Genomic DNA, 72089 nt, shown 5'->3' with positions numbered 1-72089 from the left:
GGTATACACATCCCTTGCTACCTGGAAATAAATCTTGTGGGGGTCCCAGCTCTGTAGGACGTACCGTTCCTGAGATATTCCCAAAAAATGACCTGCATTAGCCAATACAAGCCTGCAAGTCTTTCTATTCATATCCCAATTCCCAACTGCCATACACACGACGGTCACATGTACCTTATCAGCCAATAGAAGCTCACAGGCCTTAGTCTCCACATACACAGCTTTACTCCATAACAACCCAAGTCGCACGACACTTAGGGCACAACTACACTGCTACATGCATCCATCTTGGATGGATTTTTTTGCGACTGTCATGTCGCTGTCGCAACATGTCGCCGTGCGACACCATAGACTATCATTATAAAAATTGTTGACACAATGTCGCACAACACATGTCGTCGAGTAGCCCAAGCCTTAAAGGGGCAGGACCCTGTGGAGGTCACTGTTAAAGGGGTGGGCACTGTGTTGGTCACTGTTAAAGGGGTGGGCACCATGTAGGTCACTGTTAAAGGGATGGGCACTGTGGAGGTCACTGTTAAAGGGGTGGGCACTGAGGAGGTCACTGTTAAAGGGGTGGGCACTGTGGAGGTCACTGTTAAAGGGGCGGGCACTGTGGAGGTCATTGTTAAAGGGATGGGCACTGTGGAGGTCATTGTTAAAGGGATGGGCACTGTAGAGGTCACTGTTAAAGGGGCGGGCACCGTGGAGGTCACTGTTAAAGGGATAGGCACTGTGGAAGTCACTGTGGAGGTCACTGTTAAAGGGGCGGGCACTGTGGGGGTCACTGTTAAAGGGGCAGGCACTGTGGAGGTCATTGTTAAATGGGCGGGCACTGTGGAGGTCCCTGTTAAAGGGGCGGGCATTGTGGAGCTCACTGTTAAAGGGCGGGCACTGTGGAGGTCACTGAGAAAGGGATGGACACTGTGGAGGTCACTGTTAAAGGGGCAGACACTGTGAAGGTCACTGTTAAAGGGGCGGTCACTGTGAAGTTCACTGTTAAAGGGACGGGGTGCTGTATAGGTCACTGTTAAGGGGACGTGCCCCCTGAGACGGTCAATGTCAAGGGAGTGATGTGCTGTGAAACTAACTGTTAAAGGGGTGGGCTGCTGTGAAGCTCAAAGTTAAGGGGACGGGCTGATGTAGACATCCCATTGTAAGGAGGCGGGGCACTATGGGGGGGGGGTCAGTGTTAAGGGGTGAGGGGCAGTGGAGTTCACTGTTTAGGGGGCAGAGTGCTGTAGAGGTCACAAATAGGGTCCATTCACATGTCCATATGTGTTTTGCGGATCCGCAAAACACGGAGACCGGCAATGTGCGTTCTGCATTTTGCGGACTGCACATTGCCGACACTCTCATAGAAAATGCCTTTTCTTGTCGGCAATTGCGGACAAGAATAGGACATGTTCTATTTTTTTGCGGACGGAAGTGCGGATCCGCAAATGCGGATGCGGACAGCACATTCCGGCCCCATTGAGAATGAATGGGTCCACACCTGTTCCCCAAAATTGCGAAACTGATGCGGACACGTTTTGCGGACGTGTGAATGGACCCTTATGGGGGATACTGTGGATATCTTTTAACGACACACAGAAACATTCAATGAAATAGATTAAATATACCCGTGCGAAGCCGGGTCCTTCTGCTAGTGGTTAACATAAAAATTATAAAATGAAAATAAGTAGAATCAATAAAAAATAAAGAGAAATAATGAATGATACTTATTCCTCTATAACCACTGAGGCCTGGAGATTGGAAGTTATAAAATCTTGTATGAAATGGTAGACCTCCAGTTTAAATGGGCTTTGCAATGATAAAAATGTTGTACTGTTTTCCAGTATATATTTTGGGGGTCATTCACTAACCAGAAATACACCTATATTAGGCGTATCTTAGGCGCAGATTTCGGCAGATCCTCCGGCACAGGGGCTTTATTAACCCCGGCATCTAAAATGCCGGTCTTAATAAATGACCCCTTTTGTGTCTATTTATTGTGGGTTTCAAGATCTCTGCATGCAGTCATTCAGTAAAAACCTTCAGTGGGATTTCAGGTATTACAGCCTATCAGCCAACCAGCTGCTTGAGAAGGCCCCGGCACCAGGGTGAGCGATGTGGCCTCCGCACTGTTTACATTGCTCCATACACTTAGTAATGGCCTCACTGGGTATTCCAGCTTTTTCCATTCATGGACAGGCCATCCAGCCCTGTCATCCTGGAAAACCCCTTTCATTCTTTGCTTCCAGTGAAACTGTGTCCTGGTCTCGTGATGATCACACAGGTGCTTGGGTTGTCACAGGACTGTACTGTGACTGTAAGAAGTCAAGCACCTGCGGGATCTTCACATGACCGGCCAGATTGTTATCTGCTGGAAGCTAATAATGAAGCTTCCTACTGAATGACAGCCTGCAGAGATTTTGAAAATCACGAGGAACTGATACAGAAAGTGTATTAGAAAGTTGTCTAAGTTTTCATAATCCCCAACCATTTGGTTGTATGATACATATGCCGCATCTCCCTGTTACAGGTTGTGCCTGTACGAGGCAGGAGGAACCTGAATGTGAATCATTACGCCAATAAGAAGAGTGCAGCGGAGAGCATGCTGGATATCGCCCTGCTGATGGCCAACGCTTCCCAGATGAAAGCTATAATCGATCAGGGACCTTCGTTCTCCTTCTACGTCCCACTCATCATTCTGATCACGTTATCCCTCTTTCTCCAGGTCATAGTCGGAGTGCTCCTCATCTTCATTGGTTTGTATGCTCTTACCACTTTAAGACATTTTTAGCAATTTTTTATTTCCCCCTTTCTGTGTCTTTCTTCAACCATTTTTCTTCCTGGCATATCAGAAGAAGGCTGTATGCTTGTAGGTCTCCTGATATGTCCGATAACCCAGTATTTATATGCTCCTGCCTCCTGATTCCTATAGAGCTTCCTTTATTCTGGATTACTGGACATCCATCCTAAAGATCTCTGTCATCCTGGATAATGGATAGCCTTCAATTTTGGCACTACTCCTGTTCTCGGCTACCTCCGGTAGTCCTATGGAGAATTGATGGAGTAGGAGGATACGTTCATGACTTGCTTCTTTATCAGGACAGATAGAACGGGTCACTCATTCTAGGGATTGGTGGGGCTGTGTATGAAACCACTTTTTGGCTGGTTTGAGCCGTACATCCAGAGCCAAGAACATGTGAACATCAGTCTTTTCAATAAATCTACGGTTCTTTCTGGATCGTGTCAGGGTTAAGATTGTCAACATTGGTTGTTCCAAGATGTTCTCCACCAAATCACATAGACCACACATGTAATATAACAAAACATCACTTTACTGAAACACAATGTAACAATGACAATAAACACATATATAAAGCCATGCGGATGAGTACTGTGATAGAGACCCCACTTGGCCAGTAAAGTGCATCCAACATTAGATAAAGTGACCAGTGCAAAATGGCAAGAACCAGGAATTACTGTAGGGAAAACAACTCAGACTACCAACTGAGTAAAAGGTTTGAACCCACATTAGTTGGTCCATACGGGTATCAGAATTCAAGTAGTGATCAATACAGTCTACTGGTGCAGCCATAATCAATGCATAAATACAAAATTAGACATAAATTGATGCACCATACTAACCCGCCGGGGGGGGGGAAGCAGTTTTCCTTATGCACGTTTCGCCTCGCCAAGCTTTTTCAAAGGGCTCCTGTTGGTGATATTTGGGTTTTCTAATTGTTCCCAAGATGTCCCATCATTCCAGACTTTGTTCTCAGCTGAACGAATACTCGGTGTTGAGATTTCTTCTACTTTTACTAGTTACCTCCTGTTTCTTTGAAGGGTTTTCCAGGAATTTACTATTGATAGTCTATAATTTGGAATGGGACAAATCTGCAATTCCCCGCATCATCAATATCAGATGGGCGGTGGTCTGACTCCCAGCATCCCCATCAATCATCTGGTTTTACTAGATATGGCGCCAGAACCAGGCACTGGAACTATACAGAGCGGTACACTGTAGTAACAGTGTACAGTAAAAGCAGCAGTAACCAAACGCGACCACTTCGCAGTGTACCTCTGTAGTTCCAGTGCCTGGTTCTGGTACCACATCTAGCAAAAACAGCTAATCAGCGTGATCTGATATAGATGACCTGTACAAAGGATAGGTCATCAGTTAGTCCTTGAAAACATCTTCGGACTACACAGCAAAGCATCATGGGATGTGCCAGCCAGTGCACCACTTAGCTGTTGGAAGAGGTGGTGAGTGCGGTGCCCTTTTCCTAGGCCATTGACCGTCACATTTATCAGTTCCATGGCCTAGGCTCAGGTCAGTTCCATTCAAGTGAATACAGTACCAAGCACTGCCACTATCCAATGGACAGTGCTGTGATTGGTAAGCTGTGAGGAGACTGCAGCGCTCACCGGCGTACCCTCTTCATACAGTGATGGGAGGGGTGCAGGGAGTTGAACCCCCACCAATCTGATATTCACTATTAAAAACTCAGAAAACACCTTTAATACCACTTAAGTTCAAAAACTAAAATAATAGATGATTGTGCTTGAGCTCCTGATAACTCTAGGAATAAACATTCTTGTTCTTTTTTTTTCCCCCCCAGTAAAATATGACCTGAATAATCCCGCCAAACACGCCAAACTGGACAACCTTGAAAATGCCGCCACTGGCCTTGTGTTCATCATTGTGGTGATCAACATTTTTATTACAGCATTTGGAGTGCAGAAACCATCGGAGGGACCTGCAAAAGTATAGAACTGAAGAAAGGTAAATTCGCATGATTTAATGAACTTAAAGGAAACTTGTCACCATGAAAACGTGAATTAATCTGCAGGCAGCATGTTATAGAGCAGGAGGAGCTGAGCAGATTGATATATAGTTTTATGGGAAAAGATCCAGTAAAACTTGTGTTTCATGCATTTAAATTCCTGCTCATTCTGGGCTTTGAAGTCCAGGAGGCGGAGCTATCAGTGACTGACAGCTATCTCTGTATACACAGTCATAGAGGGAAGGCTGTCAGTCACTGATAGCTCCGCCTCCTGGACTTCAAAGCCCAGAATGAGCAGGAATTTATATGAATGAAACACAAGTTTTACTGGATCTTTTCCCATAAATTTATTGGCGTCATTTATTAAGATGGGCGTTTTAGATGCCGGTCTTAATAACCCAGTGCGATGCCGCCGGCCTCTACATAATTTCAATGCATCCACCGCCAGTCTAAATGTAAGACAGCTTCCTTGCTGGCTTAAATTTAGACCATTTTCTACGCTTAAAACAGGCATAGAAAAGAATAAATGACCCGGGCCTACCAGCCCGTCCCCTTTCCCGCCCATGCCTGGTGTTAGTGGGGAAAGGTCGCAGATTGCGACGCAAATAACCTTTGCCCTTCAATCTGCAACGGATATACGCTAAATTCTGGATGATAAATGGATCTGTAGTTATAGGCTGTATCTATACATTTCACCAGGATCTATACATACTGTGTCCACTATATCGTTATTATACACCAAGTTGGATGATGGCTGCTTTATACTAATAGGCTGTATCTATACTATTCACCAGGTTCTGGATTATAAATGGATCTGTAGTTATAGGCTGTATGTATACTATTCACCAGGTTCTGGATGAGGAACGGATCTGTAGTTATAGGCTGTATCTATACATTTCACCAGGATCTATACATACTGTGTCCGCTGTATCGTTATTATACACCAAGTTGGATGATGGCTGCTTTATACTAATAGGCTGTATCTATACTATTCACCAGGTTCTGGATTATAAATGGATCTGTAGTTATAGGCTGTATCTATACATTTCACCAGGATCTATACATACTGTGTCCGCTGTATCGTTATTATACACCAAGTTGGATGATGGCTGGCTTTATACTAATAGGCTGTATCTATACTATTCACCAGGTTCTGGATGATAAATGGATCTGTAGTTATAGGCTGTATGTATACTATTCGCCAGGTTCTGGATGATGAACGGATCTGTAGTTATAGGCTGTATCTATACTATACATCATACTGTCCTCACCTAAAAGCCAGAATATGTGATTAACCCTTTGCTTGGGGGGTGTTGTGGCAGTGTTGTATACAAACTTCTTATAATAAAAATCTTTGCAGTGTTTTTTCAGTAAATCTATACATTTGGTTATGGAAACATTTTAAAACCCCTTGTCTTTTTCCAGATATTTAAGGACTAAAAGAGAAGATTTATCACATAGATATCCAATACTATATACTGTAGAACATATTTGTAATGAAGCTATTGGTTACCAAGACATTTCATGACTTCCCATTTACCTACTTCCCTTGGATGCAACATTTGGAATGAATTCTGGAAACTTTTGATGCTCCCTCTGGGCAAATTTTAAGACAAGACACATGGAAGTTATTTCGTTTTTGCTGTCAATTAAATCTCTGACGTGTTGTATCCCTCAGAGAATACAGGAGTTAGCAGAGCAGAGAGCAATACTGATCCGCTGAGGTCTCCCTGGACCAGAACTGAGCACTTAGCATGTATGACTATCACACCGATTCATCACCCTTTTTTTATTCCACAATAATGGGCATTTACAAGATGATGCAAACTGGAGAAAGTCAATGGATCGCATGCTGCACGACTCCTACATATTATCCCAAGTGTATCTAACGTTGTGGTGGTCATGCTGGATGGTCTCTCTAAGCTGAACTACCAAAATATCACACAATCCCCCCCTGTGATGCTGTCCACTGTACTGTAGCCAAGTACTAGGATGATGTATATACTCTAGTTTTTTTTCAAATATATTTTTTAACATTTTAGTTAAATTAAGGAACAAAATGAAAGAACAAGTTTGTACTGTTATACCGAGCCTTAACTGGTTAAATTTAAAGGGGTATTCCAGTTATTTCAAGTTATCCCTTATCCACAAGATATGGGATATCTATTAGGTCAGTGGGGGTCCTACTTTGGGACCCCAACCATCATGAGAACAGTGGCTCTGTACCTTGTGAGGACCCCCTGAAATGAATGAAGTGGCAGGTCGAGTGTGTGCACTGTGGCTCCATTCATATCTATGGGTCTGCCGGAAATAGCAGAGCGCTGTACTCGGTTATCTCCTGCAGTCCTGTAGAGATGAATGGAGTGACTTGGTGCTCCATTTATTTTGGGCATCCCTGCAGGGTGTGGGGCCCTCATGATCAGTGGGGGTCCCAGCTGTCTGATTCCCCCACCAATCTAATAGTTATCCAGTATACCCTGGATAGGGGATATCTTAGAATAAACGGAATACCCCTTTTTAAAGGGGTTATCCCATAATATCCTCATATCCTATAGTACATGACAGTCTCTTTCTAACAAATTTAAAACCAGCCCTGTACCTCCCATAGATCCAGACATCTCCCCCTTCGTTGCTCCAGTTGTTCTGCTATATTTATTTCAAGCTGGCAGCTTAGGGGGCATGTCCTTTCTACTGCAGCTGGTGGCATGTGCAACTGAGCATGTGCGTCCATCTGAATGAGCAGGACAGAGAATTTAGAAAAAGAGCAAACAGCAGGTGGCGCTATACAGATAGAGTCCAGTGAATAACTTAGTGGCTGCACGAAATGTTTAATTGCATGCGGTTACAAAAGTATTCAGATCCAGGGGCTGGTTTTAAAATTGTAGAATATTTTTAATGGGACAACCCCTTTAAGTAAAAAAGGGAAACATATGCAAAATGTATAGGGCTATTTGGGTCTAAGTTGCTGACAGTAATTCTTATGCCAGTAAGTAAACCAAGCCACAGATGCCCTATGGTTTGGTGTACAGCTTACAGTTTTGTCAATGGTTGAAACTGGCTTACAACTCTAAATAAAGGGCTTGTCTCATGAGGACAACTCCAGCCCATATGCCCTATTAGAGCATGTGTACATAATATAGGGAGAGGTCTAATGCTTTGGACCCCCCCCCCTCCCCCCCACTCTATGAGCCAGAAGGGAGAGGCGTTCTATACGTGCAGCTTCGGTTCTGGAGGACCAGAGCTTTCCTTGTATTACAAGGACAGCCTTTAATTGGAATGACTGCCATCTTATATTACATATCACCTGCCAAAGAGGAAATACCTGGCTGCCATGTCCTGAGGATATTGGGACGGGAACTAGTGCGATCAGCCGATTGCCCCATCGGTCTCTTTTTGAAAGGGGCTCTTTGTGATCATTCAACCCCAGACTTGATGGTTTCATTAAGCCTACTCTAGGTTTACATGAGCTCTTAGGTCTCAAGTCATAGAAGGCCCCTGTCTACTCTAGCTGTTGACCCGTCCTCTGACTAAAGGCTTATGTACCAGAGAGGACCCGTGTCTTAAACATCTGCAGGCATCCTTTCCACAGGTCCAACAACTTTGGCAACCAGAGATGTGGGGAATTAACCCAAGAACTATGAGAAGGAGATTAGGGAAGGGGCAAACAAGCACACAACCTCTTCTCCTAGCGTAGTCCAGATGTGGTGGTGTTAACCAGCACCAGAATCTGACCTTCTTTTTATTTTTCAGCGATGCTATACATACACTCACCTAAAGAATTATTAGGAACACCATACTAATACGGTGTTGGACCCCCTTTTTCCTTCAGAACTGCCTTAATTCTACGTGGCATTGATTCAACAAGGTGCTGATAGCATTCTTTAGAAATGTTGGCCCATATTGATAGGATAGCATCTTGCAGTTGATGGAGATTTGAGGGATGCACATCCAGGGCACGAAGCTCCCGTTCCACCACATCCAAAAGATGCTCTATTGGGTTGAGATCGGGTGACTGTGGGGGCCATTTTAGTACAGTGTCATGTTCAAGAAACCAATTTGAAATGATTCGAGCTTTGTGACATGGTGCATTATCCTGCTGGAAGTAGCCATCAGAGGATGGGTACATGGTGGTCATGAAGGGATGGACATGGTCAGAAACAATGCTCAGGTAGCCCTGTGGCATTTGAACGATGGCCAATTGGCACTAAGGGGCCTAAAGTGTGCCCAGAAAACATCCCCCACACCATTACACCACCACCACCAGCCTGCACAGTGGTAACAAGGCATGATGGATACATGTTCTCATTCTGTTTACGCCAAATTTGGACTCTACCATTTGAATGTCTCAACAGAAATCGAGACTCATCAGACCAGGCAACATTTTTCCAGTCTTCAACAGTCCAATTTTGGTGAGCTCGTGCAAATTGTAGCCTCTTTTTCCTATTTGTAGTGGAGATGAGTGGTACCCGGTACCATTCTGACATTCAGTTTGGAGTTCAGGAGATTGTCTTGACCAGGACCACAACCCTACATGCATTGAAGCAACTGCCATGTGATTGGTTGACTAGATAATCGCATTAATGAGTAATAGAACAGGTGTTCCTAATAATTCTTTAGGTGAGTGTATATATTTCTTACTTGAGAAGTAAATTTAGGGACATTGTTACCCAGGGAAAAAGTGCCTTCACCCTAGTGCAGCTAGGCCATAGCTCACATAGCCATAGACCACCATGACCTTATACCCTATCCTGAGGATTGGCCATCAATATCATGTCCTGAAAAACGTAATTCTGTATTTTATCTAGACAAACTACAATGCCATTTTTTTAATTCAGGGCAAGTTCTGATCAACGCCCTGCAGTGTTATAATCAGTTGGGTTGACACCACGCATAGCACAGCCATATTTTATGGTAAGGCCATTTCACACTGTGCAATGGGTATATATATATATATATATATATATATATATATATAGGGGTTATTCTAGGATATTTCACGCTAAGTTGGCAGACCACTTTTGGCATATCCATCTATGTATACTATCGAGAGATATACTGTAATGTGTCCATAGACCTCTATGAACCAGAAATAAGCCAAATGAATTTCAAAGCCTCATTCACGACCGTATCCATTTTGCAGTCCGCAAATTGATGATCTGCAAAACACAGATCCCAGCCGCCTGCCTGCCGACAATTATTTTTTTTAAACTCTTGTAGAAATTTTCTATCTTTGTCCACAAAATGGACATGTTCTATCTTTTTTTTGCAGGGCCGGGGAATGGACATACGGATGCGGAATACACTCTGCCGCATTGAAATGAATGGATCCGCAGCCGTTTTGAAAAAATAAATAAAATGCAGATCAAATGCGGACCGAACATACGGTTGTGTGCATGATGCCTAAGTATAACAGGATACCGCAAATAATTACCTAAAGTATATGTATGTAAAATATATTAGTACTACTTACCCATGCAGCAGAAAATGCACCACTATCATCCAGCCTGACCTAAGGAGTTTATTACTTCGGACATATACAATTGTAAAAGGAAATCCTCTATCCTTACACTTCTTCCCTTCGCTGACGATAATGGTTTCCATTTTCCAATCATCAGGGACATGAGAAAAGGTCTAATCTCCAGCATCTTCTTGTACTTCTGAGCATCGTGCTCGCTATAGCTGTGCATACATCATGCCAAGACTCTCCATATCCTCGCCATGTCCCAGAATACAGAGGAACAAATAGTACATAATAAATCAGACATTTTTAAGCTTCGGCTCTCACTTTATGGGACATTTCAGTCCGTGGGGTCATTGTGATGAACGGTACAGACTGTACTTGGAAAGGGAAGGATGAAATGTAGAATGAATCTGTGAAAACCAGTATTCAAGGCAATGTGTATCTGCTGACACCACGAGAAGTGTCTTCTGAAAGTGACTATTAAAGGGCTTGTTATACATTAAGGTAAAGCCTTGATTCGGATAGGTTTAGGATATTGATGGCCTCTTCTCAGGACAGGCCATCAGTATCAGATCGGTGCGGATCTGGCGCTCAGCACTCCTGCCGATCAGCTGTTTGGAGAGGTCACCTGGATGGTATGAAGCTGAAGTACCCTGCATCCCTACCCCAGCATGAAGGTAGAGGGACCCATGCAAACCATAAAGAGGTGTAGCGCTCGCATGAGCACCATGGCCTCTTCAAACTGATTGGTGCGGTTTCCCTATGGATAGGCCATCAATATTCTGATTTAGGAAAACCGCTTTAAATATTGAATAGGACTAGTATGCAGTTCTGGGCATCGACACTAAGATGGACAGGCTGCTGTTCCTTAATTCTTCGTGGTTAAGAAAGACCATACATAATATTTATTCCTTCCTTCCAATACTTTGCTGTTACTTGTTTGATGCTGTATTAGGACATCTGTGCATATAGATGTGGGGCCGCCATTCTTGTCCGACTTTTCCCTTCAGTAGGAGCTGCAAAGATTGTCTCTCACTGGAGGGCCTGGCACATCTACACCGAGGTCTCATCGATATTTAGCGGGCGAGTATAGAGAGGACCTATCGTTAGGGGAACCTTTTGAACAAAGATGGCTTGTCCAACCATAGAATTATCTTACTGAACTATTGGCTACTGACTTTACTACTTACAGTACTTCTCTGCACTGCCAAGGGCCTAAAACCCAGAAAACAGGTATCTTATTCCTGTTTGAAAACTATATGGTTTGGCTCATATGATGTAGGCTGCTTTCACATGGTTGTGTGTGGTCCGTGTGACAGATGCATTTCTCGCACCGACTGTAGTTTAAGTGAGCCGAACTCACAGTAGCATAAATCACTATGATGCTATGAGTTTGGCTCCCATGAACCACAGCCGGTCCAGGAAATGCAGCCATCACATGAACTACACAAAGCACCCTTATAGATCATCGGTAAAGAAAATGGGGCTGACTTTCACAGCGTCCGCTCCATTCACTGTTGTGGGACCTCCATAGTGCTGGATGGAAAGGTGGCAGAGCATGCACAGTGTCCTCTCCATTCACTGTTGTGGGACCTCCATAGTGCTGGATGGAAAGGCGGCAGAGCATGCACAGCGTCCTCTCCATTCACTGTTGTGGGACCTCCATAGTGCTGGATGGAATGGTAGCAGAGCATGCACAGCATCCTCTCCATTCACTGTTATGGGAGCTCCATAGTGCTGGATGGAAAGGCGGCAGAGCATGCACAGCGTCCTCTCCATTCACTGTTGTGGGACCTCCATAGTGCTGGATGGAATGGTAGCAGAGCATGCACAGCATCCTCTCCATTCACTGTTATGGGAGCTCCATAGTGCTGGATGGAAAGGTGGCAGAGCATGCACAGTGTCCTCTCCATTCACTGTTGTGGGACCTCCATAGTGCTGGATGGAAAGGTGGCAGAGCATGCACAGCGTCCTCTCCATTCACTGTTGTGGGACCTCCATAGTGCTGGATGGAATGGTAGCAGAGCATGCACAGTGTCCTCTCCATTCACTGTTGTGGGACCTCCATAGTGCTGGGTGTAATGGTAGCAGAGCATGCACAGCATCCTCTCCATTCACTGTTGTGGGACCTCCATAGTGCTGGATGGAAAGGTGGCAGAGCATGCACAGCATCCTCTCCATTCACTGTTGTGGGACCTCCATAGTGCTGGATGGGAAGGCGGCAGAGCATGCACAGCGTCCTCTCCATTCACAGTTGTGGGACTTCCAAAAATAGATGAGTGTCTCATAGCAGTGAATGGAGAACATGCCATGCATGGGGTAGCTTGCTCTACGTTCACAGCGGGGTCCCTTTCTCGAGATTACATCAGGTCCCGGAGATAGGACCTGCACCTATCAGACCTTCATGGTGTATCCTATCAATATGCCATAAATGTCCAAGTTTAATATTTAATAAATATATTACATAGTGATATATTACTCTGTTACATAACGCATTCACTGTATAAAAGCCAAAGGGGTTAAAACTATTACTTTTATCACATTGAAGAACATATCGTGTAAAGAGAAAATTCCTTTCATTCGGCGTCTAGAACTTGTCTCCAGCACAGGTCCCAAGAATCAAGTCGAAGGAATTTTGCTGTATACATAGTGCGTCTAATGCGTAGTATGCAAGTGTTTATCTGTCATCCTTTAAATGTCAACTTCTGCATATATAGAGAACGACAGATTGAATATATTATATACACATATGCAAAAGATATTATCTTCCTAAGACCAGATTTATATAAAACCACTTGTACCTTATGCAATTTTTATACGCTTTGTAATTGTAGTGTTTATTAAAGTTATTTTTCAGATCTTTTATTGTGTTTATTAGATGTGCCCTGCCGTCATTTTCTAACCAGCAAGATGGCCGACACTGTCCACCGCCTAGTCATTTCTAGATGAGAATGTATAATCTGTACGCGCCCTCTAGTGGTAGAATATGGTATTGTTTCCAGACATTTTAAGGAAAGAAAACCGGAACGATTACAAAGAAATGTCAGCTGTAACACAGCGGGTGATGACAGATGAACACCCGTCACATTCAATTGATACACAGGTGAAACTCCAAAAAATTTTATATCGTGCAAAAGTTCTTTTATTTCAGTATCGCAACTTAAAATTTGAATATTGTGAAAAGGTTCAATATTCTAGGCTCAAAGTGCCAGCTAATTATTCCATACCCCCTGAGCAAAGGGTACCCGAGATTGTGACTTTATGGCTTACAGCTTATGAAACCCCAATCATCCAAATTATAACAAATAAAGGCTTGAAATATCTCGCTTTGCATGTAATGAGTCTCTCATATGTTAGGTTCACCTTATAAGTTGCATTACTGAAATAAGTGAACTTTGCACGATAGTCTAATTTTTGGAATTTCACCTGTATTTTGGGCGTAGACAGGATCTTCTAAGGTGTGATGCCCAGTAGAGAGGTTTATGCCACTGCAGACTTGCATCTTTCTGATTACATTATGAATCAGTGAGAATTGATGTTGAATCTACACTGCTTTCTACTGTGCTGAGCTGACTATTTGTAAAGGGGTTATCTGGGCCTAGTGAATATTCAGGTGGAATTCAATTCATTTAGGATCCATTTGCTCAAATGGGATCCAAAATCAACAAAACCAGAAACACTTGTAATGCATGTAAATGTGGCAGCATAAAACCATAATATTACAATGCTTGATGAAGGAGCCGTGTGCTGTATTTAAGAAAAGGCCTAGATAAGTCCCCTCTATGCAGCGTCCTGTGCGTTTCAACCTGCCCTGGATTTTCCATGCATGTTTTATATACCACTGCTGTTCATGGCGGTCTGTGAATGGAGCACATAATACAGTGGGGCTCTGCGGTATTAGAGTGCTCCTGCTCCCAATAATAGCAACAGTTCATTAGGTTCTAGCTATTTCAGCCTTTTCCTAATATTAAAGGGCATCTGTCAGCAGTTTTGCACCTATGACACTGGCTGACCTGTTACATGTGCGCTTGGCAGCTGAAGGCATCTGTGTTGGTCCCATATTGATATGTGCCCGCATTACTGAGAACAATGAAGCTTTATTATATGCAAATGAGCCTCTATGAGCAACAGGGGCGTTGCCGTTACACCTAGAGGCTCTGCTCTCTCTGCGACTGCTGTGCCCTCTGCACTTTGATTGACAGGACTGGGCATGATTGCGTTTTCACATGTAGTAAACGCCATGTGCAGTATGTCTCATGGCCAAATATGAAGATGTTTTTACTGCCAGCCCATGTCAATCAGAGTGCAGAGGATGCAGCAGTTCCAGAGAGAGCAGAGCCTCCAGGTGTAATGGTAACGCCCCCGTTGCTCCTAGAGGCTGTTTTGCATATTTTAAGACATAATTTTTCTCAGCAATGCGGACACATATGAACATGGGACCAACACAGATGCCTTCAGCTGCCAAGCGCACATGTAACAGGTCAGCCAGTGTCATAGGTACAAAACTGCTGACAGATGCCCTTTTAAACTAACTTTTATGGTGTCAACAAAATGATCACTGTTTTATCTCATTTTATAAAGATTTAGTGAAATTATCAGCATAAAAAAGCAGACACAGTTACTGAGCAAAATCTTTAATATAGAAAAATAATATATTAGCCATATGATATCATAGCTGCAGTTCTTGGACGGTCAGTACATGGCAATATTGTATACCTCATCTTTTAACAAATTAGAGAAAGTTATGACATTTTACAAGAAAAAAACAAAAACACTGCAAGCACTGATTTCAGCTCCGGAGCACTGTGTATACTGAGAGAAGCTGGTAGTGTTGAGAGCTGTTACTTGTAATAATGACCCGTCATAATCTGTTTCAGATCCTTTTTATTTTTCTCCATGAACCTATAAGGTTGGGTTCACACAGTTTTTGTGGCATTTTGCATTTTTATTTTTTCTTGCACATGCATGTTTTGCTGTTTATTTTTGCTGAAAAAAAGACCAGCTCCAGATATTGGCTGAAAGTTTATAGGAATTATCAAATGCAGGACACAGGTTTTTTTTGTTTTTCTAGTGCCTTTTTTTTTTTAATTTGTGGGTGTTTTGTGTCTATGATGGTTTAAAAAAAATTAAAATACAACATGTTGAAACAATGGTGTTTTTTTTCAGTGGTTTTTCCCATCCTCTACTCTATAGGGAAAACCTATTTGTGATTTTTATAGCAGGAAACAAAACTGCCAAATCAAAATGTGTGTGTGAAGGAGGCCTTAGGCCCCTTTCACACGAGCGAGTTTTCCGCGCGGGTGCAATGAGTGATGTGAACGCACAGCCCCCGCACTAAATCCTGACCCATTCATTTCAATGGGTCTGCGTACATGAGCGTTGTTTTTCACGCATCAGTTCTGCGTTGCATGAAAATCGCAGCATGTTCTCAAGGCCTCATGCACACGACCGTTTTTTTTTAAGGTCCGCAAAAACGTGGTCCGTAGGTCCGTGATCCGTGACCGTTTTTTCATCCGTGGGTCTTCCTTGATTTTTGGAGGATCCACGGACATGAAAAATGAAAAAAAAAATCTAAGTCAAGTTTGCCATTGAAATGATAGGAAAAAACGGACACGGATCACGGACACGGATCACGGACACGGATGACAATCTTGTGTGCATCCGTGATTTTTCACGGACCCATTGACTTGAATGGGTCCGTGAACCGTTGGCCGTGAAAAAAATAGGACAGGTCATATTTTTTTCACGGCCAGGAAACACGGATCACGGATGCGGCTGCCAAACGGTGCATTTTCCGATTTTTCCACTGACCCATTGAAAGTCAATGGGTCCGTGAAAAAAACCGGAAAACGGCACAACGGCCACGGATGCACACAACGGTCGTGTGCAGGAGGCCCTATTCTGTGTTTTTCACGCAGCCCTGGCCCCATAGAACTTAATGGGGCTGCATGAAAAACGCATTGCATCCGCAAGCAAGTGCGAGTGCGATGCGTTTTTCACTGATGGTTGCTAAGAGATGTTGTTTGTAAACCTTCCGTTTTTTATCACGAGCGTGAAAAACGCATCAAAACGCATTGCACCCGCGCGGAAAAAACCCATGGACCGGTGTGGTGCTGTTTTGGAAGGAAGGCAGTCATGCTTATCCAGTCCTGTACAAGAATCGTAAGGGTCTTTTAGATTCACCGAGCTGCAAGCTGGCACCACTGCCAATATCAAGACACACAAATAATGTACCTGAAAAGGATGTGCAAACCATCAAAGGAAAGGGGGTTGAATGGTTTGCACCTTTATTTTGCATTATTATAAAAATAATAAGGTGGCGCCACTATAAAGGGGTTTTCTGTGATTTTACTATGGATTGCTTATTATAAAGGATAGGCCATCAATATCTGATCAGAGTCCTTCACCACACAGCCCCTCCGACTAGCTGATCTGCAGTAGGTCAGGCATCGGAACAACACAGCCCCACCCATTGTGTAGTGGATGAACCTAGTTTCTGCAGCACTGTCCCCACTGAAGTGAATGGGAGCAATGCTGCAGTTACAAACTCTGTCCACTGCACATTGGTCAGAGGAAATAATAGGATTTAAAGGGGTATTCCAGTAGTGGCATGTTTACCCCTATCTACAGGATTAGATTGGAGAGGGTCATACTGCTGGGAGCCCCCAATGGTCACAGGAATAGGGACCCTATGAAATGAGTGGCATGCACACTGCTGCTCTATTCATCTGTATGGGAGAACTCATGTATAGATAAATGGAGAGGCATTGCGCATGCCAGCCATTTATTTTGGGAGGCCTTGACGGGTCCCAGCAGTAGGACCCCACAGATCTAATAGTTGTCCCCTAGGGTGCTCTACCCCTCTATATCAGTCTGTTAATAGTTCCTTGTTTATTGTATTTTTATATTTGTGTAACCCAGTCTGGATGTACAGCGCCATGGAATTAATGGCGCTTTAAAATAAATAATACTATCCCTTGGCTAGATGATAACTTGTCACAGCTGGAATACCCCTTTAAGTTGCTGAGTAGCCTTTCTCTTAAAGTGAATAACAAAAACTGTTGGACTATATTCACACACACCAGATTTTTTGCAACAATGTCTGAATGGGGCTTGAAGAAACCTGAGTTAAAGGGAACCTGTGACCTGGATTTTGGGTATAGACCTGAGGACATGGGTTGCTAGATGGCCGCTAGCACACCCGCAATACCCAGTCCCCATAGCTCTGTGTGCTTTTATTGTGTAAAAAAAACCTATTTGATACATATGCAAATTAACCTGAGATGAGTCCTGTATGTGAGATGAGTCAGACACAGGACTCATCTCAGGTTAATTTGCATATGTATCAAATAGTTTTTTAATGCAATAAAAGCACATAGAGCTATGGGGACTGGGTATTGCGGATGTGCTACCGGCCATCTAGCGACCCATGTCCTCAGCTCTATACACAAAATCCCGGTGACAGGTTCCCTTTAAAGGGGTTATCCCATGAGTAATGTAAAAAATGCTAATCAGACATCATACAGTACATGACAATCTCTTTATAACAAACTTAGAACCATCTCTGTGCCTCACATAGATCCAGAGATCTCCCCATTCATTGCTGCAATTTCTCTGCTAGATTTATTTGAAACCTGCAGCTCATGGAGCGTGCACTTTCTGCTGCAGTGAAGGGATGGGGATCAACAACGTCAGTGAGCTGGACAGAGAAAAAAAAAAAAAGGGCAAACAGCGGGTGGTGCTGTACAGATCGATTTCAGTGAAGAACCTGACTGGCTATACAACATTTTTAATTACATGCAATTACAAAAGTATTTAGATCCAGGTGCTGGTTTGGAAAATGTAGAATATTGTTCATAGGATGGCCCCTTCAAATCAAAACTTGGGCAGCCCCTGCACATGTGCTAAAGTAACAAAGGAATTGATACTTTCCCCTTTTGTCCTCTGCAGCTTCCAGAGCTGCGCTCCGGTCCTCCTGATGGTTTTCCTGGTTGCAGCAGTGATGTCGGGTGTACCCCTGATATTAGAGATTGGCTGCACCGTGACCTGTGAGCATGGGCCGTAACAGCCCATAACATGGCGTCAGTGGTGGGGGAGGACCGGAGCGCAGCGCTGAAGTGGTGGGGAGAAAAGGGGTAAGCATCACTTCTTTTGGTATTTTGATCACATGCACAGTGGATGTTTGAATTTTTATATAACTCAGAGAACCCCCTTTAATATTGGTAGTGGTCACTTTAAGGCAGGCATCCTCAAACTGCGGCCCTCCAGCTGTTGTAAAACTACAACTCCCACAATGCCCTGCTGTAGGTCAATACCTGTAGGCTGTTCGGGCATGCTGGGAGTTGTAGTTTTGCAACAGCTGGAGGGCCGCAGTCTGAGGATGCCTGCTTTAAGGGCTATATCCTATTGCCCGTTGTCCATTTGGTGCAGCCCTAAAAGCAGTAACAAAAGAAAACAATAACCCTCAAGAAAATAGAGATTAAAATACTTAGGAGATGAAACACAGATGTAAAGCATCAAACATGCAATAGACAGACATGAATAACTCAGAATATTTCAGACAAGGAGCGGCAAATGACGGCCGTTTCACAAGAATAAATCATAAAACAATTTTCTAAAACTAAAGGAAAAACCTTCTAACTACATACAAATAAAAGAACTTGACCCATTTTAAGCACTTTGGTGTTTTCTTCAGTAACGGTTCATGTATGGAGAGAAGATCTACTAAATAACAGTCTTTGGTCCTCAATAAATAAACTTTGGACGGCAACATTTTTGGAAAATTCCATACAAAATACAACTCTTCCTTAGGGCTCGTTCACACGTTTGCATATGCGGACCCGTTGACTTGAGTGGGTCCACGATCCGCAAGAGACAGTCCACACCACAAAAAAAATAGGACATGTTCTATTTTTTTGTGGTGCGGAGGCACAGACCAAAATCCCACAGAAACGCTTTGTAGTGCTTCCATGGGTTTCCAATCCGTGCCTCTGCACCACAAAAGATAGATGAAGTCCCATCTTTGGTCTGGTGGATGCGGACCCATTCAAGTCAATTGCGGACCCGCTGTTTGCTGCAATATGGGAACGGGCCGCACACACGCTCGTGTGCATGACCACTTAAAGGGCTTGTTCACCTTTGTAGAGCTTTTCTACAGACCCCACAGCATGGCCAGACCTGCGGCCGTAATCATACTTACCCGATTCCTGCTTCTGAATTCTGGCAACGTCGCTATTGCGCCAGCTTTGGAGGCCACAGGTATACGTCCACACCCTATTTGACATTGGTCATGTGACTGCTGCAGCGGTGACATGTCACCCATGCGGCATGTGTCCTAGTGACTGCTGAGGCCAGTCATCGGCTGCAGGGCTCATGTGACCGGCGTCAAACCAGATGTTGATGCGGGGAGACCTGCAGAGCCAACAATGCAGCCGAACCCAGCAGCAGGGATCCGGTATAACCACTGTGGGCCCCGTAAAAAAGCCCTACAAAGGTGAACGACCCCTTTAATATATTCGCCTTTTCTTTACTTGGACAATGGACAAATAAGATTCTTAATCTTTGGTAAAGGTCTATAGAAGACTAGTGCACGGCAGATTGCTTCAAGTACGTTGTCACTTGGGGTCCAAGCTTTTCACTAATTCAACGCTGTGTCCTCCAGGAAAGATATTAAGATATTTCTGATGTGTCGGCCAAATCCAATGGCTGAAAATCCAAATACTTTTCTGGCTGAGCCGGGTGACTTCACCTCTGCAAGAAAACATGAATTGTCAAACAGAAGAGATCCACGGCAGGAATTACATGTACACAAAAAGGAGGTGCGGGGTTCTGCAGCTTTGTCCCAGTCACTACTAACGGTGCGTCGTTCTGAAGTATGAACCAATGTACGGACCTATCTTCTGGATAGGTCATCTATATCTGGTCACTGGGGGTCTGACACTCAGAACCCCAGATGATCAACTGTTTGAAGAGGCTGCAGCGCTCTTACTAGCCCAACGGCCTAAGCACGGCTCAGTCTTATTCAAGTGAATGGGCCTAGGCTGCAATAGCAAGCATAGCCGCTGTACAATGGACAGAGCTGTGCTTGGTGAGCTGCGAAGAAGCCACGTTGGTCACCTGAGTGCCGTGGCCTCTTTAAACAGCTTATTGGCGGGGGTGGCAGGTGTCGTACCCCTACTGATCAGGTTTTGATGACCTATTCTGAGGATAGACAAAAGTTTGTAAGCACCTCCTGCAAAATGAAGTAAATGGGCAGGTGCGATCACCATGGCTGAAACTACAAAAGTAAAAGCAAACACAATTCAACATGCTCCAATCTTAAGGTCCTTTTAGATGGGACTAGTCAGCAGGCGATTGTCGGAAGGGAAGCGTTCCTGCCAGGCGATCGCCTGCTCGTCAGTGGAGGAGACCACGGCATTTACATGTAGTGATCGTTAATGCCATCGCTCAGCCCCATACAGACTTGTTGTTTGCCGGCAGCAGATTGCTGTTTAGACAGGCGCCAGCACAAACAAGCACATTAACCAATGAACGAGCGTTTCGTTTGTTCATGGGGTAATCAGCGGAACCTTTACACCGCCAGATTATTTTATCCTTGGCCTGTGTAAAGGGAAGCGGTCTTACATTTAGAAGTGGCGGTGTATGGGCCGAAGTTCATAACTACGGCGGACCCACCACCAGCATAGGGCCTTATTAAGACTGGCGTCTAAAACGCTGGTCGTAAAATAACTGAAACAAAGTGGCCATAGGAGGAAATGCTCAAAAACCCCAAACACTGTGGAGTGTTTATAACCAGGGTAGCCATTCCTCCACATGTGATCCGTTGCTAACGGCAATCCCCAGCAAAAATGCATACGATGGAGGATGTCGGCAGCGGACCACATGCACCACAATGGCATCCTACACAAGATGGGATAGTGTGTGGATGCAAATATAAAAATACATAAATCACTGTGAAAGGTGCACCACAATGATCTGCAACTGACAACACTGGCTGATCCCTCAAGCTGATGTTAAGAGCTGAGACTTTAGCCAATGTATTCCAGTCAGGAACACATCAGAGACTTTTTGCACCACTGTCAAGGTATCTCAGCGTGGCATGGGTTCCTACCACCAAGCTACCTACGGGGTGTGAACAACGGTCTGAGAGGTGCTAAGATACAACTTACAGCCAAGCTCGGACATACCTCCATAGTGAGCACATTCTAAACATATCAAGAAAAATAACTGAAATAAAGTGGCCATGTGTTATTTTTCTTGACATGTTTGGCATGTGCCATTGCGTACCGCTGGTAGCATTCTGTTGCACCTGGTAGCCTGTGTCACATGACCTGGTATAGGTGAGGCTCGCAGCCTTATCTCTCCCACTGGCTGAGTGATCTCACTATGGAGGTATGTGGGAGCTTGGCTGTAAGTTGTATCTTAGCACCTCTCAGACCGTTGTTCACACACCGTAGGTAGCTTGGTGGTAGGAACCCATGCCACGCTGAGATACCTTGACGGTGTTGCAAAAGGGCTCCGATGTGTTCCTGACTGGAATACATTGGCTAAAGTCTCAGCTCTTAACACCAGCTGTAGGGATTAGCCAGTGTTGTCAGTTGCAGATCATTGTGGTGCACCTTTCACAGTGGCTTAATATATGTGCCCCTATATGTTGGAGAATCTTACACAATCTTATAGCGGTGGTCTCCTACAGACTCTTACCTGAGTTATTGTAATACATTAAAAATGCCAGTCCTGCTGCGACACTAAAGCATGCCAGGAAGAAGACCGGCCCTGTGAATGGAAGACATGCATGAGAATACATCAAATTAGATGGATCACAATTCACAAGAGTGTGATACATTGAGGTCCATTTTTTGGGACCCCAACCATCACTAAGAAAGAGGGATGCCAAGGCCCCATCCTCAGCTTAGACTGAAATGACCGAAATCTCAGTAGTGAAGAAAGCATCTAGATTAGGGCCCGTTCGTACAACTTTCAGCGCTGTTTTTCCCAAGTTTTCCGTACAGAATCTGCTCCAAAAATGCCTCTAAAAATTCTCCCATCCACTTGAATGGGAGGCAGAACTTGCTTTTTTCCCATGCTGAAAAAAAACGACATTGAAAAAAGAAGCAGCATGCTCTATCTTGCTATGGAATCTGCACTGATTTTCCCATTGAAATGAATGGGAAGCTGAAAAAAACATCCCAAAACCATGCAGAAAATCAGGATGGATTCCGCGCTGATTTTTATTATAATGTTTTCTGAATTTGGTGTGTGAACATACCCTTAATATTTCTTTAATGTTGCTAAGGCTGGCCATACATCTGCGAATAAAGGGATCAGAAAAATTTAAATTCAAATGCCCAATCCTTACCTTCCCGGACACCTGTTATTGGGGTAGAGGCAGGAGGACCCCATACACAATGTACCGGTATATGGCCTGGTTAAAGAGCATGTCAGCATTACAAACCCTGGTAAGTCAGGAGTTCTTTGAGGTGTGAGGTATGTGGAGCAGGCCTAGCACCTTGGAGCACCACCTCACCTCCACCTTTCCACCTTAGCCACTCTCACCCGCTGATTGCCAGGGCCAGGCCTCCTCACTGCTCCGACATCTGGCCCTAATATATTGCACATGTGCCGGTGACGGTACAGTTGGCGCATGCACAATAAATCTCATTTGCCATTCCCTGCTCCTGAGCTCTATGCGCATATGCCGACTGAACTCTCACTGGCACATGCGTGAGATTTCAAGGCCTGCCCTCTCAATCAGTGGAAGTACCCAAGGTGGAAAGGCTGAGATGATACAGGGCTCCAAATGGCTAAGAGTCCAAACACCTAAGTAGCATAAAAATAAAAGTACTTTATAAAAGTACAAAATCTAAAATAAAAGTACAGGTGTCTGGAGCACTAAGTAACCAGCAAAAATGAAGAAAAAGGATCCAGCGGGTAAAATCCAGAATTCTTTTATTTCGTCTTTTAAAAATCAATTACAGCATAATGATCCATCTTTCTCTGGTGCGTTTCGACCGGTACGGTCTTAGTCAGAGTAACAAATCGTGCAATAAGGTTAGAATATATGTGCTCTCCTATGTAAAAATCAAGGTGGGGGGGGGGGGGAAGCTGAACTTTCACATCCCTACACATGTGCAAGGCAGTCATAGATCCTGTTGTACTAAGTTCTATTCACATAGCACATGTGGTCTGCCCGATAATGGCATACAAGAATATTCACCAATAACAATATAAAATAAGAAATTTATAAAAATGACTGAACTATGCCAATATTAAGCTTGTACATGGGGGAGTTTTAATCTCTGGTATAAATGATTGGGAAAAATAAAATAAACATTTTCTCCTTTCCTCCTCTTGTTGTGCAAAATATTACATTTCTAGATTAGTTATTCCTTAGCAATGCAAAAATAAATCAGTGTAATAATTCATGCCTAAGGGAAAAGTAGTGTTCAGAGTAAACATCCAAAATGCTTCTCTTTCCAGTAGTAGCCTTTATATACCTCCTCCTCTTTTCCCTAATCTGACTTTTTCTATGCCCATAATTTCCATACAATCTATATTGCCATTATGTTTCTCTAGAAAATGTCTCGAGGCGCCAGAGACGTTGCGATTCTCACTTTTATTCTTTTTTTTTTTTTACTTGTTATGTCATATACGTGTTCCAAATTTTTTTTTTAGTTTACGTTTGGTGGTACCTATTGTAGTAAGGTGAACAGAAATGTGTATGGTAAAGTCCTGGAAGGGGCGTATATATCCCACCCATCCAGAAAGTTAAAATGGTCTCAGCAATGTGTAGGTTGCCGAGAGAGTTTTGTTAAGGCCTCTTTCACACGGGCGTTGCGCGAGACGTGCGGGAAAAGATGCGGGTGTGTTGCGGGAAAATACACAATTTTTTCCCGCAAGTGCAAAGTGTTTTAATGCTTGTTTGGTACCCAGTCCCGAACCCAGACTTCTTCACAGAAGTTCAGGTTTGGGATCGGCGTTGTGTAGATTTTATTATTTTCCCTTATAACATGGTTATAAGGGAAAATAATAGCATTCTGAATACAGAATGCTTAGTAAAATAGGGCTGGAGGGGGTTAAAAAAAAATATTAAAAAAAATTAAACTCACCTCATCCACTTATTCGCGCAGCCCGGCTTCTTTTCTTTCTTCTTCTTTGATGACCTGGGAGGAAAAGGACCTTTGGTGACGTCACTGCGCTCATCACATGGTCCATCACCATGTAATGAGCGCAGTGACGTCACCAAAGGTCCTTTTCCTCCTAAGTCATCAAAGAAGAAGACAGAAGAGAAGCTGGGCTGCGTGAACAAGTGGATGAGGTGAGTTTAATTATTTTTTATTAACTCCTCCATCCCTATTTTACTAAGCATTCTGTAATAAGAATGCTATTATTTTCCCTTATAACCATGTTATAAGGGAAAATAATAATGATCGGGTCCCCATCCCGATCATCTCCTAGCAACCATGTGTGAAAATCGCTAAAAATAGAGCATGCTGCGATTTTCACGCAAAGCACAAATGATGAAAATCACCGCTCATATGCACAGCCCCATAGAAATGAATGGGTCCGGATTCAGTGTGGGTGATATGCGTTCACCTCACGCATTGCACCCGCGTGGAAAACTCGCCCGTGTGAAAGAGGCCTTAAGTTTATGGGCTGGATTTTTTTGGACTGGGGAGGGTAGGCTTGGTAGAGGGACCTCCCGAGTCCACCCCATTCTGGGGCAGGTTTTCCCCCTAGCCTGAGGGATTCCCCGCTGAAGCCAGCTGGGATAGTTAAAGAGGACCTTTCACTCGTATACAAACTAAAAACTAACTATACCTGTGGGCAGAGCGGCGCCCAGGGGTCCCCCTGCACTTACTAGTATGCCTGGGCGCCGCTCCGTTCGCCCGGTATAGGCTCCGGTGTCTCAGCTCAGTCTGTTGTACTGGACTGATTTTTTGTAGGAGGCGTGTCCCTTGCTGCAGCACTGGCCAATCGCAGCGCACAGCTCATAGCCAGTCTGCCCACAGGTATAGTTAGTTTTTAGTTTGTATACGAGTGAAAGGTCCTCTTTAAAGGGAAAATAAAGCACAGTCCAGGCTGTCAGTTGGGGAGAGTGATGCCTGGAGAAAGTCTGGGAAGCTGGCTGCCCTGCTGGCTAGAGAAGCCGAATTCTCTGTGTGATCTGTGTTCAATAGGTGAGCTAGGATCTTCACTGTATTAGCCAGAGACCAGATAGGCAGGTGTTTATTTTGGTTTGGTTTATGTTTTGTGGTGCGGGACCTTCACCTTACCCAGTGAGTTATAACTGGGGTTTACCGGTATTGTCAAAAAAATAAAGCATCATTTGGACTTTAACCATGTGGTCTGCAAGAAAATCTGTCACCGCCGCCCTGCCTGAGAGAGCAATCCCTTACACCAGGGATGCTCAACCTGCGGCCCTCCAGCTGTTGTAAAACTACAATTCCCACCATGCCCTTCTGTAGGCTGTCCGGGAATGATGGGAGTTGTAGTTTTGCAACAGCTGGAGGGCCGCAGGTTGAGCATGCCTGCCTTACACTATATAACGTGTGACAGGATGTGCATGAGATCATATTAATTGCCCCCTCTGTATTGCAGTTGATGTCATTTTTTATGGAGAATGTTTTTGTTCTCTCCAAGTTCGAAATTGCTTGTCTGAATGTACGTGTTCTACATGGGTTTTGTTCCAACCATGTGGTATTACTCGCTATTGTTCTCCACTGACTTGGTGCCAGTATCTGTTTTAATGTCGGTGGTTTCCTATAAACTATTCTACACCCTTGTGATAGTATAATTATTATTTATTATTAAAGCGCCATTCATTCCATAGCGCTGTACATATGATAAGCGGTGCACATACATAATACAGACAATTGCACTAATCATAAACAAGACGAGTTACAAACTGGTACAGAAGGAGAGAGGGCCCTGCCCGTGAGGGCTTACAATCTACATGGTATGGGAGAAGGACACAGTTATGTGTTGCGATTTCGTGTCCTCGTAAAGTATGGGTAGATATCTATTTACTAACTCTACTACATGTTTGAGAAAATAGAGGGCTGCATTGTAAAATCATAGTCGGTTGTCTGGAGGAAGGGATTGTTGCAATTGCACTCAGCATGATCAACCCTACCAGGCAGTATTCTTGGTTTACTAGGGTTGATCATACTGACTGATACTCTTTAAACCACACAGCCCCTACTTAAAGTGATATCAAAGTATTCCTGAGGCTATGACCATGTGTTGCACATTGCAAATATCCCCTAAAGCGCTGCAAGCACTAGATATTCTGTATGTTTGCCCTTATTATAACTGGGATCGGAAAATCGAAAGCCCTAGCCTGTTAGCCAGACACAGTTACTGAGGGGCTTACCATGTTCATTGAGGATAATTTTCTCCTGGACTGGACTCATTTCTAAGGGATCTGAGGTATCTGTGGGAAAAGACAACTAAATATTAGGGAAACTTCTGGTTTATACATCACAGAAACAGGGTCACTTAAAGAGGGTTGTGAGAAACTAATAAAAGGTCCAAAGGGTAGAAAACAAAAAAAAATAAACTCTACTCACCATTTCATGCCCCCCCCCCCCCGATCCAGCACAGAAGCCCGGCAGTCCTTCCAGTTACGGCTTACAATGGCTACAGCAGTCACATGCAAATAAGGAATGACCTGGGGGGAATCGCAAGAGTTTCTGTGCTGGAAGAGGTAGGTAAAGTTTATTTTTCCTCTTTCTAAGACCCCTTTCACACGGGCGAGTTTTCCGCGCGGGTGCAATGTGTGAGATGAACGCATTGCACCCGCACTGAATCTGGACCCATTCAGATGAGCTTTGATTTTCACGCATCACTTGTGCTTTGCGTGAAAATCGCAGCATGTTCTATATTCTGTGTTTTTTACGCAACGTCGGCTCTATAGAAATGAATGGGGCTGCGTGAAAAATCGCAAGCAAGTGCAGATGCGGTGTGATGTTCACGCATGGTTGCTAGCAGATGATAGGGATGAGCAACCCCATTAAAGTCTAATCACTGTACTATTTTCCCTTATAACATGGTTATAAGGGAAAATAATAGGATTCTTAATACAGAATGCTTACTAAAATGTGGCTTGAGGGGTTAAAAAAATTAATATTAATTTACTCACCTCATCCACTTGATCGCGCAGCCGGCATCGTCTTCTTTCTTCTTCTTTCAGGACCTGCAAAAGGACCTTTGACGTAATCGAGGTCACCACGTGGTGAGCGCGGTGACATCAGTGCAGGTCCTGCTGAATGAAGATAGAAGGATCTTCTATCTTCATTCAGCAGGACCTGCGCTGACTTAATCAAAGGTCCTTTTGCAGGTCCTGAAAGAAGAAGAAAGAAGACGATGTCAGCTGAGCGAACATGAGGATTTTTAACCCCTCAAGGCACATTTTACTAAGAATTCTGTATTAAGAATGTTATTATTTTCCTTTATAACCATGTTATAAGGGAAAATAATAAAATGAATAAAACACCTAACCCAAACCCGAACTTCAGTGAAGAAATTCGGGTCTGGGTACCACATTCCGTTTTTTTTTCTCACGTGTGTGCAAAACGCATTGCACTCTTGCGGAAAAAACTGAACATTGGAACGCAATCGCAGTCAAAACCGACTGCAATTGCGTGCCTACTCACACGGGTTTCCCGCAATGCACACGCGATGCATCCGGGTCAAATCTGGGACGCCTGTGTGAAAGAGGCCAAACATTATTATTATTTTCTCACTAGGCATAAAAGGTTAATAAAAATGTTTTTACCTTTTTCTTATGCGGAGCCCAAACCTTGCAGACAAAGCTAACGTTCTGGGAATCATTCATTATCAAATATACGCCCGTTTTCTGGCATATATCGGTCGCAGATTGTGGCGTAAAGGTTATCCTTCACGCAATCTGTACCTTTTCCCTGTTCATGCCAGGTCTAAAAAGGGGGGGGTGGTGTGGCCGGGGAAGGGCCGGCAGGCCTGTCTCATTTATCATTTTCTATGCCTGTTTTAGACATAGAAAATGGTCTAAATTTAAGCCAGCAAGGAAGCGGTTTTACAATTAGACTGGTGGTGGATGCGCCAAAGTTATGTAGAGGCCGGGCCTCTTCATAACTTTGATGGATCCACTGACAGCGCACAGGGTTATTAAGACCGGCGTCTAAAACGCTGGTCCTAATAAATGACCCTGTATATGTTTTTGAAGGGGTTGTCTCATCTCACCGTTATTAAAAGGAGATGAGCCTAAGTCCCGACCACCAGGAGCGGGCCGGTGCTGCTCTCTTTCCTGTGCATGGAAGCTACGTTAACAGCGTAGCACAGGAAACCATCCCTAAAGGGAGCTGCTGAAGCAGTGCCGGCCTGCTGTGTGGTTTTCCTGGCCATCTGTTGGTCGGGGTTTAGTCTCATCTCTCCTTAGTATTAGACATCCCCTTTAACGTGTATCTATAAAAGGTAGGCACACATGAATGGCATAAAACCGAAAATAAAGAAGTCACACCACCGATCCCCTGCAGCTCCTGTCCTAACACTTCCTGGTTCCTCTCACCACACACAAAATGACTGATCACCCAGTCGGTGGGTGAGGCGGGTCACTACTGTGGACTGAGAGTGGCTACACAGTAATTTCCTCCGTGTTATTAGGGACCAGAAATAGAAACCAGTGGGGTCCTGGGAATGGGAACAACCCCTTTAAAGGGCATGTCCTAGACCTGAACAAAACACTTAACTAGTCGGGACGTCCTGGTTTCTGCGACACAGGTCGTAGTCCCATCAATGCTGGTCCCCAGATGGCCAGAAAAGTGATGTCACCACTGTTGGCCAATTAGTGGTAACCTGTACAGGTACGGCATGTGACCGCTGAGCTGCACAGGTCACCGCTGAGGCCACTGATTAGCCAGCGGTGACAACGTGCATGTAGATGGGAGCACATCACACCAGACAGAAAAAGGACAACTAGAACAGTTGTTTTTTTTTTTTTTTTTTAAGTCTTACACCATGCCTAACCATTCACAATTTTAATTTTTAACCCCTTCAAGGCCAGGCGATTTTTCCATTTTCTTTCTTTGCATAGCCATATTCTGACCCCCATAACTTTTTTACTTTTATGGGTACAGAGCTGTTTGAAAGCTAATTTTCTGTGGGGTGATCTGTACTTTTCAATTATGCCATATTGGCACTTGTGTATTCAAGTTTTTGTGGGAGGTGAAGCAACCAAAAAACGGAATTGTTTCTCGTATGGCACATAATTTTTTTTATATTTTAATAGAAGGGCGTTTTCCACGTGGCTATGCCCATGATATCTATTTTCTTACTCTTTTTTTGGATTGCTTTTCTCAGACTTCAATGCATTAACAATGGCATCTATGGGGATCACACTGTGTTCCTATGGAGCCCTGCCACATAGGATCTAATGTGCGGCAGCCATGTACCACTCCTGCGTACAGAGGGTGCAGCACACTACATCCGGCTCCATAGTCTCCTCATCCTCCCCGGGGGAGCCGGTATACGGCCGGGAGTACGTACTCCCAGTCTTTAACCTCCCAGATGCTGTGGTCATTGTATGCGATTGGCGTTATCGTTGAACGTATACATTAGTCCCGGGTGCCTGCAGTTTAAAACAGCAGACACCCGGCAGCCATGGAACTCCAATGCAAATGGTCATTGGGCAGTTGGGAAGGGGTTAATACTATAAAACTGTTATGTCAAAACGTGACACATCAATTATTTCATTCATCTGACATCAATCACAATGGCTGCCTGGTCATGCTAATCAATGGTTATGGTCTTGATGGCGCGGTGCTGCTGGCTGACACTTACTCAGGTTGCTCCTGCTGGGTAGTGTGGCGTACACCTTGTCTGCATTGTTCTGTAGGGCCCTGTAGAACTCTTGGCATTCTCGCTCCCCTGTTCTCTGGAGATGCTTCAGTAGATCGGACAGACGGGTGCGCAGAGGGGTTTTCAGACTCCTAAACTGTAAAGGATCACTTTTAGAGGCACACAATCTAATCTTCAAAAATACAGATTTCTGCTATGTACACGGCGACCATGTATTTATCATTTACAGTTCTGGGGCCAACTAGGTGGATAAGGAGAGGCCACTAATGAGGCTTACCCCAGGATTTGGTTCTGACACTGAAGAGACTGGAAATGTACCTGATATTTGAAGGGAACTGGTCACTGTGAAAATGCTGCATGTCATAGAGCAGGAGGAGCTGAGCAGATTGATATATAGTTTTGTGGCAAAAAATTTATTTGAATCTCTGCTCTTTCTGAACGCAGGCATCCATTGGGTGATCTTAATCAGTGACTTACAGCTCTTTGTAGGAAAGGCTGTCAATAGCTGAGAAGACCGCCCACTGGACGCCTAAGCTCAGAAAGAGCAGAGATGTAAAGGGGTAGCGCAGCGCCCTTTTCAAACAGCTGATCAGCGGGGGTCCTGGCTGTTGGACCCCCACCGATCAGACACTGGATAGAGGCTAGGTCATCAGTAAAAAAACTGCAATCCCCTTTAAATGAAAATATTCTAAGTTATGCTGAATCATTTCCCATAAAAGTATATAGCATATGTGCTCAGCTCCTCCTGCTCTATAACATGTTGGACTGTGACAGGTTCCCTTTAAAGATGTACACTACTTTTTGCAGGAAATTGTCATGATATAGAGGTACAATATCCATAAATTTGTAAAAATCTGTTTTTGTTAGAAAGGTGCTTTTACACGGGCAAATTTTCTGACCATTAACTAACTGAAGACACAGCATTTCGATTGGCACTATTTAAAGGGATGCTCCCCTCTGAAACATTTGTGGCAAATCCTAGTGATATGCCATCAATGTCATGTAGATGTTTGTTCCAACTCTAGGACCCTCTCCTATCCCAAGAATGGAGCCCCCAAAGTGAAGGAAGGGCAGCCTTGTGGCCACCCTCCATGGGAGTTCGGACAATAGCTAAGCGCTGGCTCCTCTATTTTGGACAGTCCCATAGCGGAAAATAGAGAGGTGGCCGCCACGCACAACTTGCTCTCTATTCACTGCTATGGGACTTCTGAATATAGCCGGTGCTCACTTGACTATTGTTTGAAGTCTCATAGCAGTGAATGGAGAGGACGCTAGACATGCGCGGTGTGCTGCCCTTCACTTCAGGGGGCCCCATTCTGGAGACAGGAGTAGGTCCCAGAGGTGGTAGCTGCACCTATCTGACATTTGTGGCACATCCTACCTATAGATGGGAATACCCCTTTAAGCCTTTAAGTGTAGTCCATATGCATTAGCCTTAGGGCTCATGCACACGGCCTTGTGCGCACCGTATCACGGATGTGGACCGTCCGCAATCGAGATGATATGGTGCAGAACGGAGGCACGGATCAGAAGCCCATGCTTCCTTGGGTTTTCTGTCCGTGCCTCCGCACCGCAAAAAAGGTAGTGCATGCACTACTTTTTTGCGGTGGGACCGTCGAATGTGGATCAGTCAACGGGTTGAGGAGAAAACTCCTGCTACCTTCACCTTGGTATTAAACAGGGGAAATGTCTTACCTTTTCAGCTTCCTTGTTGGAAAGAACCTGAGGATAGACACGATTTAGCTGCAGAACTAGCTTGTCCACGGTCCTTTCGGTCAAATTCCTATTATTCCTCAGGTATGCGGTGTCCTGGTGCAGCCGGTCTGAATAAGAGTGGTCTGAAAAGTACAGGAAAAATGGTAGAACTGTAAAGGTCTATGAATAATTATATAATACTCATAATTATTTTAGAACCAGTACAAACCCTGACCTGCAGCGAACTGCAAACCCCATGCTGTGCACCCAGCCCTATTCATGGATATGAAGGTGAGCAGACCCAGGGCATAAGTAACGCCATAGAAGTACCAGAAATATCCGCAAGATTGTGCATTGCAATACTTCTTAATCACTCTTCCGTCTTTCAATAACCGCTAAAGAAAAACCACTTTTTCCTATACTTTCATAGACAATCAAAACCCTTTTACAAAGCCCAGGAGACTCTAAGGAATCAATTAGGCGATGCCGTAGGCACTCAGGCAAGCCAATTACACGTCGTGACAGTGATTGTGCTACAGATCGGTATTAAATACAGCAATTACTGATTCCCTTGTGGCGTCTTACGAGACGTAGCCAAACGACGACATCTCTTTATGGCACCCGGGCCTTGCTGGAATACCAAGGGACTGAAGATACAGCACATGCCATGTTGGAGCATACTGATAAAGGTGGAAGGGCACAGATGGCAGTCGTTTTGTGAAGCGACGAATGTAGAATACCCAGTACAGTTGTGTTCCTATGGTCGGCATTATAAGAATGGCTAACATCTTTCACTCCTGATCCCCTCCATGTGCTTAAAGGGGTTTTCCGAGATGTTTTAACTGATGACCTCTCTTCTGGAGTATCTGATTGGTGGGGGTCTGACACCCGGGACCCCTGCAGATCAGCTGTTTGAGAAGGCAGTAGTGCAGTGGCCTTCTCCAAGCTTTGCCTACGCCATGTTCATTGGTCATGTGGCCTAGGCACAGCTCAGCCCCATTGAAGTGAATGGAGTTGAGCTGCGATACCAAGCACAGCCACTATACAATGTACGGCGCTGTGTTTGGTGACCAGGGAGAAGGCCGCGGCGCTACTGCTGATCAACGGTGATCCCCACCGATCAGACACAGATGACCTATCTGGAGGATATCAATTTAACAGTTAAAAAAAAACTTAATTGAGGAGAGGGGAGAAAGCCAGAGGTTATGTCCTGAGAACAAAAGGATAGAGCAGCTGAAATCCAACAGGCCTGATCCTTATCTTCAGCGACATCAATTGTCGAAGGAAAGTCAGGAGCTCCCATACACATCAGATGGGTTCTCTGACTTGTCACTGGGCTACCTGGGATTGTGATGACAATGATAAGACAGGTGAGTCATTCTCGTCTGAAATTAATCTAATGTGTCTACGGCCTAACAAGTCTTATAATATTTTCTGGAATAAAAATAATAATATTAGAACAGTAACTAAGGCTGATAGAAATACATGCACCCAAGGTGTGATGAGGTTTTCGATGCCTGGCGCTGTCAAAGTGCAGAGGGCGCAGCAGTTGCAGAGAGAGCAGAGCCTCTAAGAGTAACGGCAACGCCCCTGTTGCTCCTAGAGGCTCATTTGCATATATGAAAACATAATTTTCCTCAGCAATGAGGGCACATATGAACATGGGGCCAACACAGATGTCTTCAGCTGCCAAGTTCACATGTAACAGGTCAGCCAGTGTCCTAGATACAAGTCTGCTGATCGATGCCCTTTAAGTACCTGAGCTCAATAACCTTATACCCTATACGGATGCTGCCTTATGAAGAGATAAAGTGTACCTGGCTCCCCCTTGCATTTAGGGCAGATTTCCTGTGGACCTGGGCAATCCCTAGCTGTAGTTAAATAAGCTTGATGAATAATATATAAGTGAGTAGTCCTTTCTGAACCATTAGAATCTGTTCCTCTGCAGATTTATTACCCACCACCGCCTCCCACTTAGATTTGCTGGACGTTATGATTCTACCCTGACGAGAAGCAAGGAGGCAGCCAGACAACAAAAAATACTGCCCTATAAAACAAGAGGCGTTATAGGAAGATAATGACCTGGGAGCCAAACTGCATACAATAGGCATATCGCAAGTGTATATAAAGGGAATAACATATCATTAGAAGGGAAATTCCTCTTTCTGACTCTGGAAAGATTTTAAGGGGTATTCTGTTTTTTATGTTTTTGATTTATTTGTTCATATAATAGGAAATATCATTTTCTAATATACACATATTTAAAATACATAACTTTCTTATATCAGGCAGTGTGAGGGTTAGGACTCCATGTTGTGGCCTCAGCCTCCATGTCTGAATTTCATACTGCCATTTTTTTGTGTAATGAACTGTGAGCTTCTTGTGGAAAGTTACTGTAACTTCAAGATCACACTTAACCCCCACCATCCCTGTGCAGAAAGGAATCTTAACAAGCATTAAGGAGTACTAGTGTGTGGTTAGCACCGACAGTTAAGATTAAGGAGATGGTCTAGGCGTATAGCCAAGAAGATGTTCATTTCAGATTGTGTTTTTAATGAGTTAATGACGTAAATGCTTGACTGCGTCTTCAGTTGGAAATGATCCAGAAATTAGCTTTATAATTCTGCTTTCTTTCAATAAAGTTTAGAAACACTTGATACACAGACCTATGCCTGTGTTGGTTTTTCTCTATGGATATCCATAACTTCTAATTCGGAGTCCACCGCTCATCCGGCATTGGGGTTTTTGCCCCAACAGGCAGTTCACCCCTATATATAGAAGAATGGTATAGCCCATGTATCAGTCCTACGAGTGACGAGGAGAAAGCAAAGCTGTTAAATATTTTTTTCTCCAATGTATTCACTGAGGAAAATAAACTGTCAGATGAAATGCTAAATGTAAAAATAAATTCCCCATTAAAAGTGTCCTGTCTGACCCAGGAAGAAGTACAACAGCGACTCAAAAAGATTCAAAAAGACAAATCGCCAGGACCGGATGGCATACACCCCCGTATCCTAAAGGAATTAAGTAATGTCATAGCCAGACCCTTATTTCTGATATTTGCAGATTCTATACTGACAGGGAATGTCCCACAGGATTGGCGCATGGCAAATGTGGTGCCAATATTCAAAAAGAGTCCAAAAACAGAGCCTGGAAACTATGGGCCAGTAAGTTTAACATCTGTTGTGGGTAAACGGTTTGAAGGTTTTCTGAGAGATGCTATCTTAGAGCATCTCAACGGAAATAAGCAAATAACGCCATATCAGCATGGCTTCGTGAGGGATCGGTCATGCCAAACTAATTTAATCAGTTTCTATGAGGAGGTAAGTTCTAGACTTGACAGCGGCGAATCAATGGATGTTGTATATCTGGACTTCTCCAAAGCATTTGACACTGTACCACATGAAAGGTTAGTAAATAAAATGAGAATGCTTGGACTGGGAGAAAACGTCTGTATGTGGGTAAGTAACTGGCTCAGTGATAGAAAACAGAGGGTGGGTATTAACGGTACACACTCAGATTGGGTCACTGTCACTAGTGGGGTACCTCAGGGGTCAGTATTGGGCCCTATTCTCTTCAATATATTTATTAATGATCTTGTAGAAGGCTTGCATAGTAAAATATCAATTTTCGCAGATGACACTAAACTGTGTAAAGTAATTAACACTGAAGGGGACAGTATACTACTACAGAGGGATCTGGATAGATTGGAGGCTTGGGCAGATAAGTGGCAGATGAGGTTTAACACTGACAAATGTAAAGTTATGCACATGGGAAGGAATAATGCAAGTCACCCGTACATACTAAAATGGTAAAACACTCGGTAACACTGACATCGAAAAGGATCTAGGAATTTTAATAAACAGCAAACTAAGCTGCAAAAACCAGTGTCAGGCAGCTGCTGCCAAGGCCAATAAGATAGTCAGTTGCAGCAAAAGGGGCATAGATGCCCGTGATAAGAACATAGTCCTACCACTTTTTCAAATCGTCAGACCACACATGGAGTACTGTGTACAGTTCTGGGCTCCTGTGAACAAGGCAGACATAGCAGAGCTGGAGAGGGTCGAGAGGAGGGCGACTAAAGTAATAACTAGAATGGGAAAAATACAGTACCCTGAAAGATTATCAAAATTAGGGTTATTCACTTTAGAAAAAAGACGACTGAGAGGAGATCTAATTACTATGTATAAATATATCAGGGGTCAGTACAGAGATCTATCCCATCAGCTATTTATTCCCAGGACGGTGACTGTGACGAGGGGACATCCTCTGCGTCTGGAGGAAAGAAGGTTTGTACACAAACATAGAAGAGGATTCTTTACGGTAAGAGCAGTGAGACTATGGAACTCTCTGCCTGAGGAGGTGGTGATGGTGAGTACAATAAAGGAATTCAAGAGGGGCCTGGATGTATTTCTGAAGTGTAATAATATTACAGGCTATAGCTACTAGAGAGAGATCGTTGATCCAGGGAGTTATTCTGATTGCCTGATTAGGGGAATAAAAATATCCTTCTCGACTCCAAAGTGGGGAAAATTGGCTTCTACCTCACAGTTTTTTTTTGCCTTCCTCTGGATCAACTTGCAGGATAACAGGCCGAACTAGATGGACAAATGTCTTTTTTCGGCCTTATGTACTATGTAATGCATCCATGGCCTAACTGAAACATGGCATCAGTCATGTGACACCCCTGACATTCAGTATATATGTGCTGGATCAGTACATATTTATGTGATAAGTAAATAGGACTAGTGGTGGAATCATGATTTTTATTGTGGTTATTACAGTAACGACAACATTATGTGTCTGTGTGTGGGTGATTTGCAAAATAGCTGCTTGTCTCTAAGTGATGTTGTCGTGTTAATAAAGTTTAGTGTAAAAAGAAAAAAAACACACACACACACAGAGGTCTGCTTCTACACTGGCAGCCATTAGGTGCTGCAGGTAGTAGTACTGTATATAGTGTGTATGTTCTGTTCCCCAATACACTACTAGTCACCTATTAGATACCTGGACCATTAACTGAAAGCCAAATCACGTGATACATGTGAGGGTCACATGACCGGAGGGAGTCTGTCACCAAAATTGGATGTTATACACTGCTTATATGTGGCTCTAGCACATACCCGGGCCGGCGATTAACTGCGCATGCATGGAATCTCGGCCGGTACTGGGGATGCCGCAATGGACTTACAGGGTGGGACAAGTGAGAGGCTGGGGAGCAGTAATGTGAAAAAAGTCAGAGCGGCCTGGGCCCCTACACCACGAACCTCTCCCCTGGGCACTTGCGAGCTCCATTTGCATGTGGATTCAGCAGCGTTTTTTCAGCTGCTGAAAGTAACAAAAGAACAAAGATACCATTGGAATCATGGGTAGTTGTGCTAGAGCCACATGTAAGCAGTGTATAACGTCCAATTTTGGTGACAGACTCCCTTGGGGGCCCCTTTCACACTTGCGGCAGGACAGATCCAGCAGGCTGGTTTCCCTGTCGGATCCGTCCTTCCGCTGTTTCGCCGGACCGCCGCTCCGTCCCCATTGACTATAATGGGGATGGGGGCGGAGCTCCGGCGCAGCACGGTGGTGCATGGCGAAAGCCGCTGGACTAAAAAGTCGGACATGCAGGACTTTTTAGTCCGGCGGCTTTCGCCGTGCACCGCCGTTCTGCGCCGGAGCTCCACCCCCGTCCCCATTATAGTCAATGGGGACGGAGCGGCGATACGGCGAAACAGCGGAAGGACGGATCCGACAGGGAGACCAGCCTGCCGGATCCGTCCTGCCACAAGTGTGAAAGAGGCCTAAGGTAGACTTAAAGGGGTTTTCACATCTTACAAAATGATGGCATACCTTGGGAACCCTCAACGATCCATGGAATGCAGGGGCACAGAGTTGTGGTTCCCCGGCTATCCGGTGTGCAGGGGAACTGCAGCACTGCTCTATTCACATGAATCAGGCTGTACTACAATGCTCAGCACACTCTGGTGGCTGGGAGCACTGCTATGCAGAGAAGAACAGTTAAGGGGTCACTGTACTGAATCGGTGCTGCAGCCCCCTATATCTCTGCATCAGTGAGGGTCCTAGGGACAGGACCCACCATTAAGTGATGGCATTTCCTACCGACAGGCCATCACTTTATGAGACGCAAATTCAGTGCTCCCTCAGTAAGCAATATTTTCAACATACAAAGGTCTTTTCTGACCCATTGTAAGTTGAAACTACACTCCACATACAGACGTAGCAGAGTTAAAGGGATTATCCAACTCCTAAAATGCCTCCCCATACGCCCGGGCCCCTGACAGAGGTTATACTTAGGGTATTTTCACACTTGCGGCAGGAAGAATCCAACAGGCTGTTCACCCCGTCGGATCCAGCCTTCCGCTATTTCACCGTGCCGCCGCTCCGTCCCCATTGACTATAATGCACGGCGAAATAGCGGAAGGAGGGATCCGACAGGGTGAACAGCCTGTCGGATCCGTCCTGCCGCAAGTGTTAGGCCCCTTTCACACGGGCGAGTTTTCCGTGCGGGTGCGATGCGTGCGGTGAACGCATAGCACCCGCACTGAATCCTGACCCATTAATTTCTATGGGGCTGTGCACACGAGCGGTGATTTTCACGCATCACTTGTGCGTTGCGTGAAAATCGCAAGCAAGTGCGGATGCGGTGCGATTTTCACGCATGGGTTCTAGGTGACAGTCTATTCACTGTATTATTTTCCCTTATAACATGGTTATAAGGGAAAATAATAGCATTCTGAATACAGAATGCTTAGTATAATAGTGCTGGAGGGGTTAAAAATAATAAAAAAGTTAACTCACCTTCTCCTCTTGTTAGCATAGATGCCGGTCTGTTCTTTAGCTGTGGGCTGAAGGACCTGTGGTGATGTCAGATCACATGCTCCATCACCATGGTGATGGACCATGTGATTGGAGCATGTGATCTGACATCACCTCAGGTCATTCAGCCCACAGCTAAAGAACAGACCGGCATCTACGCTAACAAGAGGAGAAGGTGAGTTAACTTTTTATTATTTTTAACCCTTCCAGCACTATTATACTAAGCATTCTGTATTCAGAATGCTATTATTTTCCCTTATAACCATGTTATAAGGGAAAATAATACAATCTTCAGAACATCAATCCCAAGCCCGAACTTCTGTGAAGAAGTTCGGGTTTGGGTACCAAACATGCGCGAGTTTTCTCACGCGAGTGTAAAACGCATGACAATGTTTTGCACTCGCGCGGAAAAATCGCGCATTTTCCCGCAACGCACCCGCCTCTTATCCGGGCAAAAAACATGACGCCCGTGTGAAAGAGGCCTTAAAGAACCCTTACCTGGCTCCCTGACACCCGCGTCACTTCTGATGCCCGCACCGCCACCGCTGCATCCCCCCTCACCAGAGATACTATGGAGGCTCTTTCCCGTCGAGGCCTACTATTGGCTACCCCTCCCAACACCAGATGTTTTCATCCTCGCAACCAGGAGATGACGCAGGTGCTAGGGAGCCAGGTAAGAATAACCTCTTCTAGGGGACCGGGCGTATGGGGAGGCATTTTAGTGGTTGGATAACCCCTCGAGTTATTACATATAGTTAATGCTGCTTGCAGCGTTTTTCTGTCCGAAATGGCGACGCAACCAAACGGAACGGAATGCATTTTGGTGCCTTCTGTTTTGTTCAGTTTTGTCCCCATTGACAATAAATGGGGACAACACTGAAGTGTTTTCTTCCGCTATTGAGATCCTATGACAGATCTCAATAGCGGAATTGAAAACCCTAATGTGACAGAAGCCTAACGCGGATGACTTTTGCTATTAACTCTGCTACATCTGTACAATGCCTCAGGCTCGGATCCAACCAATCCAGGCCACTTCTCTGGTAACAGCTGTATTAGTTGCTCACTCTTATGTGTAAGGACTTGTTTGCTCTCGGTTAGGCTACTTTCACATATGTGTTTTACATTCCGGTTTTGAGATCCAGCAGAGAATTTCAAAACTGGAGCAAAACGCTTCCGTTCGATTTAACACATCCAGATGCATCAATTCCGTTCGGATGCGGTTAGATTAAACTGAAACTCAACAAACAAGATCCGGCACAAAAAAAAAAAAAAATCAACGCACCTGGACCAGTGGGGACAAAACAGAACGAATCAGATCAGGATGCATTCCGTTCTGGTCGGTTAATTTTTTTGACCGGACACAGAACCGCTGCAAGTTCTTGGCACCCTTGACTCACATTTTTTTTTGTGCCGGATCCGGTTTGTTAAGTTTTGCAACTTGCAGCGGTTCGGTGTCCGGTCAAAAAACGGAACAAACCGGAACGGAATGCATCCTGATTTGGTTCGTTCTGTTTTGTCCCCACTGATCCAGATGCTGGATCTCAAAACCAGAATACAAAACATATATGTGACTAGCCTTATCTGCTTATTTTTCTTAAATGTTCACTTTCTCTTATCTTGGATGACATTTTGGGGCTTTGGAGCCGATTACTCAAGTTACAATGGTTTCCACATACAATGGTCATCCTGGAACCTGGAATAAGTGACCTGAGGGAGCACTGTACCACTGTAATACTAGTGTACAGGATAACTCCACACCATTATAACCGCTACTTTTTGTCTTCCATCAATTTTTTTTTTACCCATTTACATACTTTCCAAGGTCCATGCATCTGACATATTCATACGAGGCTGTGGTCAAAAGACAAACCCTAAACCAAGTGCCCTAAACTGTCCTGGATTCAAGGCCACTGTCCTAGGAGGTCCCTGGACCCCTCACTAAAAGTCCAGCAAATCCGAGAGCCACTGGCACTTGGGAAACTCCAAAAATAACACCTGTGTTGTGTTTCAGACCTTCAGTAGGGTATATACCAGTCACCCTACATAGGGGATATGGCAAATCATCTGTATGGTGGAGTAACTGGCGAGTGTTGAAGGTGATCGTAGTGGAGATGGAGTCTCCTGGCCCTGAAGGTCCATCAGCAGAATGGGGGCTGACATTGACTGCTGTGGTGTGGCAGACAGGTGATGCCGTGCAATAGTTAATTCTGATCACAGTCGTAAACTTAGGAAACTGCTACACATAAAAAAATCCATCATTTACTAGAAGTGTAAGGGTAAACCCCAGCGCTTGGGCGGAACATGGACTTTTATTAGCGTGCAGTTTCAGATTAATAGTAGATGGAACCGGCAGAAAGTTTAATCATTTTCTTCGGAAGTCCTGACACGCCGCACGCTAATCCTCTTACTGATCGGCCGGCTGACTCATCTAACGTATAATGATCTGTATCCGACGCTGAATTTCCACTTTGCATACAAAATAAATATTAGAATAGGATATGCAGAACTAGGACAGATTCAGCGGTACTCAGTGGAACGCCAGGAAACTTTTTATGTTTCGCAGAAGCTAAGGGGGTCATTTGTTATATTGAAATACTCTTACACTAGGCGTATTTCAGGCGCAGATGACAACGCAGCGGTTAGTTGCGCCTCTCTCTGCGACTTTTCCCAGCACAGCGCCATATACTGTATACAGGCTGTACTTGGGATTGCAGCTCAGGTCCATTCACCTGAATTGAACAGAGCTGCACAAACTGGCTGAGGAAGTGGCTGCAGCAAAGCGCTCACTGGAGCACCGAGGCCTTTTCATACAGCTGATCAATGGTGTGCTGGGTGCTGAAGCCCCTCCCCCTCCCAGCACCACTGATCAGATATTGATGACCTATCCTAAGAAGAGGCCATCAATATCAAAATCCTGGACAACCCCGTTAATGAGACTGAGCTGCACAAAGACTATGCGACCGATGGGGCTGAGGAAGTGTCACCGCCAGTTCTGTGAGAAGGTCTGGCAGATGTTCTTCTCTACCTCTTGTATGATGTTCTTTGTTTTTGTTTCACTTTCTCATCTCCTTTCCTTCTGCCAGGTGTCACTTATTTAGACTAATAGTCTTCCTTTATATTCCCTCCCATACTGCCTCACTTTGCGGTTTATACTACTTCCTGGATGAAGTGTTCACTGCTGGAGGCTGCTTCTGCTGTTTGCTCAGATAAGTCCTTTACTTTATTGTGTTTCCTTGCTGGCTTGATCCTAGGTGACCCTTACTCCGTCCGTATTAAGTGCAGGGAGCCGGTGGTCGTGTCCCCTCACTATTAAAGGGTTTTCAGGTGTCATGCAGACTTAGGTACGTGGGCATGCAATCGTCTACCATCAAGACCCTTGCATGTGCATAGCAGTCAGGGAGAGCTCTTATGGTTTTATAGGGCTCACCTATAAGCTCCTTAGTTTGGGATCAAGCCAGTCGCTCGTTTATTCATAAGTTCCAGCTATCTGCAAACTTCACCCGTGACAGGAAGAGGCCAAAGTGCTTGCCTGACCGCCATGTCCCCCTTCCAACAGCTCTGGGTCTGAATCCTGGACAGCACGGTGGCTCAGGGGTCAGCGCTGGGGTAACATCAGCATGGCGTTTGCATGTTCTCCCAGTGTTGTGTGGGTTTCCTCCTGGTACTCTCCAGTTTCCTTCCAAAGACACACTGATAGGGAACTTAGATTGTGAGCTCCACTGGAGACAGCAGGCAGTGATAATGTCTGCAAAGTGCTGCGGAATATGTCAGCGCTATATAAGTGAGGAAAATAAAAAAATTATCTGACAAATAGCATAATATGCATGGAGTTTGTACAACCTCCTCATGTCTGTATGAGATTTTTCAGTTTTTTCTGCTTTCCTCCCACACTCCAAAAACATACAGAGAAGTTAATTCAGACATTATATTGTGAACCCCAATGGAGAGAGGGGCCGATGTGACTGTGGACCCTGTACAGCGCTGCGGACTATGTGAGTGCTACACTAAGCGATACGTGTGGGGAAATCCTTCATGGCCCGTAGCATGCGGTGTTATTCTGCGAGACTGTAAGAGTAAGGCCCCTTTCACACGGGCGAGTTTTCCGCACGGGTGCAATGCGTGAGGTGAACGCATTGCACCCGCACTGAATCCGGACCCATTCCTTTCTATGGGGCTGTGCACATGAGCGGTGATTTTCACGCAATCACTTATGCGTTGCATGAAAATCGCAGCATGCTCTATATTGTGTGTTTATCATAGAAGTGAATGGGGCTGCGTGAAAATCGCAAGCATCCGCAAGCAAGTGCGGATGAGGTGCGATTTTCACGCACGGTTGCTAGGAGACGATCGGGATGGAGACCCGATCATTATTATTTTCCCTTATAACATGGTTATAAGGGAAAATAATAGCATTCTGAATACAGAATGCATAGTACAATAGCGCTGGAGGGGTTACATTTTTTTTTAACTCACCTTAATCCACTTGCTCGCGCAGCCCGTCATCTCTTCTGTCTCCTTCTTTGCTGTGTGCAGGAAAAGGACCTGTGGTGACGTCACTCCGGTCATCACATGATCCATCACCATGGTAAAAGATCATGTGATTGACCATGTGATGACCGGAGTGACATCACCACAGGTCCTTTTCCTGTACACAGCAAAGAAGAAGACAGAAGAGTAGCCGGGCTGCGCGAGCAAGTGGATTAAGGTGAGTTATATTATTTTTTTTAAAAAATTTAACCCCTCCAGCCTTATTGTACTATGCATTCTTTATTAAGCATGCTATTATACATGTCAGGAGAGGTGACGGCTAGGGATGAGCGAACCCATTTCCGTTATGCAGGACTTTGTTTTCCGTTCCACATAACGGAAGCCAGAAGGATTCCTCTTAGGGGCATTCCTTTTCCGAATTCTGTTATATTCCGTTATAACGGAATCCATAACGGAATTCCTTCACTACCCGAACCTGTAAAGGTCGGGTTCGCTCACCCCTAGTAACGGATCCTCTTTAAAGGGGTTATCCAACTTTTTTTTCAGGTTGTGCAACTCCCGGATGTGCTCGCATCACCATCCTGTTGATTGGGAGGCACGTAACCGCTGCAGCCAATCGCTGGTCACCGCAGTCACATGTCACCCAGGCGTCACATGCTCCCGTCAACTGGATGTTGATGCATGCACACTCAGGAGCTGCAGAGCCGACGAGGGAGTGATGAAGCCAGAACCCAGCAGCAAGGACCAGTTAAGTGTGGTCCCCACTGCGGGTCCGGCCGCTCTGTGGGGCCTGAAAAATAGTTTGAAACTCCTTTAAGGAATGGGCTCAGATGGAAAACGCAGGGTGCCCTATGGGTGAGTGATGAAACACTGCCATATACCAGTGGTCAGCAACCTTTGGCACTCCAGATACAAACTACAACTCCCAGCATGGCTCCATTCACTTCTATGGGAGTTCTGAAAACAGCTAAGCAATTGTGCATGCTGGGAGTCGTAGTTTCACCCCAGCTGAAGTGCTGAAGGTTGCTGATCCCTGCCATATACAATGAGCTGTATAAAAGAAAAGCTTTGTAGACATTTATTATATTGGCCTCTGTGGAATTTCTGGCGTCAGTTTTTGATCTTTATTATGTAATAAACTATAACTACCTTATGGTATTCGGTTTATATCCGTATAAAACACGCATTGTCAGTCCCCGCCACATAACCTTACCCCCGCATCTTCTGAACATAGGGCTAGAAACAACTAGAGAATGTTTTATTGGAAAAATCAAAAGTCTCATCCACAACCGGAATCTGCCTCGGCGCAGAAGTGGAAGCCATATTAACCGGACGATTGTACATTTATGGCTGGATCAAAGCTACAGTACAGCAGGTCCTGGGTAGTGCGACCGCTGATACCATGTAATATAGTGCGATTCATTAAACAGAACTAAATCTTGGATATCCCTAGGTTGCAATATTTGGTAGGAAAGGTAGATGGGTACGGAGGGGACGTCCTGCATCTAGAAAGGAATTCCTTAGCTTTGGTTTTCCCCGCACCAGTGTATCTAAGGCTACTTTCACACTCGCGTTTGGTGCGGATCCGTCATGGATCTGCACAGACGGATCCGTTCAGATAATACAACCGTCTGCATCCGTTCAGAACTGATCCGTTTGTATTATCTTTAACATATCCAAGAGGGATCAGTCTTGAACACCATTTAAAAGTCAATGGAGGACGGATCAGTTTTCTATTGTGCCAGAGAAAATGGATCCGTCCCCATTGACTTACATTGTGTGTCAGGACAGATCCGTTCAGATAATACAACCGTCTGCACCTGTTCAGAACGGATCCGTTTGTATTATCTTTAAAATAGCCAAGACGGATCCGTCTTGAACACCATTGAAAGTCAATGGAGGACGGATCCGTTTTCTATTGTGCCACAGTAAATGGATCCGTCCCCATTGACTTACATTGTGTGTCAGGACGGATCCGTTTGGCTCAGTTTCATCAGACGGACACCAAAGCGGAATGAAGACTGAACTGATGCATTCTGAGCGGATCCTTTTCCATTCAGAATGCATTAGAGCAAAACTGATCCGTTTTGGACCGCTTGTGAGAGCCCTGAACGGATCTCCCAAACGGAAAGCCAAAACACCAGTGTAAAAGTAGCCTTAATTGTGTCCATATGCACACACTATGAGGATATACAAACGTCACAATTAGCGATGAGCAAACTTCAAGTTCGGCGCACAAGGTTCGGGTTATCTAAGAATTCCGTTATGGATTCTGCTACCACAGTGGTAGCGGAATCCATAACAGAATTCTTAGATATCCCGAACCTTGTGCGCCGAACTTGAAAACAGAAGTTCGCTCAACACTAGTCACAATCCCACTGGCTCAATAGTATACGGTATTTAGGTTGTAAGGGTGACACCCAGGTTTTTGCTAATAAAGAGTCATCTGCCGTTTAGGGTCGGAAGAGGAAGACTCGAATATCCCCATAAGTCATGTCTTCTCATTCTTTTGCTCCTAGACTAAGGCCTCATGCACACGACAGTGTTTTTTCACTGTCAGTGATTTGGCTTCAGTGGTTCGTGTCCGATTTTGCTTCAGTTGTGTTTCCTTGTGTCTTCCTTTTTTTTTGTCTGACAGGGGGAAAAAAGGAAGGTTACTGAAAAGTGTAATTTTATTGCACCAAGGTCTTGTAGAAAAAAACGGACACGGACTCGGACACGAATGACATACCAGTTGTGCATCCGTTTTTTTGGAGGACCCATTGACTTGAATGGGTCCGTTTTCCACTGACAAGAATAGGACAGGTTATATTTTTTGGACAGACTGGAATCACGGATCACGGACGCGTAGAAAAAACGGAGGACTATCAGTTTTTTTCACAGCTCCATAGAAATGAATGGGACCTCCGCTAAACTGTGAAAAATGACAGAACGGTCGTGTGCATGAGGCCTAAGGGGCACATTTATTAAGACTGGCGTTTTAGACGCTAGTCTTAACTCATAACACCGTATATATAAACGGCGTTATGGGCCCGCGGGTGTATGAAGCAGGCCTCTGCAGTGACCCTGCTCCATACGCACCATGTGCTAGCTTTATCATACAGCCGTCAACCCTGATCGTGCCTTTTTTTTGTCTCTCCAAAAAATTTAATGACAGTGATCAAAACGTTGTAAATACTACAAAAATGGTATAAAAAAAACCTGCAGTATAACAAGCCCTTATACAGCTCTGTAGACCGAAACATAAAAAAAAAGTTACGGCTGTCAGAATATAGCAATGCAAAGAAAATTTAGATTTTTCTAAAGGTTTTTATTTTTTTTTAAGTAGTAAAACAAAGAAAAACACTGTTCATGTTTGGTATCGCCACATTCGTATTGAGCTGCAGAATAAGAACGTCAGGTGATTTTTAGTGCATAATGAAAGCTGTGATGTCAAAACCCCAAAAACCTTGGTGGAATTCTGTTTCTTTTTTTATTTTATTTTTTGCCACACAAATAATTTTTTTCCCGTTTTCTAATAAAAGACATGTAAATTAAATGGTGGTATTAGAAAATGCATCTTGTCCCGCTGAAAATAAGCCCTCATATAGTTATGTGAACGGAAAAATAAAAAAGTTATGGCTTTTGGAACATGAGGAGGAAAAATAAAAAAAGTAAAATTGAAAAGAGGCCCGGTCTTTAAGGGGTTAATAAAGCCCCTCTGCTGGAGGTGGATCCACTGAAGTTATAAAGAGATGCAGGCCTCTGCATAACTTCTGCGCATCCAGTGCGTCCGAGCTCTCTTACATTTAGACCTTTTTCTACACCTAACAGATGTAGAAAATGGTAAAACCAGCCCCCCCTTCCCCACCCACAATTTTAGACCTGGCGTGAGCGGAGAGAAGTCGCAGATATACCTGAAATACGCCACATCTGGTCCTACACTTAGTACTTTCACACTAGCGTTTTCCGGTATTGAGTTCCGTCACAAGAGCTCAATACTGGAAAAAAACTGATCAGTTTTATCCTAATGCAGTGTGAATGGAGAGTAATCCGTTCAGGAGGCATCAGTTCAGTCCCTCTTACGTTTTTTGGCCGGAGAAAATACCGCAGCATGCTATATTTTTCTCTCCGGCCAAAAATCCTGAACGCTTGCCGGAATGCCGGATCCGGCATTAAAATTGCTGCATTGACGGATCTGTTCTTCCGGTCCGGCATGCGCAGATCTTTAAAATTTATGAAAAATAAATAAATACCGGATCCGTTTTTCCAGATGACACCGGAGAGACGGATTCGGTATTTCGGTGCATTTGTCAGACGGATCCGCATCCGGATCAGTCTGACAAATGCCATCCGTTTGCGTCCAGATTGCCGGAACTGACTGCCGGAATCCTCTGCCGCAAGTGTGAAGGTACACTAATACGACGGCTGCCTGACTGGTGAAGTCCTCGCTGGGGCAGTGGCGGTGGCCCGTGTCACAAGTGGAGACAAAAGGCCTCATTCATGAAAAGGACTGAGGAAGGAACTCTCAGAATTGCTTCTATGCACAAAGCCCCATTATATTCCGGTAGCTGATGGCTGATCTCTTATGTTTCTACACGCAGCACGCCTCCCGTGACCTTCGCCGGTTCAAATCATGGAAGACAAGTGCAAAACAAGAATCAGAGGAACATCAGGACGTTCTGTGCCTGTGGGTGCAGTGAACCTCCGGCACGGAATAAACAGTAAATGTAGAATCTAGCGATATGGTATGACATATTTGTTACCTTTTATAACAGATCTAGAAATGTGCATCTTACCACGCACAGCGCCATCCCTTGTATAGTGGCTGTACTTGGTATGGCAGTTCAGCACCATTCACTTGAACAGAACTGAGATCTGACCGATGAGCGTGATGTCACTGGCCGCTGCGCCTACTGGAGCGCCACAGCCTCTTCAAACTGCCGATCAGCAGGGGTCCCAAAAGTCAGACCCCACCAATCAGATACTGATGACTAGTGTTGAGCGAAGAGAACTTCGTTCAAAACTTCAGAATAATACTGTACGGAGATCCGTCTCCATACAGTATTAGAATGTATGGGCTCCGATGAGCCGAAGTTAGTTATTCGTGAAGTCGCGCGTGATTTCACTGAATAACTTCGGTCGCTGATTTTTAAAGTCGAAAAGCACTTTAACACTTGGAACCGAACTCGGCTTCGATCTCCGTACAGTATTATTCCAACGTTTTGAACAAAGCGACTTGGGATGAAGCATCCGAAGCTCGCTTCGCTTAACACAACTGATGACCTTTCCTGAGGATAGGCTAACAACATCAAAATCCTGGACAATCACTAGAATTATAAAAAAATAAAATTAGACTAGGCCAGTGACGACACGTTCATGTGGCCTAGGCATAGCTGACCCCCATTCAAGTGAAAGGGCCTGAGCTGCGATACAATATACGGCGCTGTGTTTGGTAAGCTGCGAGAAGGCAGCGGAGCTCACAGGAAACGCTGATTGCCGGGGGTCCCAGGTGTCGGACCCGTACCGATCAGATACTGATGATCATACAAATTGGCTATTCAGGAGTTGGGAAATGCTGTGTGACAACTGACAACCCATATGGGGGATATAATGGCCATCATTAGACAACAAAGGTCCTAGAGGCAGGGCTCGGGACTTCTGGTAAACAGAACGGTAGTGGAGCCTCCGTGGAGAGGAAGATGTCTGATCTCTGAGAACACAAACAGGGGACTTTTTCGAATATATTTTGTATTCCTTGCAAATTGCGGAACGGGTGCGGACCTATTCATTCTCTATAGGGCAGGAATGGATGCGGACAGCACACAGTGTGCTGTCCGCATCCGCATTTCCGGAGTGCGCCCCTGATCTTCCGGTCTGCGGCTCTGGAAAAAACTAGAACATGTCCTATTCTTGTCAGCAATTGCGGACAAGAATAGGCAGTTCTACTGGGGTACCGGCCGGGTGTATTGCAGATCCGCAATACACTACGGACGTGTGAATGGACCCCAAGTAGGACTAGAGTTGCAGAGAGAGAGCAGAGCCCCTAGGTGTAATGACAACGCCCCCATTGCTCCTAGAGGCTAATTTGCATATAATAAAACATAATTCTTTTCAGCAATGCGGGCACATATGAACATGGGACCAACACAGATGACTTCAGCTGCCGAGCGCACATGTAACAGGTCAGCCAGTGTCATAGGTACAAATTTGCTGACAGATGCCCACAATGGGCACGAACATAGAAGAGTCAAAAAAAATAATAATCAGCCACACTTTGCCCAAAAGGAGTCATACAGTGCACAAGTAATATCACCAAACACTCCACATTTACACCCACATCAATTTCCGAAAGGAATATATGTTATCTGAACCCCCACAGTGTGACCGTGTGATGGAGGCACCTAAGGCTTGTCCAGCATGCAGCTGAGAAGACACCTCAAGAGCCATCAAGTCACATTGGAAAAGGGAGGGGAGAAGAAAGCAGCTGCAAGAACCACCGCCCGAGGGAACCCATGCACACGGCCGTACCCGTATTGCGGCCTGCAAACAGCGCTTTCTGTCCGTGCCTCCGCACCGCAAAAAAGGAGTGCATGCACTACTTTTTTACAGTCTGATTCGGATCGCGGACCCCATTCAAGTGAATCGGTCCTGTGTCTGCATACCACGGTCCTACGGTTGGTGCGGACTGCAAATTGCCCTTAGCAAATAGATTCTAGTGGCAAAACTTTCCCTAAATGAATGGCCGTAAAATACAACACCTGCACAAAGTACCGTAAAAACATATACAGCACAGCTCAACACACAATGGAGAAGGACCACCACCGCAGCGGGACGGCCACCGATCACTATGGAGGGGGTTCAGTGCCCCCTTTATAATCAGGCCAGAAGAAGGTGTGGAACAGAGGCTATAAATCTATGGGAGATGTGGAAAGAGGGGGCGGATGTACTGACCCTATCGATGCCGTAAACATAGGGTGTCATTATTTAATACGCAACTCTTTGCTCTTTTTCTTGGAGAACACAAGATCTGAGCAAATTTACCAAATGTTGAACTTTTTAAAAAAATTGTTGCAAATGCAAACTGCTGGGCATGGTGCGAACCACCTTAAAAATTGTGCAAATGTTGCCCTAGGGGCTCCAGCTGGATAATAAATGCAGAGTAGGGACAGGCGATTTTCTCGGATTCTATCCCAAATATTGGTCGGCTTAGGGCTCGTTCACAAGACAGTGGTTTTGGTCCACATCCGAGCCGCATTTTTAGCGGCTCATGTGCGGACTCATTCACTTCAATGAGTCCGCAAAAGATGCAGACAGCACTCTGTGTGCTGTCCCCATCCGTTGCTCCGTTCCATGGGCCCCGCAAAAATTATGAGGCATGTCCTATTCTTATCCATTTTGCGGACAAGAATAGGCATTTCTATAATGGGTACTGCTGTTCCGTTCCGTAAAATTTCAGAAGGCACACGGGCAGCATCCGTGTGCGTTCCACAATTTGCAGAACGGCACGGAGAGCCATTGATATAACTGCCTATTCTTGTCCGCAAAACGGACAAGAATAGGACAGGTTTTATTTTTTCTGCGGACCACGGAACGGAGCAACGGATGCAGACAGTACATGGAGGGCTGTTCCGCATCTTTTGCGGCCCCATTGAAGTGAATGGGTCCGCACACGAGCTGAAAATACTGCGGCTCGGATGCGGACCAGAACAACAGCCGTGTGAACGAGCCCTTATGGTGCGGATATGCTGCAGAAACACACATAAATCCGCACGGAAATTCATGCAGATCTTATGTGCCATCACCCGCACCCGCGTGCAGATGGTCTAAGGGTAGGACCACAAAGTGCGGTCTTGTCGATGCCACACTGCGGTCAAGTACTGCTGAGACTGCACTAGTCACTCTGCATTGTTAATGGCCGCATGGAACCTTTAATACCGCACAATGCAGACCGGCTAATTAGTTAACAAGAGCCAGCTGTGGCCCACATGGCCGCGTGGGCCACAGGTATGGTTGTACCTTAATTGCGCCTCTTTTCATATAGAGAATAGCCGCAGACACATTAGCAAATCTGGGCCGTGAATCCTTCACGTTTCACCAGAAGTCATTGGGGGTCATTTACAAAGACTGTGCTGCCGGAGGATTCCCCGGATCTGTGGCACGCACCTCCGGCAGCCCGAGCTCTTGACTGGAGAAGTTTTCACTCCACTTTTACCTCTGCTTCCAGGTAAATGTGTCAGATCCGATGTCATAAATGACCCCCATTGCCTACTCCAGGGTTCTCCAAACTGTTGTCTCCAGCTGCAGCAAATGCACAACTCTCAGCAAGACCTGGCAGCTGGGAGTTGTAGTTTTCCAACAGCTGCAGATCTTGTAATATTATGAACGACACAAGGAATAGATATTTCTAGCTGGCTACAATTTCTCATCGGACGCGTCCTTCGGGGAGCGCTGGAAGCTGAGGAGCTTTCCCAGGTGACAGCTGTGACATAAAGTCCTGGCGCAATGTGGCGGCACACATATTTATGGCATCATCCAGCCTGTCCTCACATCACCCCTTGACCGATAACTGAACCGCTTTCGTTTTTCACATGGAGGTTCTTGTAATGACGTTCCACGGGCACAATGTTATCTACAGGACTCATGAAGTTACCCAATGTCACCGTCACCTCCTGCCTGCAGAGGATGAGCCTGGGCCTCACGAGGGGAGCCATAGGTGGGCTGGGATCACTGACCTGACATGCTGGGATTAGGAACTGCTCCAACCTCCCCTGGTAGATAATGCAGTCTGGAGGTGGAGGCCTTCCTTGTTTGTCTGTCTGTCTGTCCCTCCTCCATGTCTGTGGTGAGAGTGGCAGTGACAGCAGCAGCTCCGGTTACACCCAGAGAGCACTCCCCTCCGCTTTTAAGGTGGAACCGCATTTCTGCTGGTGGTTTCCCTTCCCTGCAAGTCATTGCTCTGCCAGAGGCAAAATTTGGGGAGGTTTAACCCCTTGTGTCTGCGGAGAGCTTCCACTTTACGTGACTGAACCTCGCCCGTCTGGCCGCCCACATCACCAGTGAATGACTGGAAAGATCAGCTGGCATTAACCCCTTTCTCTAACCTTCACAGCACTGGGTCCTGCTAGTGTTTCTCAGGTGTCTCTGGAAAAGCTGGGTGACCACCAATATGGCTACCACTATAGCTCCCTGTGTCAGAATGGCGCGTCTACCTAGTAAGGCCGTGATATGAGGAGAGGGTGGGATTCATCACAGTCACCATTCAGGAGCCTGGGAAAGCTGTGTGCGTAATCCTCTGAGAGTGGTAATTACGGCTATTGGCCAGCAGTTGCGATGTGGACGCACTGCGGTTGAATACAGTGCGGCCATATGAGCCACAGCGGGCTCCAATTAGGGTCCGGCGACATTTCAGTTTCTATAATGTGGCAATTTGACATGCTACCTGCGGCGACGCGACCGTCGCAAAAAATCCATCCAAGTACGATTTTTCTGCAACTGTCGCGTCATCTCACATTGCGACACAATTGGTTACATGATATCAAATGTCGCCATATAGCCAGATGTGGTTGTGTGAAATCAAAACGAGAAAAAAAAAGGTCCGTTACTAAATGCATTGAAAGTTAATGGGTGACGGATCCGGGTTTTTAGGATCCTAAAACTGATCCGTCACTATTGACTTAGGCTACATGCACACGAACTTGTTTGTTTCCGTTTCTCCGGAAAAAAAAAAAAGTGCATGCCCGATTTTTTTTCTAGTTTGCACACAAGGATAGGCATTATTACAATGGATCTGCAAAAAAAACCAAATGCCATACAGAATGTCATCCTTTTTTTTTTTTTGCGTATCCGCAATTTTCGGACCGCAAAACACATACGGTCGTGTGCATGTAGCCTAAGTTGTATTCAGTGCCGGATCCGTTTTTTTGTTTCGATTTTATATCCGGTCACAAAACAGAGTGCTGCTGGAACTGAAGACATCCTGAGCGGATCTCTTTCCATTCAGAATACATGGGGACTAAACAGAAATGTTATTTTTTTTCCGGTATTGAGATCCTCTGCCGGATCTCCATACCGGAAAACAACAACGCAAGCGTGACACTAGCCTTTATCGATCTGTATTTTAAATAGCCGCCGTTAACTTTAATGGAAATCGCGCATGATACGTGACTCGCCTGTGACTTTCTTGTATTTTCACAGCCAAATTACAGTTCTAGAATAGTCGCGCGATAGCAAGTTGTTGACAAGTGGCACATATTTTTGAGTCATATAGCCATGAAACCAAATCCTTAAAGGGACACGTTCCTGCATAGTCATCTCACATGGGCCTGTCAATCAAGGAGAGGGAGGGACTGGAAATAGTAAAAAAAAAATGCCATTGCTAATTTATGGGTGTAGGGGCCCTCCATCATGGGTGTAGGGGCCCTTAGGATTGGATTTTTTTTCCAAAAAACCTGACTATGGAACCCAGTGGCAACATTTACTATAGTGTTTGTGTCTGTTTTAGGCCTCTTGCACACAAACGTATTTTAATTCTGTGTCCGTTCCGTTTTTTGCGGACCGTATACAGAACCATTCATTTGAATGGGTCCGCAAAAAAATGGAAGGTACTCCGTGTGCATTCCTTTTACGTTGCCCTATTATTGTCTGCATTCCAGACAAGGATAGTACTGTTCTATATGGGGCCAGCTGTTCAGTTCTGCAAAATACGGAATGCACACGGATGTTATCCGTATTTTTTGCGGATCCGTTTTTTGCGGACACACAAAATACATACGGTCATGTGCAAGAGGCCTTAGACAGTCTAATTTTATTAGTTGTATTTACTACTGAAAGTGCGCCTGTTTTGGAGGCTTTTGCATCTTGTTCGACTATTTTGAGGTTTTAGAAGTGCATATGAATGTATTTATCTTCAGTTTCCGTAGCGTTTTTTTACAGGTCCGTATATGGAACCATTCATTTCAATGGGGCTTGAAAAAAACCTGAAATGACTCTGTGCGCATTCTGTGTCCGTATGTCTGTTCCACAAAAAAGGATAGAACATGTCCTATTCTTGTCCGTTTTGCAGACAAGGACAGGCATTGTTACAATGGATCTGCAAAAAAAACAGATGCAACATGGACGTCACATGGATGTCATCCATTTTTTTGTTTGTTTTTGTTTTTTGCGGATCCGTGTTTTGCGTAACAAAAAATAGATACAGTTGTCTGCATAAGCCCTACTTCAGAAATTTTCTAACTTTTGCAACTTTTTCCCGATCCATTTATAAAGGCGTGCCTTTTTTTAACGTCTGTATTTGTCGCAAAAACAGTCTAATTTTTACTCCACTCCAGGGCTGGAGTACTTTTCTTCACCTGTTTTCAGTAGGGAAATGCAACTTTTTAAATAAAAGTCGCACTTTCAGGGAAACATGCAACTTTTCTCCGCACAGATGCGTCTATTTTTCATACGCAAATAAATTAGACCAGTGTGAGTAAATATGCGAACGAAAAAACAACCCCTCGAGGTCAGACTAAGACCCCATTCACACGAATGTATTTTTAGTCATTCATTTCTATGGGTCCGCAAAAAAAAAAAACGTATGTCCGTTCTACAATCCATTATTTTTTCATGAAGGATCTCAGACGGAAATGACTAAAACGGATGCAAAATGTGCATAAATGAGCATATCAGATGATTAAAATACAGGGTCTATTTTTTTCAAGTTTTTTTCTGTTCTTCTGGCGGATCAAAAGACCGGAAAAATAAACACCGCCTAAGAGCTCGTTCACACAACCGTGGTTTTGGTCCGCATCCGAGCCGCATTTTTTGCGGCTTGGGTGCGGACCCATTCACTTCTATGAGGCCGCAAAAGATGCGGACAGCACTCCGTGTGCTGTCCGCATCCGTCGCTTCATTCTGTGGTGCACAAAAGTTATGAGTCATGTCCTATTCTTGTCTGTTTTGCGGACAAGAATAGGCATTTCTATAAAGGGCCGTCCGTTCCGCAAATTGGGGAAGGCACATCCGTGTTTTGCGGATCCGCAATTTGCGGACGGCAAAACTCGACACGGTCGTGAGAACAAGCCCTAAAAGGGACATGCAGCATCACGTACCAGCAACTCAAGGGAATGGACGACCGTGCTATATGTGGCAGGTCCAGGCCTGGCAGAGCAAGAATCGTCCTTAGGGCTCATGCACACGACAGTAGTTTCTGTCCGCATCCAATCCGCTAAAATGCGGACCCGTTCATTTCAGTGGGACCGCAAGAGACGCAAAAAGACACATCCATGTGTGGGTTCCGTGGCACCCACAAAGAAATAGAACATGTGCTATTCTTGTCCATTTTGCGGGCAAGGATAGGACATTTGTAGAGCAGTGTGAAAAAAATGGCAACATGCGCTCGGAGGGGATCTGCGATTTGCAGACCACAAAACGGATGCAATTGTGTGAATGAGCCCTTAAGCTACTTGCACACAATGGGGGAGACCTAGGCTAGGGCTACACGACGACATGTGTCGCGCAAAAGTTTTTATAATAATAGTCTAAGGTGTTGCACTGCCACATACTGCAACGCGACAGTCGCCATCTTGGATGGATTTTTTGCTACTGTCAGGTCTCAGTCGCAGCATGTCACAGTGCGACACCATAGACTATCATTATAAAAATTTTCGCACAACACATGTCGTCGTGTAGCCCTAGCCTTGTCAAAACTGGTGTAAAGTACAACTGGCTTAGTTGCCCATAGCAACCAATCAGATTCTACCTTTCATCTGTCAGAGCTCATGTGAAAAATGAAAGGTGGAATCTGATTGGTTGCTATGGGCAACTAAGCCAGTTCTACATTACACCAGTTTGGTGACCCCATTTGCCTTTTCCTTCTGGACAGATGGTGACATGCTGAGGATTTTGAAATCCACAGATGTCAATTGTTTGTGAAATTCCGCACCTTTTTGTGGAGGGGTTTTCCCCATAGACTTTAACAAGCAGAAAATCCACACAAAAAAGGGCCAAATAGCACAAGAATAGTGTGGATTTATGTGCGTTTTTTAATGCAATTCTGGTGCAGATCTCATGGAGTGTGTGCAGGTAGCCTTGCAGAAATTCCACACGAGTTTCCGTGCGTTCCTGCACCAAAATCCGTGTTACTACTTATCGTATTTTGTTGCATATGATTTTTCCACAGAAATCCTAGGACACTGGGGCACATTTACTAACAGACTTGCGGCTATTTTATGCGTAAAATATTTTTAGTCGCTTGGCTGGTTTTATCCTGTATCCACCAGCAGGGCGTGACAGGGCGGGACTCCCGCCCCGGCAAATTTACTAACACTTACGCCTCAGGTGCAAATATTAGCAAAAAGCAGGTGCAAGGACTGCCACAGGTGCGCCTAATTTATGACTAGGTGCATGTCTCATCATAGAGTCTAACGGCAGCGCCAGGGGGAAACTAAAGCCAGCATGAAAAGCCGGTCTTAGTAAATGTGCCCCATCGAGTCTCAGCGCTGCTGCGAGAACACGGGGACAGAGAGGGGAGTCCAGACAGCACAGGGGGCATTGCTCTACCGATGCTCCTAGCGCTATGGCCAGCCCCCTGGTGCTCCAAACACATAATTGACATAAATATAAAAATTACTATATGTCGGCACTTATTGACCCTAGAGATAGAGAAGAAATATACACTCCGCATGATCAAACCCTACCACACATTATGCCTGGTTTAATAGGGTTGATCATGCTGACACAGGCTAGCCTCCTTGCCGTTTTATAAAAAATGAAATAACCCAATAACCCCTTTAATTCAGCGACTACAGTGCAGGGCATCATGTTCTACCACTGGTGATATGGGGACACCCTAACCTGATTATCACAGGACTCGGAGCTGGAGTTGCCCCTAGCAACCAATTAGATTGCTGCTTTCGGTTTCCAAAGGGCTTAGAAGCTGAAATTTGATTGGTTGCCATAAGAAATCAGCTTCACTAGTTTTGCTTCTGGCTTTTTGCAGTTAGTTGTCCTTTACCACAAGTCCTGATGCCAGTCCTGCCCTGGGCTCTCAGTCCTGATGCCAGTCCTTCCCTGGGTTTTCACTCCTGATGCCAGTCCTGCCCTGGGCTCTCAGTCCTGATGCCAGTCCTGCCCTGGGCTCTCAGTCCTGATGCCAGTCCTGCCCTGGGTTTTCACTCCTGATGCCAGTGCTGCCCCGGGCTCTCAGTCCTGATGCCAGGCCTGCCCTATGTACAGGAGTGAGTGCGCCGCCCGCAGGTCGAGCTCCATGACATCGTATCACTTCCCACCTTCCCCCCCAACAGGTGGAAACTACACGATTGCAACTTTCTGAATGGATATTGAAGGGTTAAACATCATTAATGCGCCAATGTAACTGTAAACTGTCCGGTAACGCACTCCAATGTTATTTGACGAATCCCGCGAAAGCTCCACTTCCGCCCCACTGTCAGGTCATATCGTGGCTGGTTGTTAAATACTCACATGTCCGGTACCGGGGGATCATCGCTCGTGTCCCGGGATGTCACTTCATGCCCCGAATTACGTGTCAAAGTCCTTGCCAAACAAAGTGAAAGTGGGTCCCCACGTCACAGCGGCCTGTAATACGGGCTGCGTCCAGCAGGTGTCGCCTAGGAGGGAGCGATCCTGGCGTGTGAGGAATTGTGGCATTCTGTCATGTCAGGCTGTATACAGTGTGCATTGTATGTAGTCTGACTGTATATAGTGTGTATTCTATGTATTCTGGCTGTATACAGTGTGCATTGTATGTAGTCTGGCTGTATACAGTGTGCATTGTATGTAGTCTGACTGTATACAGTGTGTATTGTATGTAGTCTGGCTGTATACAGTGTGTATTGTATGTGGTCTGGCTGTATACAGTGTGTAATGTATGTATTCTGACAGTATACAGTGTGTATTGTATGTAGTCTGGCTGTATACAGTGTGTATTGTATGTGGTCTGGCTGTATACAGTGTGTAATGTATGTATTCTGGCTGTATACAGTGTGTATTGTATGTGGTCTGGCTGTATACAGTGTGTAATGTATGTATTCTGACAGTATACAGTGTGTATTGTATGTAGTCTGGCTGTATACAGTGTGTATTGTATGTGGTCTGGCTGTATACAGTGTGTATTGTATGTAGTCTGGCTGTATACAGTGTGTATTGTATGTGGTCTGGCTGTATACAGTGTGTATTGTATGTGGTCTGGCTGTATACAGTGTGTATTGTATGTGGTCTGGCTGTATACAGTGTGTATTGTATGTGTTCTGGCTGTATACAGTGTGTATTGTATGTGGTCTGGCTGTATACAGTGTGTATTGTATGTGGTCTGGCTGTATACAGTGTGTATTGTATGTGGTCTGGCTGTATACAGTGTGTATTGTATGTGGTCTTGCTGTATACAGTGTGTATTGTATGTGGTCTGGCTGTATACAGTGTGTATTGTATGTGGTCTGGCTGTATACAGTGTGTAATGTATGTATTCTGACAGTATACAGTGTGTATTGTATGTAGTCTGGCTGTATACAGTGTGTATTGTATGTGGTCTGGCTGTATACAGTGTGTAATGTATGTATTCTGGCTGTATACAGTGTGTATTGTATGTAGTCTGGCTGTATACAGTGTGTATTGTATGTGGTCTGGCTGTATACAGTGTGTAATGTATGTATTCTGGCTGTATACAGTGTGTATTGTATGTGGTCTGGCTGTATACAGTGTGTATTGTATGTAGTCTGGCTGTATACAGTGTGTATTGTATGTGGTCTGGCTGTATACAGTGTGTATTGTATGTGGTCTGGCTGTATACAGTGTGTAATGTATGTATTCTGACAGTATACAGTGTGTATTGTATGTAGTCTGGCTGTATACAGTGTGTATTGTATGTGGTCTGGCTGTATACAGTGTGTATTGTATGTAGTCTGGCTGTATACAGTGTGTATTGTATGTGGTCTGGCTGTATACAGTGTGTATTGTATGTGGTCTGGCTGTATACAGTGTGTATTGTATGTAGTCTGGCTGTATACTGTGTGTATTGTATGTGGTCTGGCTGTATACAGTGTGTATTGTATGTGGTCTGGCTGTATACAGTGTGTATTGTATGTATTCTGACAGTATACAGTGTGTATTGTATGTAGTCTGGCTGTATACAGTGTGTATTGTATGTAGTCTGGCTGTATACAGTGTGTATTGTATGTGGTCTGGCTGTATACAGTGTGTATTGTATGTGGTCTGGCTGTATACAGTGTGTATTGTATGTGGTCTGGCTGTATACAGTGTGTATTGTATGTGTTCTGGCTGTATACAGTGTGTATTGTATGTGGTCTGGCTGTATACAGTGTGTATTGTATGTGGTCTGGCTGTATACAGTGTGTATTGTATGTGGTCTTGCTGTATACAGTGTGTATTGTATGTGGTCTTGCTGTATACAGTGTGTATTGTATGTGGTCTGGCTGTATACAGTGTGTATTGTATGTGGTCTGGCTGTATACAGTGTGTATTGTATGTGATCTTGCTGTATACAGTGTGTATTGTATGTGGTCTGGCTGTATACAGTGTGTATTGTATGTGGTCTGGCTGTATACAGTGTGTATTGTATGTGGTCTGGCTGTATACAGTGTGTATTGTATGTGGTCTGGCTGTATACAGTGTGTATTGTATGTGGTCTGGCTGTATACAGTGTGTATTGTATGTGGTCTGGCTGTATACAGTGTGTATTGTATGTGGTCTGGCTGTATACAGTGTGTATTGTATGTGGTCTGGCTGTATACAGTGTGTATTGTATGTGGTCTGGCTGTATACAGTGTGTATTGTTTGTGGTCTGGCTGTATACAGTGTGTATTGTATGTAGTCTGGCTGTATACAGTGTGCATTGTATGTAGTCTGGCTGTATACAGTGTGTATTGTATGTGGTCTGGCTGTATACTGTGTGTATTGTATGTGGTCTGGCTGTATACAGTGTGTATTGTATGTGTTCTGGCTGTATACAGTGTGTATTGTTTGTGGTCTGGCTGTATACAGTGTGTATTGTATGTGGTCTGGCTGTATACAGTGTGTATTGTCAGGGCCGTCTTTAATATTGATTGGACCCTGGGCAAGAATTAACTTGGGCCCCCTGGATCCCGCCGTCACACACCCTAGCATGCAATCACGCCCTCCACCACAACACACACAAAAAATAATAATTCAGAGTTCAGACAGTTCACAGTTCCACTTCCTTCAGAAAAGCGAGCCGGCCGTGGACTCCAGCGACTTACAGATAGAGGCAGTGGCGTTGCTATGGCTGGTGTAGCCCTTTGCTCAGGGGGCCCTCATGGAGTAGTGTGGACTGTCATTTTTTACTAAGGAATAAAGTTTAACCGTTTATGTGCAAAAGAGAAAAAAAGAAGTCACTAAGTCAGCTCTTGGTCTATGTGCAGATATCTGATTGGAGCTGACTTAGTGACTTTTTTTTTCTCTTTTGCACATAAACGGTTAAACTTTATTCCTTAGTAAAAATGACCACTCCACACCACACCATGAGGGCCCCCCTGAGCAAAGATTAGTAAATGTGGCCGGCCGGGTGGCCCCAGGCCACAGTTCAGCAGTCAGAGAGAACCCAACCCCTTATGTCTCCCGTCTCTATAATAATCCCCCACTAATGGGGTTATTTAAATTACTGGTGGATTATTAAAGAGACGAGAGACATAAGGGCTTCTCTCTGTCTGCTTAACTGTGGGCTGGGGCCACATTTACTAATCTTTGCTCAGGGGGCCCTCATAGTGTTGTGTGGACTGGTCATTTTTACTAAGGAATATAGTTTAACCATTTATGTGCAAAAGAGAAAATAAGAAGTCAGCTCCAATCAGATATCTGCACATAGACCAACTAGACTCTTGTCTTTGTGCAGATTGATATCTGATTGGAGCTGACTTCTTATTCTCTCTTTTGCATATAAATGGTTAAACTATTCTTCCTTAGTGAAAATGACCAGTCAGTCCACACCATGAGGGCCCCCCTGACCCTGAGCAAAGATTAGTAAATGTGGCCGGTGGTGGGGCCCCAGTTCAGCAGCAGACTGCAGACAGAGAACCGAACCCAACCCCTTATGTCTCCCGGGGCCGCCTGTCTGTCTCTATCCCCCACTAATTTATGAATGGATCTGATCATCTGGGGTTAATTATTAATTCGGGGTGACCTGACTGACTGGCCTAAATTTCTAATATAAAATAAAATCAATATGCGTGCTGCTTTTTGCTTTACCTACCACCTCCCCTCCTGGCGCGGCAGTGGCAGGTCTCAGGTCTGGCTGTGTAAGGTAGGTACTAGGTGAGTGAGTCACTCACCACCCAATCCTTTTAGCTCAGAACCGGAGGCTTAGTCCCTGGACTCCCTGCTGCTGGCCTGGCTGCTCTGCCGTGGCGCCACCCCAGGCTGCGGACAGTGAGTCACACACACACACACCCCCTTTTACCACGTGACGGCGGGGGGGGGGGGGGGGGGGGGGCGCCGACGTGCTTGCTAAGCAGCGCAGCCAGCGCTTGTAAGTTGTTGTGAAGACTGCTGCTGGCGCTGCTGCACATAGTGTGTGAATCAGAATGGGATGTGGGACTGGGAGTCGGGACTCAGGAAACGGAGCTCCCTTGGGCCCCCAGGAGCAACTGGGCCCGGGGCAGCTGCCCCTTTTGCCCTGCGGCAAAGACGGCCCTGTGTATTGTATGTGGTCTTGCTGTATACAGTGTGTATTGTATGTGGTCTGGCTGTATACAGTGTGTATTGTATGTAGTCTGGCTGTATACAGTGTGTATTGTATGTGGTCTGGCTGTATACAGTGTGTATTGTATGTAGTCTGGCTGTATACAGTGTGTATTGTATGTGGTCTGGCTGTATACAGTGTGTATTGTATGTAGTCTGGCTGTATACAGTGTGTATTGTATGTGGTCTGGCTGTATACAGTGTGTATTGTATGTAGTCTGGCTGTATACAGTGTGTATTGTATGTGGTCTGGCTGCCATTCTTCTTTGCAGATCCTCCCAAGCTCTTTCAGTTTCGATGGGGACCATCAGTGGACATCTAAGTTCAGGTCTCTATAGAAATATTTGATTGGGTTCAAGTCGGGGTTCTGGCTGGGCCACTCATGGACATTCTCAGAGTTTTCCCTAAGCAACTCATGTGTTGTCTTGGCTGAGTGCTTTGGGTCATTGTCTGATTGGAAAGTGAGCCTTTGGTCCAGCTGGAGGTCCAGAACACTCTGCATCTGGTTTTCATTAAGAATATCTCTGTACTTTGCTTCCTCTTCATTCTGACCAGTCTCCTTGTACCAGCCGCTGAAAAACACCTACACAGCATGATGCTGCCACCACTATGCTTCTCTGTAGGGATAGTATTGGGCAGGTGATGAGCAGTGGCTGGTTTCTCCCAGATATGACGCTTAGAATTTTGCCAAAAAATTGAATCTAGGTTTCATCAGACCAGAGAGTCTTGTTTCTCACAATCTGAGAGTCCTTTAGATGCTTTTTTTATGTGTCTTTTACTGAGGAGAGGCTTCTTTTTGGCCACTCTGCCATAAAGTCCAGATTGGTCAAATGCTGAAGTGATGGCTGACCTGGAAGTTTCACACATCTGCACACAGGATCTGTGGAGCTCAGCCAGAATGACTATTGGGTTCTTGGTCACCTCTCTTACCAAAGCTCTTCTCCCCCGTTTACTTAGGTTGGTGGGGCGCCAACTCTAGGAGGAGCCATGGTTGTTCCAAACTTCTTCCATGTAAGAATTATTGAGACCAGTGTGCTCTTGGGAACCTTCTGTGCAGCAGACATTTTTGTACCCTTCTGAAGATCTCTTCCTCCACACAATCCTGTCCCTGAGCTTTGCAGGCAGTTCTTTCCTCCTCATGGTTTGGTGTTTGCTCTGATGCATTGTCAGCTGGGAGAACTTAGACAGGGGGTGTCTTTCCAAATCATATCCAATTAACTGAATTTACCACAGGTGGATTTCAATCAAGGTGTTGAAACATCTCAAAGATGATGAAACGAAATGGGAGGCCCCAGAGCTAAAGGTCATGTCTCACAGCAAGAGGTTTGAGTACTTATATCCATGCGAAATGTTAGTATTTCCTTTTTAATAAATTTGCTCTGTTTTCTCTTTTTCATTCTGGAGTATTGAGTGCAGATTGATGGAGGAATGATTGATTTTTATTTTAGCACAAAGCTGCTACATCAGAAAATGTGAAAAAAGTTAAAGGGTCTGAAGACTTTCCGAATGCATTGTATGTCCAATTTTGCTTGGTGTTCTTATGTGCCCCTAATGAGATAATGCCACCTTTGTGCCCCCTCAGAGCAATGATGCCTTCTTAGAGCACCCTTACAGTATTTATGATCCTAGTGCCCCTCATAATAGTGAAGCCCTCTTAGTGCCCCCTCATAATCGTGTTGCTCCCTTAATGCCCCATTACAATAGTGATGTGTTCTTAGTGCGCTCCTCACAATATAGTATTTAGAAATGATAAAAGTAATACGCGTTGATAACATGAAGCTAGCGGAGGAAGCCTTTGGGTTAAATCCATCTAACCTAACAAGCAATGCCTTAAAGATCAGGCAGGAGGAGCTGAGGTGTCACCTCTTGGAAGTAGCAGAGAGGAAACGACTGTTTTATAGGCAGCAGTTTTTTACTGAAGGGGAGTGTGTGGGCCATATGCTCTCGGTTATCGCGAGAGCGCAGCAAGGGTCTCAATGTATACCTGGCCTGTTAGATGCTGGTGGAGTCCTGAGGCGAGATACTGATAACATTTTGAATATACTGAACTATTTTTATTCCTCTCTGTATGCTCCTAAGGTGACATGTTCGGAAGAGGATATTGACGCATTTTTAACTACATTGAATCTCCCTAAGCTCTCCAGGGAAGACAGTATGCGGTTAGAGGAGCCGATTGAGCTAGAAGAGTTGAGGGCGGCGCTGGCAGCTATGGCTAACGACAAGGCTCCGGGTTTAGATGGGCTCCCGGCGGAAGTGTATAAGACCTTTGCGGATGTGTTACTCCCGGAACTTCTGAAGGTATTCAATTATTCCAAGGAGAGGGGGGTGCTGCCTCCGTCTATGCAGGAGGCATTAATAGTAGTCATTCCTAAGCCGGACAAGGATCACTCTCTCCCTGACTCATATAGACCGATATCGTTACTCTCCACTGACGTGAAGTTGCTTGCAAAGGTATTGGCCATGCGTCTGTCTAAAGTGATTTTGTCTATCATACACTCTGACCAGACCGGCTTCATGCCTCAGAAATCAACGTCAATTAATATCAGAAGAGTGTTTGCCAGTATTCAACTTCCAGCTGAAAATGTTGGAGATAGAGCTATCCTTTCTTTAGACGCGGCCAAGGCCTTTGACAGCATTGAGTGGCGATTCCTGTGGAGAGTTATGGCATATATGGGGTTTGGAGATAAGTATATATCCTGGGTCCGGGTGCTATACTCTAATCCCAAAGCATGTGTCAGGGCGAATGGAGGGGTGTCTCCCCAAGTTCTGCTTGGGCCGGGGTACTAGACAGGGGTGCCCGCTGTCGCCTCTGCTATTTGCAGTAGCGATTGAGCCGTTAGCCGCAGCGATTCGTAAGTCACTGGACATTCGGGGGTTCCAGTATGGAACAGTTAATAATAAAGTGGCGATGTATGCAGACGACACTTTGCTTTTTCTGGGGGACACTGGTCCATCTTTGGAAGCGGCTATGAAAATTATTGACTGCTTCGGGGCCATGTCGGGTCTGACTATTAACTGGAGTAAATCGGCAATTATGCTGCTTGACGGGCACAGGGCAATCGCAGACAGTGCGAGACAGAAGTATTCCATGTGTAGCGACCTTTAAGTATTTGGGTATCCATATATCCCCTAGGATCCGGGACTTTGTGCGCCTTAACTTTGACCCGCTGGTTATTAAATTTCGAAATAAAGCTAAGGCATGGTGTAAACTGTACCTGTCGGTGGTGGGAAGAGCCAATCTCATTAAAATGGTGTTGATGCCTCAGCTACTCTATATTCTACATAACTCCCCGGTCTGGCTGTCAAAGTCCAAATTTGATCCAATCAATGCTACTTTCAGGGAGCTCATATGGCGGAAGAGGCAACCGAGAATTAAGCTCGAAACGCTGCAATATCCTAAGACGGAAGGGGGCCTTGCAGTGCCAAATCCCTGGGTATACTCCTGGCTGCACAATGCCAACATTTTAAAGGGTGGATATAACTGGAGTCGAGTGAGGTGTCGTGTCAGTTGTTTAATCATTGCTTGTCATCTAAGGACCTATTGCTGATCCTTGAGACTAGAGGGGCCGGGAAGAATGGTCTGTTGGGAGATTTGGGATACTTGATGCACTCCGTGTGGAACAGGGTTAAGCTACTGAGGGGGGTTGTCGGCAATACGGAATACACTCCATTGTGGGACAATCCCGTGCTGCCGGAATTCCTCTCTGTCTGATTTTGGGGCAGTGGAAAAGGAAGGGTATTCTGAGGTTAGGCCACCTTCTGGAAGAAAAGAAGTTCATGTCCTTTACCAGATTTCAGGAGCTGTATGAACTACCTAGAACACACTTTTATAAATATCTTCAGGTGAGACACGCGTACAACTCCACATTTAGAGGCGTGACTGTGGTGGCAGGGAGAGATGCTGCATTGCACCAGATTCTGTCCAGGGGGGCAAGGAGAGGTATGATCTCCTGTATATACAAGCTGTTGCTTGATAAGTTTCTACTGTCACATCCGCTTGCGGCTAAAGGTAAATGGGAGAAGGATGTTGGTAGAGCTAACTGATGACCAATGGTCTGACATACTGGAGGCGATACCTCTCTCTTCCTTGAGTGAAGGGCGTAAACTCTCGCAGCTGTTCATTGTCCATAGGGTCTACAAGACACCGTTTTTTTTGTTTCGCATAGGGTTTAGACCCACGGATGAATGTCCAAGGTGCTCTATGGTTTCTGCAGATTTGTTGCATATGATGTGGACGTGCGAGAGGCTAGGGAGATACTGGGAGATGGTATCTCAGACAATACAGGACGTTTACAAGGTACGGATACCGCCTGACCCGAAAGTGTGTGTGTTGGGATACGTCTCTGAATTGGCCACTAGTCAGGTGCATAAAATAGCTATAGGTAGAGTGTTATATGTTGCTAGAAAGTTAATCGCCCTACATTGGATACAGACAGCGCCGCCAACCCTAGGCGAATTCTTAAGTACTGTTGACACGATGTTAAGCTATGAGCGGATGGTGTACCAGAAGCGTGGATGCCCAGCAAAATTTGAAAAATTATGGGAACCGTGGCTGTCGTTTCGACGTCTGAATAGGAATATAATAGTGCTCCTTCGTATTGTGCAGGTTAGGGTGGGGCGGGATGGGTGGGGATGGGGGGTTGGGTTGAAATTTGATTATTACACATGGCTTGGTACCCTGTTTTTACCAGCCTTGCTGGATAATATGTCTCTGTCATCTTTGTTTGTGACATGTAATAATGTGTATTTACATTATAAATTTTTCAATAAAAAAAGATCTGATTAAAAAAAAAAAAAAAAGTAATACGCGTGCGTCTAGCCCAATTCCAGCAATGAAGCGATCATAACTTGGCTCAGCACAGCAGGTGCTAATGGTGATAATGTCACTGCATTGCGTTGCATTGCCTATGGTCGAGGTCAAAGGGAGAATGGTAAAGCAGGGAGCTGATGGCTCCCTGCTTCACCATTGTATTCAACTGTATCTGGGTCCTGCATCTGCCATCCAGTGACAGAACTATGGCCGAAATCTGGAACTGTTGGAATGCATGTGTTTCAGCATGGTGGAAGGCACGTGTAAGCAGCTGTGACATCACTGTTGGATTATCACTCCAAATATTGTCAGAGGGCCTCTGCTGACATTTGCCCAATGCCCAATAAGCTCTTTAGATATACAGTGGATATAAAAAGTCTACACACCCCTGTTAAAATGTCAGGTTTCTGTGATGTAAAAAATGAGACAAAGATAAATAATTTCAGAACTTTTTCCACCTTAAATGTGACCTATAAACTGTACAACTCAATCGAAAAACAAACTGGAATCTTTTAGGTGGAGGGAAGAAAAAAATATAAAAATAAAATAATATGGTTGCATAAGTGTGCACACCCATAAACTAATACTTTGTCGAAGCACCTTTTGATTGTATTACAGCACTCAGTCTTTTTGGGTATGAATCAATCAGCATGGCACATTTTGACTTGGCAAGATTTGCCCACTCTTCTTGGCAAAAACACTACAAATCTGTCCGATTGCGAGGGCATCTCCTGTGCACAGCCCTCTTCAGATCACCCCACAGATTTTCAAAGATTCAGGTCTGGGCTTTGGCTGGGCCATTCCAAAACTTTAATCTGCTTTAATCTTAATTCCTTTGTTGATTTGGATGTATGCTTTGGGTAGTTGTCATGCTGAAAGATGAAATTCCTCTTCATGTTCAGCTTTCTAGGAGAAGCCTAAAGGTTTTGTGCCAATATTGACTGGTATTTGGAACTGTTCATAATTCCCTCTAGCTTAACTAAGGCCCCAGTTCCAGCTGAAGAAAACCAGCCCCTTGGCATGATACTGCCACCACCATGCTTCACTGTGGGTATGGTGTTCTTTTGGTGATGTGCAGTGTTGTTTTGGGGCCAATTATGGCCAAAAAGTTCCACCTTGGTTTCATCAGACCATAACACCTTTTCCCACATGCTTTTGGGAGACTTTAGATGTGTTTTTGCAAAATGTAGCCTGGCTTGGATGTTTTTCTTCATAAGAAAAGGCTTTCATCTTGCCACTCTACCCCATAGCCCAGACATATGAAGAATACGGGAGATTGTTGTCACATGTGCCACACAACCAGTACTTGCCAGTTATTCCTGCTGCTCATTTAATGTTGCTGTAGGCCTCTTGGTCGCCTTCCAGACCAGTTTTCTTCTCGTCTTTTCATCAATTTTGGAGGGACGTCCAGTTCTTGGTAATGTCACTGTTGGGCCATATTTTCTCCACTTGATGATGACTGTCTTCACTGTGTTCCATGGTATATCTAATGCCTTGGAAATTCTTTTGTACCCTTCTCCTGACTGATACCTTTTAACAATGAGATCCCTCTGATGCTTTGGAAGCTCTCTGTGGACCATGGCTTTTGCTGTGGGATGCGACTAAGAAAATTTCAGGAAAGACCAACTAGAGCAGCTGAGCTTTATTTGGGGTTAATCAGAGGCACTTTAAATTATGGCAGGTGTATGCTGACTCCTATTTAACAGGATTGTGAATGTGATTGCTTAATTCTGAACACCGCTACATCCCCAGTTATACGAGGGTGTGCACACTTATGCAACTACATTATTTTTTTATTTTATTTTTCTTCCCTCCACCTAAAAGATTTCAGTTTGTTTTTCAATTGAGTGGTACAGTTTATAGGTCACATTAAAGGTGGAAAAAGTTCTGAAATGATTTATCTTTGTCTCATTTTTTTTACATCACAGAAACCTGACATTTAACAGGGGTGTGTAGACTTTTTATATCCACTGTAAGTCCGCCAATAGCCGTGACATCAGAAATGTCTGGCAATCTGCCGTAGTGTCTTTAGCAGATTTCCCTTTAGTAAGCTACTTGTATCGCATGTGGTTTTTAGTCAGGTAAGCTTCTGTGACAGAAAAGCAGCTTTCAGCTGCTATGACATCAGAGATCTGAATCACTGGCTTACAGTGAGATCACAATGGCTTTCAGGAAAGTTACTGTGACATCACAAGTGGGCTGTATCAGGTAAACAGTCAGCTCCTGGTGTGTACCAATATAGCTTGTAATGTTATAAGGGGGTTTACTCATGTAACTGCTGTGACATCACAGATGTCGTTCAGTCAGGTAAGCTATTGTGACATCACTGCTGGGTTTCAGTTGCCACTTTTCCCAGCAAAAAATACAGACCAAATTAAGCCACACTCCAAAGTGAGTTTGGTTCTGGGCTGTGGTGGTGGTGGTGGCGGTGTTAAGTCGCTATGTCACAATGTGGCTCCCAGTATTAATAGTGCCCCCCAATAATATCAATGCCTCAATTACTGCCCCCCAGAATGCATATTCGCCCAGTAATAGTAATGCCTCCATTGGTGCCCCCCCCCCCGAATTAATAATGCCCCCATAAGCGCCCCCAGAATTAATAATGCTCCCATTAGTGCCCTCGGTAATAGTAATACCTCCATTAGTGCCCCCAGAATTAATAATGCCCCCATTAGCACCTCCCGCAAATTATTGAACATGTCCTATTCTTGTCCGTTTTGCAGACATGAATAGACATTTCTGTAAATGGGATTGTGAAAAATGCGGCTTGCACACGGAAGGTAGCCGTATTTTGAAGATCACAAAATGGATCCGGTCATGTGCAGGAGGCTGGTCTCTCATGCATCTTATGGCCAGTACTTCAGTACCAGTGCACAGGGCCCTGGGTGTTGCATCTCCTGCTTTTTATATTATATCTACTAGGATTGCATCGGGTATCGAGTTTTCAATACCCAATCAAAACTTTTAGACGCGGATCGATACTAGGCACTCCAGTGCACGCCATGTTCTCCTCAGCAGTAGTCTCTCCCTCCGTACTGTGACGCAGCAGCTGCCACCAATGAAAAGAGAGGGGAGGGGGCGTAATCACTGTGCTATTAATGAATATAATTCACCCCAAAATACAAATGTATGCGCTGGTGCCGGCTGTATCACATACCTGGCCTCAATGATAGGGCACATCTGAGGGGTTAATTACCGTAGATCGACGTGGCCTGTCATTGAGGCTAGCACCCGACCGAGCATACATTTGTATTTAGGGGTAAGTTATATTCATTGGTGGTCCACAGCCACCTCCTCCTCAGTATTATAATCATGTTCAGTAGCACAGGGCAGCAGGGACAGTGTAACGTCCTATACACCCTAATAGAGCTCTATTAGGGTGAATAGGACAAGGGTTCTAGCCCCCTATGGTGGCTAAAGTAAAAAAATTAAATAAAACACCAAAATATAAAAAATTTTAATCTCACCCTTTCCCAATTTTACATATAAAAATATAAATGCAATAAAAAAGGCTGAATTGTTAAAATATAAAAAAATATCTACTATGCAGTGAAAACTGTGACAGAAAAAAAAACAAAAAAACGCGCAATTGGCCATTTTTAGTTACAGTGTCCCCCCAAAAAATAGGATAGGACTGTTCTATTATGGGCCGGACGTTACGTAAAATGTGGAATGCACGCAGCTTTTTTGGTGGTTTATTTTTTTCACGTTGTATCTAATGGTATCGAGTATCGCGATACTTTTTTATGGTATCAAAATCAAATTTAAATTTTATCATGACAACCCTAATAACTAGTAGACTATTGCTTCATAACTTAAAATTACTTGTGGGAAGTAATTTTTTTTTCTCTAAATCGATGTCATTCAACCAAACACTAGATGGCGCTCACATCCTGTAAATTTCTACACCAAAAACGTATGTCTGAATGTATTTGATCATCAACAATAATCCTATTAGTACTCCATTATATTGTACAATTTTGTCAAATTCCAGCGACGAGCTGGTGGCACATCTGCTTAATTATGGTCATTCTATCTTATTGCATAACAACAGGTGCTGTTCTGTATTAACACAGATAATTACCTTAATAATTATGTTAATAAGTCTTATTATAAATGTGAACATCCCAAGTGAAAAGAAATAATTGGCTATGTGTCTCTGGTCTGTTCAGCAGAGAACTTAATTCAATGTACATAAAATTTGGGAGCTGGCGTCTGGGAACCAAATGAGATGTTTGGGTGTCGGCATGTGCTTAGAAGTCCACTATCTGAGTAAAATGCGATATTAAGAGGAAAAAATAATGACCTTGACCAAAATAACAGCAAAGATGGGAAGCACTTTCCTGAGTGATGAATTGTAATCTTCCCATAAATTGAAATCAAAAGTGGGTGCAGCTGTTCACACAGCAGGAGCTCAAATATAAGGAACACAATGACATTTCCACAACCGGGACATACATAGCAACTTAATGCTGCATTCACACTGTGCCAATCACTAGACAATTATCGGGAAGGAAACATTTGTTTCCGATAGAGATGAGCGAACCATTCAGGGATCGGTTCAGTTCAGGTTCGTCAAATTTTTAAAAAAAGTTTGGTTCGGACCAAACAAAATTGGCTCCAGTTCTCCTGTAAATTGGTATATAACAGCCTCTAGTCTCTCAGGACTGTTATCTATGTCCATTAATTTTTCATGAATGTTTGCTTTTTTTCCTTCCCCAAGCTCTTGAAAGGGATGACAGCAATAGTAAATGATATCTGAGTAACACTGACATACTTAGATACGGGTTAATGCAGGTTTGATGGCATTAAAATACAGCGTTTTTAATATCACACCCTGCCAACAGATGTCTGATGCATTTTCATATTTCAAAGGTTCCTAAAATTGTCCCTTATCGGAGGCAGATGGAGTTTAAACACACAAGGTGTTATGGGATTTAAAAAAAAAATGGCTTGGGGGACCAAGCCACTGCCTGACCTCGACACAACACATGCTCCAGGCTGCGGAGGTGGCCTGGTTCATGACAAAATCGTTCACGGCTTTCCGCTGCTTGTACGGACACTCGAGCATGTGCAGTGTTCAATTCCAGATAGATTAAAAGGTGTAACGGCAGGCCGTTCTGTCGTGCAAGTCCAGGAGAGCGTTCCTCGCCATGTAAGAATGGCTGAAATGTGAGGACAGTCTCCTGTACAGTGTTCATTTTAGGACATGGTCAGATATCATAATCAAGTATCAGAATAATGCCAGTGTGACACCTGACTCTGACACCTGACTCTGACACCTGACTCTGACACCTGACATTGACACTGACACCTGACTCTTATACCTGACCCTGACTTTGATATTTTGACTAGTCAGCATTGCAATGACTTTTAGGTTCATTGTACTTTTAATATGCTCAATCACATAGATGAAGAAAATCCTTCAGGCTGCTGTCTGAAGCTATAGCTCGGTGGTTTAGCTACTTGCCTCACATGTAGTGTTCTTGGGTTCAAAACCCTTATC

General features: G+C 44.7%; 2 protein-coding genes across 3 annotated transcripts; one reads left to right on the top strand and one right to left on the bottom strand.

Annotated features, from left to right (window-relative positions):
- Positions 1–2503: 2503 nt before the first annotated feature.
- NINJ1 (ninjurin 1) lies at positions 2504–8625 on the top strand (the record flags this gene model as incomplete). Its single annotated transcript, XM_044302395.1, has 3 exons — positions 2504–2747; positions 4608–4771; positions 6198–8625. Coding segments are annotated over 2 exons (396 nt in total), but the record flags the coding sequence as incomplete, so codon positions are not given.
- A 9113-nt stretch (positions 8626–17738) lies between these two features.
- Positions 17739–57642, bottom strand: CARD19 (caspase recruitment domain family member 19). 2 transcript variants are annotated; one of them, XM_044300851.1, is made up of 6 exons: positions 57526–57642; positions 31768–31910; positions 30055–30208; positions 26609–26668; positions 21937–22008; positions 17739–19983 (listed from the first exon to the last, which is right to left on the bottom strand). In XM_044300851.1, the coding sequence occupies exons 1-6, from the start codon at positions 57545–57547 to the stop codon at positions 19871–19873; spliced, it is 564 nt and encodes a 187-aa protein (XP_044156786.1). In that variant the 5' UTR covers positions 57548–57642; the 3' UTR covers positions 17739–19870. The 2 variants fall into 2 exon arrangements, with proteins under 2 accessions (XP_044156786.1, XP_044156785.1); XM_044300850.1 differs by lacking the exon at positions 57526–57642 and adding an exon at positions 51798–51931.
- Positions 57643–72089: the final 14447 nt, after the last annotated feature.

This window comes from Bufo gargarizans, chromosome 7, assembly GCF_014858855.1.
Source record: "Bufo gargarizans isolate SCDJY-AF-19 chromosome 7, ASM1485885v1, whole genome shotgun sequence".
Taxonomy (NCBI): domain Eukaryota; kingdom Metazoa; phylum Chordata; class Amphibia; order Anura; family Bufonidae; genus Bufo; species Bufo gargarizans.
This window is presented reverse-complemented; position numbering and strand designations above follow the sequence as displayed.

Bases quoted from the DNA above. Each gene is read 5' to 3' on its own strand.
- CARD19 (XM_044300850.1), bottom strand. From the start codon at position 51,900: ATGGAGGAGGGACAGACAGACAGACAAACAAGGAAGGCCTCCACCTCC. The intron at 30,209-31,767 runs GTAAGACATTTC...GATCCTTTACAG, and splicing joins CCAACAAGGAAGCTGAAAAG to TTTAGGAGTCTGAAAACCCC. The intron at 22,009-26,608 runs GTAAGCCCCTCA...TTCCATTCACAG, and splicing joins AATTATCCTCAATGAACATG to GGCCGGTCTTCTTCCTGGCA.